The sequence below is a fragment of the Peromyscus eremicus genome, chromosome 22 (assembly GCF_949786415.1).
Source record: "Peromyscus eremicus chromosome 22, PerEre_H2_v1, whole genome shotgun sequence".
NCBI classification, from domain to species: Eukaryota; Metazoa; Chordata; class Mammalia; order Rodentia; family Cricetidae; genus Peromyscus; species Peromyscus eremicus.
The window spans coordinates 23392484-23463070 of NC_081437.1; the positions used below are offsets into that span (position 1 = coordinate 23392484).

Below are 70587 nucleotides of genomic sequence, written 5' to 3' on the forward strand. Positions count from 1 at the left end.
TGGAAGAATTGTGATTCAAACGGACTGAACGAAATCCCCAAGGCAGAGTTGAGAGGCTGTGATGAGAGCTTGCTGGGCACATTGGGTGGTTTGACGATGGGCTGGTGGGCACATTGGGTGGTTTGACGATGGGCTGGTGGGCACATTGGGTGGTTTGACGATGGGCTGGTGGGCACATTGGGTGGTTTGATGATGGGCTGGTGGGCACATTGGGTGGTTTGATAATGGGCTGGTAGGCACATTGGGTGGTTTGACGACGGGCTGGTGGGCACATTGGATGGTTTGATGACGGGCTGGTGGGCACATTGGATGGTTTGATGACGGGCTGGTGGGCACATTGGGTGGTTTGATGATGGGCTGGTGGGCACATTGGGTGGTTTGATGACAGGCTGGTGGGCACATTGGGTGGTTTGATGATGGGCTGGTGGGCACATTGGGTGGTTTGATGATGGGCTGGTGGGCACATTGGGTGGTTTGATGATGGGCTGGTGGGCACATTGGGTGGTTTGATGACAGGCTGGTGGGCACATTGGGTGGTTTGATGATGGGCTGGTGGGCACATTGGGTGGTTTGATGATGGGCTGGTGGGCACATTGGGTGGTTTGATAATGGGCTGGTGGGCACATTGGGTGGTTTGATGATGGGCTGGTGGGCACATTGGATGGTTTGATGATGGGCTGGTGGGCACATTGGGTGGTTTGATGACAGGCTGGTGGGCACCCCTATAGCTCCTTTTATGTGGTCAGGAAAGACTGTTGCTTTGTTCCTTGGTTTGGTGAGTTTAATGAATGCACTAGCTCGGGTTTTTCTTTTGGTGATATGGTTTTGAGTAAGTATTTTATTTGTGTAAATAAGTCATGTATTGGTGTGCACCTCGTGGCCTGTGCTGGGTGGATCATGGCTGTTCATGTGCACAGACAAGATGTGGGGTTATTCTGCTTTGCATGTGCACTCAGAAATGGAGGGAACTGGCGTTTGGTAAAAGCCACTGTTTCGGACAACGTGCAGTCGTTTCGAGCAGGTCACAGCCTGGGCTCCACCGTGGTGAGCAGGAAGGAGCTTTAATCAACGGAGCTGTATCAGGAAGACAAGGGAACCGGTGCCCTTAGCTCTGCCTTTCGGGTAACTGATGTGAGCTCTCAGATGGGGCAGCGAAGGAACAGAGCAGGGGGAGCGAGGAGGAGCACACCTAGTTAATGAGTCTCAGCTCAACTGTGATCCGGCTGATCATTATGTCGGGATGGTGAGATAAGGCTGCAGCTGCCAGGGTGGGGGTGGGCTAGGCTGATCCTTGTCACAAGATGTGTGCTTGTCTAGCAGACCCGCCGCTTCTGGAGCGAAGGAGACAGGTGCACAGTGGAGGCAGAGATGCCAGGGTTTTGTCTTTGATTTTTATTAGTGTATGTGAACCATACACAAACGGGTTTTACTGTGACATTTTCATATGTATATAATGTCTGTTATCCCATCCCCACCGAGTTCCTTTCTCTTCTCAGGCGGCCCGTCTGCGACTTTCATGTTTCTCTCTCTCTCTCTCTCCCTCCCCCTCTCTCCTCTCTCTCTCTCTCTCTCTCTCTCTCTCTCTCTCTCTCTCTCTCTCTCTCTCTCTGTGAGTGAGTTTCATTAGCGCTGTCTGCATGTACACAGGCACTTTACTGGGGTTACACTACTGAAGAAATTATCTTTCCCTCCACCAGCCACCACTAACTGTGGATAAACTCTCAGACAGGGTGCGGCCTCCTGAGTCCCCCCCCCCTCGATGACAGACTGCCAGCAGGCCCAGTCTCGTGCAGGTAACCATGGCTGCCCTGGGTTCAGGAGCACAATGGCTGCACCGTACTTGGAAGTCAATATTCCACACCACAGCTCCCCTTTTTAAAGGAGATTAGCTCGTGAGTGCAATCGGACTACCAGGGCAAAAGGAAGTTTCTTCCTGGACCGTGAGAAGCACATCATAAGAGGAAGAAGGCTAAAGGCATAAGGAACGCCATTTTCACCTTTCTAACTGAACAATGTCATTGATTTTAGTAAGATCTCCTTTTTAATATCCATTTATCGTGTATGTGCAAATGTGTGTGTGCACTCTCTTGGGGAGGTCAGAGGACAACTTGAAGGAGTTGGTCCTCTCCTTCCGCCATGGGGCTCTGGGGATTGAACTCAGGTCCCAAGGCTGGGCAGCAAGCACCTTACTCACTCAGGCCTCCATTCCACAGGCCTGAATGGAGCAATTTTAAGTAATACATGACAAGAAGATGCTGAGAAGCGACACACTGAAATCAAGTCGGTGTTTAACATCTGAAGAGGCCAGTTTGGTTATGTCTATGAAAATCACACGTGTACACAGCATGAAGCTGTCACGTGTCCCCGGGGGACATATGCTGCTAGACATGTTGTTGTTTGCGTGGGATAAATGAAGAATATGTTTACACTTTTATCATGCTTGAGTTTTCTGGTTTATGAGACAAAAATGAATCCTAATGGGCAACCTCAACAGATCTACTGTTCAAGGATTTATTCTAACACATTTTTCCTCCCAAAAATGTTTGTTATTGGGATGGATATTGGGATGTCCACGTAACGCATCGGGAATCACTTAATGCCTGTTAGGAAAGGGTTAAATAAATGATGTAAGCTCCATGTACTGACTGCCACATGAGACGGGACAGTGTCACTTTATGAGTCAGGACATTCCTTGTGTGCTAGTGCACAGTGGTGTTGTCGATGAGGTGATGAGAGCACTGTGCATGTTTGGTGCCCCATGCAGAAATGCAAGAATCTGTATATACTTGTAACTCTATGAGAAGTCAGGCTGGACATGTGGGAACTGATAATTGGGTGGTGGTGTCCTGGGATGAAAGGAAATGCATCTTTGCACCTTTTTTTTTTTTTTTTTGGTATTTTATACCATGTGCAAACTTACCTATTCAGGAAGGTAACAGAATTTAAAAAAAAAAAATTACAGGTACAGAAAGTGAGGGCATCCTGCAAACGGGACACTCCCTTTAATTCACGTCTACTAGAATCGAAGGCTGCTCCCTGCTCCCAGACACACAGCTTGCAGCAAATTAGGGAAGTGTAGCTTGCTGCTCAGGAACCGGGTGATGGTTCAGGAGACTGGATTCCAATTTGCTGTGCAACTTAAGGCTGGCCACTTCCTCTCTCTGAACCTTTCAATTGGCCCCCCAGATCTGCAGGGCCTTTTTCCAGATCACAAGCTGTTCAGTCTGGCCACTAGATGGCGTGCTGACTCTGCCGCTGGAGGATAGATGCTGCTGGGGCTAGCCAGCCTTTAAAGCCTGTTGTGGGTCACCTGAGGCAATTTTGGCACCAGAAGCAACCCCCCAGGAGAGGTGATATCTTGGACATTATGGCGGTGATTAGCTAATTCAGAGAAGTTCAGAAAAACAAGAAGTTTTGAAGGTTTCAGTCTCGCCAAGGGTCAGGGAGAACACAGCCAAGCCTCCTCAATCAGGATGGCAAAGTGACGTAGCCAAAGGGGGTGAGAGACCTGGGGTATGACAGGCTTCTTTCTACGCTTTTCGTGGCTGAGGAAGAGCCCTGAAGAGCCTCAGATGTGTAATCAGGGCTGAGCCAGTCTGTTGGCCTCTCTGAGACTTAGATTCCCATCTGTACAATGGGTGTGATAATCATAGCTCCCACATGGGGGTTACTGTCAAGTAGGAGGCTGTGTGCAGTTCCTCAGGTAGCTTGTGTCCTGGACACAGTAAAGAATTCGTATATGTAGCTATCACCCCTTTAAATCAAAGGATGGATCCTCTTCAGGTTGATGTCCACAGACCTCTGGGAGGAAGGAGCATGGCCGGGCAGCGACTTCCCACACTGCCTTTGGGTTGCTGGGTTCTCAAGAAAGTTTCTGGCTGGCAGACGCAGACGTTCTCCAGATTTTTCTTTTTATGGGGACGTGTGAGGAAAGTAGTGAATGTCTTTGCTTAAAAGTAGCTCTGTTTAAGGGCCATCGAATGTAAACACTGTGGCCCAAGGAAAGAGGATGGCCTTTTAAAGGAGTCTTTGGTCAAAGCCTCATTTAAAAATCACCGGAAACCACTAGGGGCTGGTAATGTTTGATGGTTAGTGACTTGGGGCGAAATGACCTCCACAGCAGATGCTGGAGGGGAGATTTGACGGGCAGGCAAGACGCCACAGAAGGATGCTCTTGGCTGAGCGAGGTGCTAGTGACCGTGGAGGCGGGGCCTCTGCTCAGTTCTTCCTCTTTTCTCAGCTGAGCACAGCTTCCTTCTGGGCTGTGTGCCTCGAGGAAAGGGTGCTTCTTTTTTCTAGACAGAGAGGCTGTTTGCTCCCTATGGATGCCGTACCTCCCAGAAGGGAGCCTTTTCCCCAAGGCGCTACATCCGCTTGCTTTGGTCATGGTAGTGTGGAGGGGAAATCAGTTTTCCTTTCTTGAAAATAGACCTGAAGTATTCATTTCCCCAAATCAGCGCTTTTGTTAAAAGTGGAGCTTCCCAGTGCCCATCACCCAGGATTTCTCCCAGGAAAGGGTTGCCTAGCTCACCCTGGCCAGTGGAGGGGACAGTTTGAGCTGGCATAGCACCATCAGATGAGGACCAGCCTTGTGTGAGGGGCAGAGCAGTGGCTGAAGAGTCAGCTGAGGACCCATGAGGGTGCTGGCTGTGTTGGTGAGGTTGGCAGACATCCAGAAGCCAACAGCAGCAGATAGCCCAGGCTGGCGGGAATAGTAAGAGAACACTGCACTCCAGGCTCTTCTCTGTATCACTTGGGTGACCTAGGGGAGCCACTCAGCTTCCCTGAGCTCTCTCACCTGTAAGATGGGCACAACGGTTCTTGATGGCAAGATGTCTGGCCTGCAACAGCAACAGTTGAAGCAGTTGTCTTGTCTGTGTTGTGGCCCTTGCTCTTGAGCTCTGTAAGTCCCTGGGGCACAGGCTCCAGGAAGTCTTCAGTGCTTTAAGAGCAGGAAAATGGGACGCTAAGCCTGAATCTCTCTGACGGTACCCGCAGGATTCCTGGGGCCGGCCTGACCAGGCCTCTCTCCTGATGTTCAGAGCATAGAATATGGACTTGGGACCTCATTCTTGATCCTCTTTAGGCCCTGCTTCCTGATGGAGGGATGGGACAGGTGGGTGGAGAGGTCTCCTTCTAACTCTGGCCAAACCTTGTGAAGTTTTGTCAATGTTACCAAAGGTGTGAACAGTGTGAGCTACCCTGTCTTCACACCCTGCTGTGGAGTTCCCTGGGGTGTGCCTGACTTCGGGACAGCTGTGTGCATCCCTACCTTCGGGTGGATGTACTGATCAGATTCTGACCATAAATTGACAGGAAGAAGGGGAGAAGAAATTCCCTCCATAATTGACATCAGCCTGGTTTTCTGACTCCAGCGTGGCTGCTTCTCTCTCTCTCTCTCTCTCTCTCTCTCTCTCTCTCTCTCTCTCTCTCTCTCTCTCCTCTCGACTTTGGGACACATCGCTTCAGCTTTCTATGCTGAGGACCGACCCTCATTCCCAATAGACAGTTGGGACAAGTTGATCCCTGTTCTGCCTTTCAGTAATGGCAGACCCAGGGAGGCGTTGAAAAAAAAAAATGGCCCTTCTTCAAGTCCTCTGTAAATTCCTCTGAGGATTTCCTCGTGCTTCTTAGACCCTTTGATGCTGACCAGGAAGCCAAGCTCCTTCATCGTACACATTTCAGCTGTGGAGCCTTAGACAGCCACACACCCCTATCTATCTGACCCGTGCAGAGGCTCCGCTCTGCAGTGGGCACAGGTTTACTTCTCTGCTGGCTTTATGGGTTCAGGGGGGGAATAAAAACATCAACTGTAGAGTCCTGAGCCAGGGCTTGGGTGTGGTAAATTACAAGGCCTGTCTTTCCTCAGATCAGATAGATTGGGAGAATGGAGAGAGAGAAGAGGGGTAGCGTCAGGTAACATTGTGTGTGTGTGTGTGTGTGTGTGTGTGTGTGTGTGTGTGTGTGTGTGTGCAAGCCAGGGGCTGACCTTGGGTGTCATCCCTCAGAAGCTGTCCACTCTGAGGTGGGATCTCTCCTTGACCTCAATCTTGCCGAGTAGACTATGCTGGCTCCTGTCTCTGTCCACACAACATTGTGGTTACAAGCTTGTAGCACACGCGTGGCTTTTCTAGTGTGGGTTCTGGAGATGCAACCAGGTTCTCACGCTTGCACGACAAGTGCTTTACTAACCGAATTATCTCCCTAAGTACTCAGTCAAGTTTTATTTTTATATAACTGTCTGCCTGCCTGCCTCTCTGTCTATCATCTATTTAATCATCTATCTACCTATCTATCTATCTATCTATCTATCTATCTATCTATCTATCTATCTATCTATCTATCTACCTATCCATCTGTCATCTATCTATCCATCCATTTTCTGTCTATCTACCATCTATCTAACTATCCATCCATTATCTATCTATATCTATCATCTATCTATCTTCCATCTACCTATTTATCATCTATCATCCATCTATCATCTATCTATCTATCTATCTATCTATCCATCTGTCATCTATCTATCCATCCATTTTCTGTCTATCTACCATCTATCTAACTATCCATCCATTATCTATCTATATCTATCATCTATCTATCTTCCATCTACCTATTTATCATCTATCATCCATCTATCATCTATCTATCTATCTATCTATCTATCTATCTATCTATCTATCTACCTATTTATCTGTCATCTATCTATCCATCCATTTTCTGTCTATCTACCATCTATCTAACTATCCATCCATTATCTATCTATATCTATCATCTATCTATCTTCCATCTACCTATTTATCATCTATCATCCATCTATCATCTATCTATCTATCTATCTATCTATCTATCTATCTATCTATCTATCTATCATCTATCTATCTGTCTATCTACTATCTATCTATCTATCTATCTATCTATCTATCTATCTATCTATCTATCCAACTATCATCTATCTACCTATTATCTATCTATCTATCTATCTATCTATCTATCTATCTATCTATCATCTATCTAGTGCTGGGGATCAAATCCAGGGCCTTACACTTGCCAAGTAAGCATTAAGTGACACTCCAGCCCCTAGATGCTGCTGGATTTTGATACATGAGGTGCAAAGAGCCTGGCAACAGGGTAGCCCAGGCAGAAATCCAGTCCCAGTGTCCTGGGAACATCTTCACATGTCTACTCCACCCAGGGGCCCACTCCAAGGGAGATGGCATCCTGTGGAGAGAGACTTGGGTCTTCTGAGCTTCAAGGTGGTGCTGGAGGGAACCCAGAATACAGCTAATCCTCACCCCTCCCCAGCCTCAGCACGCTTCTTCAGGAGTCTGCTCTTTTCCCCTGCTCTGGAGGCTACATACAGCTGCTGATCTGCTTTCTGTCTCTTGAGGTTTTGTTTGTTTGCTAAAACATTATGTAAATGGAAGCATAGAGTATATGCTCTTTTGAAAACTGTATTCTGTATGTGTGTATGTAGGTTGGTGGTGCATGCACCATGGCTGTATATAGAGACCTTCTACTGTATGTGTCCTGGGACTCAAGGTCATCAGGCTTGGCATCAGGTACATTGACCTAATAAGTCACCTCTCTGGCCGCAGCCTGCACGCTCTCAAACCCTCTGCTGTTATCATTTGGTGCTGACGACTGAATGCAGGGCTCATGTACTTCACCACGGAACCGCATCCCCAGGCTCTGTGCTCTTTTCTGCCTGATGTCCCTCACTCAGGATGGCAGCTTGGACACTGGTGCATTTTCTCAGGTGTCTTGGCAGCACCATCCTGGGCAGGGCTCCGTGGCGTTCCTTGACCCTCATGGTCTGCTCGGCCTTTGCCTGCTGATGGAACTGGGGGTTGTTTCAGATGAGGCTCTGTAGCAGTAGCCAGGGCGCCCCAGGGCCCTGGCTCTGTCACCCTTGACTCTGTCTCCCTTCCTACGTGTCTACCCCTCCATTCTCTGAACCTCCTTTTCCTTCTAAAACATGAAGCCATGGACTCCCATCCTTTTCCTAAGGGTCCCTCTGGCTACCATTGGAATTCCCTCTTGTTAACCACACCCCATGCACCCCCACCCCCAACCCAGTGCACCAGATCAAGACTTGGGGGTTCTAGGCTTCTGTGCTTGCATACTCCTAGGAACAGATGTAGCTGCCTCGTGTAGCAGACGTACGCTGTTGATGGTGGGGTTTGTGAAGCTGGGTATGCCCATCCCTGCTCCCTCCCATGAGCCCTTACTCCACAGCTGGTCCACCTCCCTCTTTCCTCTCAGTAACTTCAGCGTGCCCTGGTTATATCCCAGAGAGGGGCTGTCCATCTGTTCGCTGTGGCAGAGGTTGGGGGCCAGACAACAGTAGGTCCTCACGCTGTCTCTGATGCTAGGTCCAAGATCAATCCCGAGTCACACACAGGTCTTAGGAACACTGGAGTGGTTTTCTCATGGTGTCACCCTATCAGCCTGTCACACCGTCCTGGGGACAGGCAGGGCTGGCTTCAGGCTCACCTCTTTCTGAGGTGGCTGCCCTGCCTAGGGTCACTAGTGTCTGGGGGTGTTGGGGCGTGGGGGGGGGCGGGGACAAGCCTGAAAAGCAAGAAAACCAGAGAGCAGCTCATGTGGAAGGTACGCCAGTGCCATTGGGGCTTAGGTCAGAGATATGGCCCTGTACTGTGGCCCATGGAAGTCCCAGGAGTTCTTTTTTTTTTTTTTTTTTTTTGGTTTTTCGAGACAGGGTTTCTCTGTGTAGCTTTGCGCCTTTCCTGGAACTCACTTGGTAGCCCAGGCTGGCCTTGAACTCACAGAGATCCGCCTGGCTCTGCCTCCCAAGTGCTGGGATTAAAGGCGTGCGCCACCACCACCCGGCCATCCCAGGAGTTCTTAAATCACAGTTTACTTATTTACTGTCTGTGCGCATGTGTGATGCACAGCCTGTGTGTAGAGGTCAGGGGACACTCTGTATATTTGGTTCTCTCCTTCTTCCGTGTGGGTACTGGAAATGGAACCCGGGTCACCAGGCTTAGCTGCAGAAACTCCAGCATGATAAGCCATCCCTCTAGGCCCCTGCTGAGTTATTTTCAGAGATTTCTACTCAGGTGGAACAACCAGGATTCCTTTTCTCTCTCTCTCTTCTTTCCTTTTCTTTTCTTTTCTTTTCTTTTCTTTTCTTTTCTTTTCTTTTCTTTTCTTTTCTTTCTTTCCTTCCTTCCTTTTTTTTTTAGATTTTCAAGACAGGGTTTCTCTGTGTAGCCCTGGCTGCCCTGGAACTCACTCTGTAGACCTGTAGACCAAGTAAGTTGGCCTCAACTGTAGACAGAGATCCACCTGCCTCTGCCTCCTGAGAGCTGGGATTAAAGGTGTCCCTCTCCTACCCCCTGCCAAACCAGGATTCTTGACTTTGCCTCAGAAACGAATTTCAGGATGACTCAGTGAGCAACAGAGTTAGAGTTTATTAGGAAACAATTTTTAACACAAATTTAAGCACAGAGGTTTCTAGGAGAGCCACTCAGAAGAAGAATTGACACTTCCAAGCATGGATGTGGGCTTCTCAATAGAGTCATACCTAAGGGTCTTAACAGTAGCCATACGTATGATTTGGTACCTTTCAAGTTACCTCTGAAAGGGTTGTTAAATTCCCCCCTCCCCTTTCTGGTGAATGAGATCATGCTGTGTTCCTCAGGTGCCTAGGATAGGATAGGATTGCAGTCTGATAAGCGATGAGTCTCAAGGGTTGCACAAGGAGTGAGATTTCCAGGAAATTGTAGGTTTGCTGCTGGGAAGGGAGACAGGCCATACTCAAAGGTTCTCTGTGCTTAAGTCTTAAGCGGGGCTCATTGTTATATTTTAAAACAGTCTCATTTGAAACAGCTCCCTGTGAAAAGAATATTGTTTCAGTGTAGGCAACCTTCACAGGAAGTGTTGCTTGTGATGGAATCCTTTTTAAAATGTTGATTCATTTACTTTGTACGTGTATGTAAGTGCAGGGGCGTGCGCGCTACAGCACACAGGCGGAGGTCAGAGAATAACTCATGGGAGTCAGTTCTCTCTCTCTGTCACCTTGTGGGATGCCAGAATCAAGCTCAGGTCATCAGGCCTGGGTGCAAGGGCCTTTACCTGCTAAGCCTCACCAGCCCCATGCTGGAACTCTTGACTCTTCAATGGAGAGGGCCTATCAACCAGACTCAGAGGTAAGAGTTTTCTTTCCCTTTTCAAGTCCCCTTCGCTTTCCCTGTTCCGCCTCAGAGCTAATAATAATAATAATAATGGGTTTGAGACCTGGTTCTGATCCTTACCAGTTGGGTGACCTTACTGAGTTCCACTGTGCCCCTGGGATGCAGCTAATCACACCCCCTCCTGCAGGGGAGGTGGGAGACTTCCACCTCCTCCTAGCCCAGCTCCCACACGCATTTCCTGAATACAGCTTTGCACACTTCCCAGACCCCTTGGCATCAAGTTTCCTGGGGGCAGTTCCTACCCTAAATGCTCCAAGAAGGGTCCTTTGTGCCTTCCACTCAAGGATAGATAAGTTGCCTATGCAAGGAGCTGAGTCTGAGCTAATTAAGGCTGAGTCGGAGTCAGGAGTCGGGATGGGGTGGGGACTCAGCCCAGCTTATTGACATGAGGCAGTCCAGATAAGGTGGTGGCTGGTGCAGAGGCTGGGGGATGCTGAGCAGGGGGAGGGAGTTGTTTCTTCTTTCTTTTCTTCCTTTATTTTCTTTGGTTCTCTGTGGGAGCCCGTTCTCGGGTTCCTCATGGCTTTACCCAGCAGGTCCGCATAGAGGATGATTAGGACCACGGGCCTGAGTGCAGGTGTCTGAAATGGTCTGCACTTGGCTGTGCTGGGGGAGGAGGTCTTTTGCTCCACCCCTTGGCGTCTCTATAAAAATCCTGGGGCAGAGACAGTGGGGGCCTGTTGGAAAATGTTCCAGGCCCTCTCGAGGCTATCCTTTATTTTCTATCTGTTTATCTCCGCAATATAAAATTTTCTATCTAATATTTCCTGCTGCTCGCACTCAAGAAAACTCTGGGGTTGGTGGGTAAACGCCCCACAGTTCTCTTCTTTTGAGGCACATTTGATAGGTAGCTGAGGGTGACTTTGTGACTTTAAACTCCTGACCACCTTGTCTCCACCCTTCGAGTGCCAGGATCACAGGCATGTGCCCTTCGCGCCTGGGTTTTTGTGTGGTGCCGAGGATCAAACTCGGGGATTTGTGCATGCTAGGTGAACACTCTACTAACCGAGCTACATCCACAGCCTGCTATTTTCAGAAAGTTCAAGTCCCCCAGCCCAGATTGTGACATCCCAGAGACTAGGGTGTGGTGAGCGTGACTGGAACCCAGCCACCTGCCAGCTTTGATTAAGCGAACTGTTTTAGAGTATACATAAAAGAGAGAGGTGAGGAGCTGGGCCGGCAACAGTTCACAAAGAACATGCTGGAATAAATGTCATCTGGAATTAAGGGTCTGCTATCTGGTTCTGTCCTCGTTGATATTTTTATCAAAGGCTTGAATAATGGCCCTGAAGGCTGGATTATCAAATCAGGGGGAGATGTGGAGCTGGGGAGAAGGAGGAATCGATGTGATATGGGACAGGGCTTTGACCCTGGAACATCATGGAAAACCTGGGATGCCGGTATGGTCTAAGTGTACAGTCTTTTATCAGCACAGAATGGAGCCATGAGTCAGGCCCAGCACAGGAGAAGCTGGCCCCAAGGTATGTAACCCCAATATTTTCTCTCACCCAAGAATCTGCCAACAGAACACACAGCCAAGGATAAAGAGATGTTCTCTATTCACCCCAGTCCAGACAACTAGGAGGAGGCAGGAAGATGGGAGAGAGAGAGGATGGCTGTGGTTGCGGGTTGAAAACCTGGGCATGCCTGGCAGTGGTGGCGCACGCCTTTAATCCCAGCACTTGAGGACAGAGGCAGGTGGATCTCTGTGAGTTCAAGCCCAGCCTGGTCTACAGAGTGAGTTCCAGAACAGGTTCCAAAGCTACAGAGACAAAACCTGTCTCAAAAAAAAAGAAAAAAAGAAAGCCTGGGCATGTAACCCAGTCATGACGGCAGCAGGACTTGCTCAGGGCATCTCTTCTCTGGGGACTGTCCTTGACTCCTCCTCTGTTCCTGTGACAGGGTAGAACAGGGGTAGGAGTGGCAGGGTCTCATGGGCACTTTCAGGCATGGTCAGCATGCATGAGTATCCCATGTGCTGACTGAACAATGAACGGTAGCAGAAGGCTGGTTTGGGGACCAGAGGAGGCTGTGGGGCTCTCCGGGGGCAGCACTTTGGAAAAATCAGTTTGCCTTTCCATGGCTCCTGAGAGGACTCTGGACCCCAGCGAGGGCTGGCACCTGCATCCTGGCCTCGGAGAGGCTTCCACCGACTCTTTTTGTCATCCTTCCCAGCTGGCTGTGGAACAGCCAGAAATAGAAGGAGGGAGTGGAGGAGGCTGCATCTCTCCCATGTCTAAGTTCCTTGCCCGAGCCCGTGCTTGGTCTGTCCTGGGAGCAGGGAAAATACCAGTGTTCAGTGCATTTGATGGAAGTTTCCAATTGATCTAGATTGGACTGGGGGCCTCTTTATAGCCTAGGATGGCCGCACGTCTTTGTGACTGGCCCTCAATATCTTTTAAGAGTCAGGAATAAGAGGGGCAACCCAGGCTAGTGCTAGACTCTGAAGGGAAGGTGAACAAACCATCCAGCCAACCCCGTTTCTTCTTCCTTGCAGCCTTCCAGGTTTGAGACTGTGCATGTCCCATTCCAGGAGTCTGAAGGCCATGGGGTCTTCAGTAGCCAGTAGCAGAAAATCCACTTGGGTCCCTCACCTTCCATTTCCCATGACAAGAGCTCCTCCAGTTGGGGGCTCCTGGGTTTTCTCAGCAAGGCCAGCAAAGCCCCTTTGCCTTTCTCCCTCTACCATCTTCATTGGGTCGACAATGTTTCCCTCAAGGTCACAAGATGGCTGCCATAGTTCTGACGGGTACATAGATAGGCCTATCTAGTCAAAGTATAGGGGCATTTCCTCTCCTCTGATGCCTTTACAGGAAGAAAGCCTTTCCCGGTAGTCCCACCGAAGCCATACCTGGAGAGCTCCAAACCGAGACAGAGCCTAATGTTGACATCCCTAGGATCAGCTGAGTCCCAGGGCTTGGGTTTGGGGAAGGATGAGCCTCTGAGAAATGTCAGCACGCTGTCATCGAGCAGAAGATTGCTAGAACAGCTCTTGCTTTGATAGCTCACCGAATCTGCCACCATGGCTCTCCAGCGAGGTCTTGGTGGCTTGTGAACTCAGAGGAGGCAGCCGCCTGAAAGTCGATGAATGCTTGGCTTGTGTTCCTAGGGGAATGGCATTCAGATTGGAAGAGGGGGCGAGCGCCACCTCCGTGTTGGCTGGGTCTACGTGGCATGTCTACGTGGCACATCAAGCCCCCGGGGCCAGAGAAAGGCTGAAGCTGTCCTTGAGAAGGGGCCAGGCTGGTGGGGCATCCAGATGTACATTTACAGGAAAGGGGGCAGAATAGCTGGGAATTTAACCTGAGAAGGCCTAGGAGTTCCTGTCCATCTGGAGGGCCATCTTGACTTGTTTGGGTGACATCATCTGCCCTCCGGTGAGAACCTCAAAGCAGTTCTTGTCTCAATGGGAGGAAGATCTCAGGCCTCCTAGAACTCCAGTCTGCTCCTGAAGTAAGACTATAACATTCCGTGGCTGTGGATGACCCGGCCACAGGTGCCCTCTTCCTGGGAACAAGGACTGTGAAGATGTGTAGAGGTGGCCCGGGTCAAAGGCAGGATCTTTGTCCCCTCCTGTCGAGGGCAGGGATTGTTGGCTGGACATTCTACTGGCCTTGGTCCAAAGTCCAGGGCACAGGGTGAAGTGGGTGAAGAGTCCCTTACTCTCTGTCCCTATTTACCAATGACTTCTGGAACTGTGTCCACCTGGATTCTCTCTAAGCCTGGGACCTGTCCAGCCCTCTGAGAAGTTGTAAACAACAGGGCACTGGCTGTCTCAGATCTCTCGGGACCTGACTGCTGTCCTGGCCCAGCACAGCAGTCACTGAGGAGACTCTTTAGGCTATGCCCAGTGCCTCTGATACCAAGTTCTGTGACCTTAGTCACATGGCAAGACCTTGGTCTTCCTGATAAGGGTGTTAATTCATGTTTAACTTACAATGTTGTCCTGATGGTCAAATGCTTTCGATGTGGACTCTCCAGGTGTTTTGTGTGTGTCACTGGCTAGAAGGGAGCAAAGAGACCCATGTCATCACAGTCCCACCCACGAGTCCTCCATGCAGCTGGGAGACAAGGGGGCGTGAGTCTCCCAGTTTGTTCAGATGTGAGGTAAATTTCCAGCACCAGAGTGACTCAACCCCAGGATTAGCACTTTCTTCCAGTCAGAAGCCGAGGATCCAGGGTCTGTGTGTGTGTGTGTGTGTGTGTGTGTGTGTGTGTGTGTGTATGTGTATAAGCCAGGATCTATGGCTACTAGCCCTGGCTGTACCATTTTCTTGCTTCATGACCTTGAACCTATCATTTCTTTACTGTGAACCCAGTCCTTTCCTCTGACAGATAGGAGTTGGCCCTCTGATCTGGGGACCCGTTCACAGATACACATGTACATTTCTCCATATTGGTTGGAAGGAGGGTAGGGCAGCTAGAGGTTTTTGTTACAGCATCAGAGGAAACACTGAATCCACCTGAGACTGGCCTTGTGGGGTGAGGTGGAGAGGGAGCCTTGGTCTCATACTCCTCAATGGCCAAACCTTTTCTGAAGACAGTGACCACTGCCAGGCAGTGTCCAATAGGATGAGGACACAGGCTTCATCCACGTAGCCATGAGCCTGGGTCCCAGGCTCAGCTGTGTTACCAACACACTGTCTGGTTTTGGACCAGTGTGCCGCTCTGCGCCTGTTTTGACTTGGTACATAGTGAGCTTTGCTTGTGTATTTCATATTGCTACAGCTGTCAGTTACAGATGGGTTACAACATATTGAGGCTTAAATCTACTGGTTTGTTTGTTTATTCATTCATCCACCCATTCACTGAGGATCTTGTGTACCCCAGGTTGGCCTTAAACTCACTAGGTAGCCAAGGATGACCTTGAACTCCTGATCATCCTGCCTTCACCTCTGGAGTGCTGGGATTATAGGCATAAGCTGCCACCTTTATGCGGTGCAGGGGGAGCAGACACAGGGCTTTGTGTATACTAGGCAAGCACTCTGCCAACTGAGCTACATACACAGCCCCTATATCCTTTAGACTACAATGGTGGACAAGAGGGATGGATGAGACCTATTTCTCTCTCAGCGAGATGGTGACAGCGGAGCAGGTCCCAAAGCGCGCTGGGGGATCCAGGGTGTGAACAAGCGTCAGGCAAACAGAGGAGCTGGTGTGCGATGAGTTTGAGTGGCCCCAGTTTAAGTAAAAACAAGCAGTGTTTTGGCCGTGGGACCTCTCAGAACCTTTACCGCACTAAGAAGTTTGTGGGATTCCAACAGTGGGTGACTTGTGCGGCTTTCTATCAAATTCCTTTGAACCAGGACAACCCTTCTCTTCCCTTTTGGTGTTTTGAGACAGGCTAGAGGCAGGCTGACCCCAAACTCCCGTCAATCTTCCTGCCTTAGTCTCCCACATTGGGGATTATAGGTGTGAGTCACCAAGCTCAGCTAAGCACCTTGCCTATGAGTCACCTGCTGCATACTTAGAGAGGCGCTGTCATGGCATCCCTCTTTTTCTCTTGGCTCCTAGGAAGCTTGTTCCCATTGATGCTCACCCAAATCACCATATATTTGTTTCCCACGCCCTCTCCAGTGCAGGTTAGCAGCTTCCGTTATTCCTGTGTCTTTCAGTTCAGGTAGCCTCAGGGGTAAAGAGGACGGGGTTGGCTGTGTCTGGACATGAAGATCCTGTATTAATTAGTGCTGAGCTCTGGGGAGCTGTGGGTGGGGCTGGGGGTGCGGGTCCCCTCTGGGAATCCCTGCAACATCTGTTTGCGGTAGCTTTGCCCAGGTGATGTTGAAAGGAGGGCAAGAATCATCATGTTTGTGTCCTGAAAACACTGCTTGAGAAAGTACCGGTGACCTTGTGCTGGCCACCCCTGACCTCCAGAAGGACCCACCTTGGCTGACGCTGCATTTCTGAGAGCTAAGAGAAGCAGGAGCCTTTGAGCCCTGATTGTGATGGAGTAGTTTTAGGAGTAGGTGAGCCAGGGTTCTGCTGTGCCCACCCTGAGGGCAGCAGATTACCAATGAACATGCCCTAAAACCTTGGGATGGCCATAGGTGCATCACAGGGAGGCTGGCTGTATCTTAGAGAGGTCGCAGGCTTTACCTCTTTTTTTCTTTGAACCCAGAACCTCCCTCCCCACAAATATGTCCCCTTCTCTCTTCAGTTGGTCTACGTAGGTAGAAGGGAAGGTTAGGGAGGTGTGCCCCCAGCCCCAGCCCCTTGTTTCCTCTAGTGTGTGTGTTGATCTGAAGATAGCAAGCTATGGATGGGTAGAGAAAATCATCGGAGTGGGCCACAGCTGGCATTTATACAAGGAACGGATATGCGCATACTGAGTGTGGCAGGGTGGTTGTGAGTCATGATGTGTAGCGAGATTGTGGTGCCGAAGGTATCACTAAGGTCCATGCTCAGGGAAGCCTGGAAGCCCATTGGCTAGTTGATTCAGGTGCTGGCACCAAATGGGCTGGGTCTATCTGCTTTCTATATATCTGTCTTGTGCTCCGAGGCCCATTCTCAAGCCTGAGGATGCTGAAAAACATACCCTAAGGAAAAGTACTTGTGATGTGCCCCTTTTGAAAGTGATTGTGTGTGTGTGTGTGTGTGTGTGTGTGTGTGTGTGTGTGTGTGTGTTGGTGTCCATCAGGCCACTGGGGGTAGGAGCCTCTGCTGAAGGAGGTCATGTTACTCCCAGAAGTCCTGTTTGACTCTGCAGGCCAGGTGAGGAGGGAAAGTGGGGGAATCTCCAGCTTTGCTTCTAATCCTAGGTTGCCATTCACAGGCTGTGTGACTCAGGGCAAGTGACTTGTCCTTGTTGGCCTCAGGTTACTTATGTACAGAAGGGGGACAGGACCCAGTCATTTCTAAGGTCCTGTTCTCATAGTCTGTTCCAGGATGAGATCGAAGAGATCGGATCTTCTGAGAAACTACCAAGGGAAGCCAGGGTTGACTCCCGGGTTTTTGCACAAGGCTCCAGAAGCACTTTTGATCAGCCTGAGGGGAATCCACCAGCCCCCTGTGGGGCAGGGTGAGTGAATGGCTAGGCTTGAGCAACTGAGGTGACCAATGACAGAGGAGCCGGAACCAGAACCTGGTCTCCATGGACAGCATTTATTAGGCGCCATTCTCAATGTGAAGACAGATGGGCAGGAGCTGCTGAGGGGGGCCAGGGCAGCCACAGCCTGGGGACTTAGGGGCTGCCCGGGTGGGTGTGGGGCATGTCACCCACACATATTGCATATTCTGTGGCAGTGTGCCCAGGCATAAGGCATTGGGGAAGCAGAAAGGCTGCCTGCAGTGGGAGGGGGTGAGACAGGGAGTGACGGTGGCTTTCTAGTTCCCTAGGCAAGACCCTACAGGAGACAAGCAGTCCCCCATGCTCAGAACCCTAGGGCCACTCTGCCGCCCTCCCCCACCATCTCTGCGACTTTGGTTGCGGCTCCCTCGGATCTGACGGGACTTGACCCCTCGAGGGCGGGGTCACACACAGGACAGAGGCAGCGAGCACTACCCCTGCCCCAACATAAACACAGACAGCACCTCTCCAGCTCCTGGGTCCCACTCCCCTTGGCACACGGGCCAGCTCTTCCACAAGGACAGGGGAATACACAGAGGTCAGATTCCTTCCACCTAGGGATCGCCAGGGCCTGGAGGACATGGTGGGGCTCGATCTCTAGCTTGTTAAATCGTCAGGCTGGCCTTACTCAGCAATATGGAGCTAGGCCTGGGAACAGTGAGTGGAAGGCAGCTGGCGGGGGGTGGGGGTGGGAGGGGGTGTTCCCTTCCCCCTTTTCCTGGTGCCGGGGATGAAACTCAGGGTCTCAAGCACACTAGGAAAGTGCCTTACCTCTGAGCCATACCCACAGCCCCACACATACCCTTCTGTTGCCCTGGGCACTACCCACCTCTAGCTTGTTCCCAGTAGCAAGCCAACAGTCTGCCACCCCCTACCTGGGTTGCAGGTGGAGGAGGTAGAGGGCATACCAAAGTCCAATACATTCTCTCCCCTAGAGGGGCATTCCTGGCTATGGTGGAAGCCTTAGTCTAGCAACTTAGGATGCAGGTGCCCATCCTGGCTTCTAGTCCAGGGATAACGTCCCAGGATACGCCTGCCAGCTGTCTGGGCCCAATCCCTGAACTCTCAGAGTTGCAACTCCTGGCTTTTAGTCCGTGAGACTCAGTCCTGCTTACCTCGGTCCCAAGGACTTCCCTGCTTGTGAACAGAGACAAGGGTCCAGTTAGAGCCGCAGTCTCTGGGCTAAGAGTAGCAGAGGCAGAGCCATGGCAGAGGGGCTCTGACAGGGGGCTCTGATTCTAGTTTAAGCCCCAGCTGCCTACACCAGGCCAGGGTGCTGCCCGTTGCTTCTGAGAGTAGGCTGGGCCAGAAAGAAGAGCACTTGGGCTGGGAACAAGCTTGCAGGTTCTTGTTCCCCTTCAAGACTTGCATCACCTGGGGCAAGTAATTTTACCTGTTTTCCTCTTTTGAAAAAAAAAAAAATGGCCATAAGAACTGCCCAGGTGACCTAACCCGAGTGTTAGTACACTCAAATGAATGTAGGCAGGACAGGGTTTCCGGTGCTAAAAAAAATCACTATAAATGGAAGAATAGGTGAGCAGCCCGTGTAACAGCAGCCAGGGACAGACAGCAAGCGGGAGTCTGTGTTTCAGATTCCAAGGGCAATCCTAAGGCTGGAGTCTCCCCGGAGCCCTGAGCATGACATCAGACTCCAGGTCGCTCACCTAAGGATGTCGCCACCTTGCAGAGTTGGAAGCCAGTCTCTGTGCTCACTTTGCTCTAACTCCTGTGGCCTGCCACTTTTTTTTTTTTTCCCTGTCCTGCCCTCTGGGGACTAGCTTTAGGGACCACTGGGATTTCCTTTTTTTTTTTTTCTTCCATAACTGCATAGCCATGCAAAAAAAAAAAAAAAAAAAAAAAAAGACACAGAAGGTAGTGGAAGGCTGGGAGACGTGACTGGAGATGAGAGAGCAAGGTGGGATTGAGTGGGGGGTGACCTGGACAAAGACACCATGGGCTTTGGAGAACCCAGGGGAGGTATAAGTAGAGATGAAAAAAAAAGAAAAGAACAGAACAAAACCAGAAAACAAAAAACAAACAAACAAACAAAAAACCCGAGAACAGAAGTCCCCTCGGGAGGTAAGGGTTCTGGGTCCCAGCAGGGCCTCTGAGGACTGCGGAGCTTCTCAGATTTCTGAAAGGCTCTTAGTGGCTGCGGTCCCCACCTCCCCACCTCCCAAGTTTCACATTTCTCGGAATTGATCGGGCTCTGATGGGAGCTCCGGGGGTCCTCAGAGCCCGGTCTCCGGCTGGCTGGTGCAAGCCCGCACAGTTGGAGATTAGGGGCTAGGAGAAGAATAGAGGTGGTGGTGGTGGTGGGCTGGGGACGTCCCACGGGGCCCGAAGGCGTCTTTGGGTGGGGCCTCCTGGTCACCTCCTGCGGCTTCTGCAGGCAGGACCCCCACCCCGCTGGCTCACAGGTGCTGCAGGCCTGGCCGTGTGGTTCACACTGAACTCCTGCGCTTCATGAGGCTGCGGAAGGTAACCAGGCTGTGCAGGCCCGTGGACACCGAGCTGATGGCCGAGCGCTGCGTCCCGCTGCACAGGCAGGGGTGCGAGGGCGTGTCGCTGTAGCGGCCACCGCATCCCGGCGACGAGAAGCTGTGCTCCACGCACGTGTCTGACGTGGAGAGGTCCCGCGGGATGATCATAGGGATGGAGTACTGCAGCTTCTCGCGGCTCTTGTACCACAGGCACGAGCACATGGATTGTAAGTGCAGCACCTCGGCGTAGACATTGCGGAAGCCGCTGCCACCCACGCCCACACCCGCGGCCGCCGGGCACATGATCGGGTCGCGGGGATGCATGCTGTCGCTCAGGCTACCGCTCAGGCAGCTCAGGCCCCCCAGGCCACCCGCCTGGCCGTTGTGCGTGAGCAGTGCGCGGTGCTCCTTGTCACGCTTCTCGTCCTCGGCGTTCATGGTCATGAACCGCAGCACCACGAGGTTGAGGAAGGCGCCGATGACCGTGAGGCCCGTGAGGATGTACACGAAGCTGAAGGCCACGTACTGTGGCTGCGTCTGCAGCGCCTGGTCCTTCTGCAGCGCCACGTAGTCGCCGAAGCCGATGGTGGTGAGCGTGATGAAGCAGTAATAATAGGCCTGGAAGAAGGTCCAGCGTTCATAGTAGGAGAAGGCGGCGGCGCCAATGCACAGCGTGCTGATGCACGACACGAAGCCGATGAGCACCATGTTGGCCATGGACACTTCGGGGTGCCGCATGCCCAGCCCCTTCTTGGCACGATGCAGCAGGTACTTCACCATGGTATTGATGCGCTCACCTAGGCTCTGGAACATGACGAGTGTGAGCGGGATACCCAGCAGCGCGTAGAACATGCAGAACACCTTGCCACCGTCCGTGCTGGGCGCTGCGTGACCATAGCCTGTGAGAGAGAAGAGAGAAAGCATACACTGTGGGACTGGCCTGGCGGGGGTCCCTCCTCCTCTGCCTGGCCCCTTCCTTCCCCACCTTGCAGGTTCTTGACCTGCCCTCCCCCAACCCCCACCCCCACTTCTGTCTTTGCTAGCTGTGGAGCCGTGGTTAGCTTGCATCTCTGAATATGTAGACCAGGCTGGTTTTGAACTCACAATGATCTTCCTGCCTCCGCCTTCCAAGTGCTAGGGTTACAGACATGTACCACCATGTCTGCCACCGCAGCTGGCTACTGAGCCTGCCTTTCAACACACGGGCACATCCGTGTCCTGTCGCGCTTTGGGCGCCAAACCCTTTGTAACACCGGAAGCACTTGGATGATAATCCCAGAAGGCGGAGAGGAGTTAGCGACTTTCCAGGTCACACTGTCCAGAAGTTTTAGCAGTCCGAGTTTGAACTTGAATCTGTTTTCTTGAAAACACGGGATGTCTCATGCCTCTGGGAGAGGGGAGCTGGTTGCTGGTACTTGCTGGGAAGTTTGTCCACCCGCGGCTGATGTGTGGGAATGGCAGGCAGGCAGTTGAGAGCTGGCTTCCTGTCTAATACCTGTGGGCTCTGCCATGCTCCCTGTCCTCTGTGGGCTTTGGTGCCCATGGTTATAAGGGGAGATGGTGGGATGGAATGGCTTCTGATATGGTGATGCAGTGTGGAGGGAGAGAAACAGAGGCATGCATGGCTTCTTGCTTCTTGACCATTTCCCTGCCTATAGTCAAAGCTCATTGGGGCAGGGTGGGGCAGGGTGGGGTGGGTGATGGCCACTGGGACCTTGCAATTTCCCTGGGCTGCTGGCCTAGCAGTGCCCTCCCCCACCGCGGTAGCATGAACCCATACTCCAGGTTTTCCACCCTGCCTGGGACTGAGATCTGCCCATGGGACTTGGTCCAAAAGTAGGCTCTGTCCCTGTGAGGGTGGGACATTGCCCTTGGCAAGGCAGGAGTCCTGAGTGTCCTTCAGGTGTGTTCCTGTCACCAGCTAGACCATCTCTACGGTCCTCTCCTCTCCCGTGTCTACCCTCCATGCTTTGCATGGACTCTCCCCATCTGTGAGCCAGGCAGAGTCAAATCCACCCCCTCTGAGCTGATCATCAAATGACTACCAGAAATTCTGCCCTGAGCTGGGTGTAGTGGTACATGCCTGTAGCCTCAGCGTGTGCGAGGCTGAGGCAGGAGAGTGAGAGGTGGAGAGGCAGTCTGGGCCGCAGAGTAGACCCTTCTCAAAACAATAACAACAAAATATTCCTGGCTGCCTGGGAGAGGTGCAGAAAGGACCCTGAATGGGAACCAGAAGCCTTGAGCACAAGTTCTGGCCTCGTTACTTGTGGCTTTGTGACCTTGAACTAATGACTTTCTGTCTTTGATCATGTCTCTTTATTTGAAAATGAAATCTTCTGTTCTGGGCACTCATTTCTCCAATCAGACCAGAGAGCATAAACACTTCAGCTTTTATTGAGATAATTATGAGATTGAAAGAATGTGGGCAGGGTTTCCAAGTTTTCCTCTTTTCTGACTCGTAGGGAATCTCAACTAAACACTGCTTCTTTCAGGCAGTCTTCCTGAATTCCTCCTAGTGCTTTATTTGGGTGGTTCTGAGAAGGCTCATCTGTGACCTCTAGGGCCCCCAACTATATAAAACTAAACATCAACTTGGGAGGGAGCCCTGGTGAAACTATAATGGTCCCCTCTAACTTCTGCCTTCCAAGGGAGTCCCAAATACACTTCACAACTACATTTCAAGCCGGGATGTTATGAGCTTTGCAAGTTTTCCCATCTGTAAAATGGGGCTAAATATGTCACATGCAGCCAGAACTTTGGGGGAATAAGTGAGATGATGTATGTGATGCACTTAGCCTAGAGCCTGGCCCATCTCAAATGCCCAACAATAGTTCCCTGATTAATAATGAAGGAGGTGGCAGAGAACTCTCATGTTTCCAGGAGATCTCCAGGCTTGGGAGCAGCTGCTTTCCAGTAGAACCATCTCTGCCAGCCTAGGGCCATCAGAATCCTAAAGCTCAGAGAGGTCTAGGAACAGATGTTTGGGGTGTGAAGGCTTCAGGACTCCTTAGAATGGCTCCCCTGCCCCACCCTGCCCCCCGGTGCGGCATCTAGCCAGTGACTGTGTCCCTTCATCTGCCAGAGGCTGCACAGTTGAGCGGTTGAGCCACGGGGCCTGTGCCTGGCCTGTCTGCACCCTGGCAGTGTGAGAACAGATTGTGCCCGCCAGCTTGGCCCCACAGCCAGACCACAACTCACCTCGACAGCCGGGCAGCTAGACAACCAACCATCAGCTAGAGTGGCTTCTTGTCCTGTTCTTCCCCCTCCCCCAGACCAGCAGCACACACTATATGGACCCCCACAGGACACTGGGGGCAGATTTCCACGGGCAGGGCAGAACGTGCATACGGCCCCAGCTGTGTGACACTGGGCGAATCTCTTTCTGTCTCTGGGCTCATTTGCCTTGTCTGCACTTGGGGGCTGGGTGGGGACCTAAAACTGCTATTCCATGTCCTGGGGACCTATCAGATCTGCCCCAGGGAGTAAAGGAGACAAATGCTTAGGAGGGGGGATGTCTTCTGGAACCTGTAGAGTGCAGAACTGACAGGGGCCCTTGGGAAAGCACCTGAGAACACAGGCCAAGAAGCAGGGCCCTGTGGGAGGAGCCATCCATAGCCACCACCAGATGAAGGAACCCTTTCATATGGCCCTCGACCGCTTACCAACTTGCCCTGGGTTCCGTTAAAGACCACAGCTTTTCAGGAAAACCTAGTGCCCACCTGCTTGGCATTCTCTGCTTCACCCTGCTGGCCATGGCCCTCAGGCACTGCCCTGGAGCCTCACCTGGCACCCAGAGGTGCAGCTACCCGCCCCTCCCCCACGGTGCTTCCTCCCCATTCATCCTTCTGCTTCTGCCCAGCTCCCTACCCCCAAGAGGGGTGGTGCTCAGAGCTTACTTTGAACCATAAGTACACCCCCAACTTGGTGACTCTTAAATCGAGTGACTCATCCAGGCCTGACCAGAGGTTCCTACCAGGGGCGGAGCCAGTGCCTGACCTTTGGGGCTGATGGCCAGGCTGGCCCTCACTCCCTACAACAAGTCAGGGTCACCTAATCAAAAACTCTCACCCTTAGGATAAAAATTTACCTTTGCCCTCACTAACGTCCCCCAAGGTCACTCCCGTGACTGACTTCTGTTTTACAGCTGGGATTGAGAAGTTGGGAGGGGCCTTTTGAGGTGGCTGTGGCCACTAGGCATTTCTGACTCTGTATTCACGCCACTGCATGTCAGGAAGGGAAACTGAGGCCCAGAGGGAAGCCCAGTCCATGTGAAGCCTCAGCCTGAGGCCCTGTCTCAAGCCAGATGAAGCACAGTAGAAATGGGAGGGTACTGCCCGGGAGATGCCCTGGAGACAGACGCTCTTCGTCTTGGGGACGAGGGTGAGCATGCCCATCCCTTTGTCTGCCTTATTGTCACTGGGTGAAAGGGCAAAGGAGCCACGAGGACCTGCTGACGTGGGTGCCTTGCTTGGAGGACTGCCAGCTAGGGTGGAGTCAGTCCCAGGGGACCCTGGACTTCTGGGAAGTCACTGGGAGTTTGGCCAACCCTGTCCCCCTGCAGCGGGGCAGCATTGTGCCTAGTTTGGTTAAGGGAGAAGGTAAAAAGAATTACCCATTGCTGCCTCCTCAAGCCTCTGGTTAGGAGGGGCTCTGCCATTTCCTCTGGGTACCAACACACACAGGGGCTACTCTCTGGGGCTAATGCTTTGGGTACCTTCTCCCAGTACCTGGTGGGCCAAACAGCCAGAACTCATATCCTGAACACAGACTCTGGTGGTGGTCTCTCTGAGCACCCTCCAGGACTCTCCTCCTCTCCCGTCTCCCACCCTGAATCCACCACAGATGTAAATAAAGGCGCTTAGTGGTCATTTGGTCCGGTCCTGGTGTTGTATGGATAAGCCACAGAGGAGCAGAAAGAGAAAGCAACATGCTCCAGACCTGCAGCTGCTAAGTGCCGTGAGCAGGCTGTAAGTGCCCAGGACACTCGCTTCTAAAACTGCGTTCTGGCCGCTGCTGAACATGTTCAGGTGTGGCCGGAGCTCTACCCACTCAGTCACAGCCAGGGCTGGCGAGTCGTCAGGGGAAGCAACTTCACTAAGAGGTGAGTCTGGGACTGACTAGGGGCACAGAAGCCACTGGGATCCGCAAGATGGCTCAGTGGGGAAAGGCATTTGCTGCCGACCCCAGTGACCTGAGCTTGATTCCTAGGACCCACGTGGCGCACGCCTTTAATCCCAGCACTCGGGAGGCAGAGACAGGCGGATCTCTGTGAGTTCAAGGCCAGCGTGGGCTACCAAGTGAGTTCCAGGAAAAGGTGCAAAGCTACACAGAGAAACCCTGTCTCAAAAAACCAAAAAAAAAAAAAAAAAAAAAGAAAGAAGAACCAACCCCCCACAAGTTCCTCAGAGTGTTACACATACAAGTTCTACACATACACCATAGAACACACACACACACACACACACACACACACACACACACACAGAGTATATGTAATTAAAAAAATAAAACTCTTTTAAAAAAGAATTTGACTAAGGAAGCCATGGCTGGACATAAATGTTAATTATTAGTATAAATATTTTAGGGCAGCAGGAAGCTAAAAGATGGCATTGGAAGCCTCAGGCCTCTGTTTTCTTCCTGGTGTTAAGGACTCAGACATTGGTTGTAGCTCTGGCTTCTAGAGACCTGTGGGGCCTGGAGGGGTTGTCCCTCCCCTAGTCCCCCCTTACTGGTCTCTTCTCCCAGTGGCCTGGCTCCCTGTACTCAAAGCAGAGCTGTAAACGCTTGGTAATAGCCTGGTCTTGGCCACCTGCTCCCCACTGGCCTTGGGAGTGTGTGAGCTTGCTGCCCGCCTCCTACCCTTGGCCTAGCTGGCCCCGAGGTGGGCCCCTGGCCACAGCTTCAGTAGAGCAAAGTGTGGGGAATTGGAAGGCAGGAGGCTAGGGTCTGCCCTGAGCTTGGCGAGGACTAGCTTTGTGTCCTGGCCTGTCCCTTCCCCCACCCCTGGTTCCTACCCTACCTATTTTTTTTTTTCTGTTCTGAATGTCATTTAGTGTTTGCTCTGTTCACCCACCCACTCACAGGATCAAAGATTCCATTTGTGAAGTGTTGATCAAATGCGCTGTTTTACTACGCAGAACAGGCGCCACTGTAGATGATTGTTAAGACTCTAATTAGTTTATTTCCCCCATGGAAATCAATTAAGAACCCACCTGTCAATCAGAACTTCAGATGAGCATGGGATAATTGATTCTGTGAGACAGGATGAAGTTATCCTTGTACGTTGGAAATGCTGCAGATAGGCAGGGAGTCTGCAGTTCAGGGACACACAAAGACCACAGGCTCTGCAGCCCAACAGCTCTTCACCTTGGCCAGGTTCCGGGAGCCACAGAGCCTCAACTTCCTCGTCTATGAAATGGGTACAGTGAAGTATGGACCTCATATAGTTGTTGTGGAGATTTGGTGAACTAGTAGACTTGAGATGTGACTGTGAATATATTTGGGCCCCCAAGATTGCACACCCATTGACGTTCCTCTCAACACCTACGCTGTATGATCAGTATTTTTTTTTTTTTTTTTTTTTTTTTGGTTTTTTTTTCGAGACAGGGTTTCTCTGTGTAGCTTTGCGCCTCTCCTGGAACTCACTTGGTAGCCCAGGCTGGCCTCGAACTCACAGAGATCCACCTGGCTCTGCCTCCCGAGTGCTGGGATTAAAGGCGTGCGCCACCACCGCCCGGCTGATCAGTATTTCTTAAAGGTTCATTTCCTCAAATACCAGTGCCATGGTATGTTAAGGGTCGGATAAGAAAAGGGGTTTTTGGCTCAATTAAATTGGGGAAAATAGGGACTAAGCAGGATTTTTCATCATGTGACTTCATTGTCACAGGGTCATACTAGTCCGTGTTCCTGTGCAGAGGTGGAGAATGTGTTATATGTTTCTCACATATTTGGCCGTGGAACGTTTTTCTTACAGTGCGTATTGATAAACAAGGGTTCTTCTGAGCATAGTTTGGGAAGCACTCCTCTGTTACATCAAGAACTTCTGAGGTCCTTCTTCTAGGCCATTCTCTGACTCTGAGCCTCTGATCCCCATCCCTGGGCCGATTAGAACCTTGGCGGTTCCTGGCTGTACTCTGTCTCTTAGCAGACTCGCTTATCTTGAGTAAATACGGCCCTGGCTAGGGCTAATGTCTGTCCCAAGGGGAAGATGAATGAGGTGACCTGGGGTGTAAGACACCCGAAGGCTTTGCACACTGGGTTGAAGCCGGAAACGAGGGGTCGGGGAAGAGGGGATGGCCTGGAAGGGGGTGCGGCCTGGGCTTGTTGAGCAGAAGGAGGGCAGTGTGGGGCTCTGGGGAGGGCCTACTCCAGCAGGTTGGAGAAGGGATCCCTGAAGGGCCGCTTGCCTGTGGGTGGAAAGGGGCAGTCAGGCTTGAGCCACGGGCACCGGGAAAAGGTGACTTTTGGGGCTGTGACTCCTGAAGGGCTGCAGGTCTGGGGACAGCAGCAATGTGGAGCTGAATGGGTGTGTGAAAGGAGATGAGATGGAAGGTGTGTGGCGCTGGTACCCAGGCCCTGCTCTGAGGGCACCGGGAGGGGCAGCTGGCCTAGTGGACATTGTAGAGAGTGTGTGTGTGTGCTCTCCTCTCCTCTGGAAGATCCCCTCAGACACCATCTTGTCTAAGAAGCTTCTAGGACTTCCTCAAAGTACCAGGAGGGCCTTGCTCATGCCCTCCTTTTTTGCGTCCTCTCTCCATGGTGGAGTCCACAGAGTGGCAAGTCCCTTTGGTGTCGTGCACAGGGCCTGGCGAGGGGTAAGGAGGGGGTTGGGCAGCTGATTAGCAATTGCTGTTCTATCCAGAAAGTCAAAGTTCCAGAAGGTAAAGGCTCTGGAGTCTGTGCGGTCTGTGATGGTGACCCCCAAATGCCTCCCTGCAAATTCTTAATTTCCAGGAGGGTCAGCCATCTTAGGATCTTTTGTTGACTCACAGCCCTGGCCCTTGCTCTGACCCCTTCCCCTCAAAACGAAGCCGACTCTAGGCTCCAAAGGCATCCCACTGCTGTAGGCCCGGCTCAGCCAAAAGCTAGGTCTGAGAAGCCACCAGGGTTCTAAGGACTTGGGCGGGGATGGGGATGAGCATGCAGAACTGGGTCTGGGGTTTGTCACCCTCCAGGCCAGAACTCCTGGGAAGGACAGTTCTGCAACAAGGCGTCCATCTCGTCGTCTCTCCGCCCTGCCCCTTCCCAGGGCCTCTTCGTCCCATCCCAGCATCTCCATTTTCAACGCCTGCCCCTCACTCTGCAGCAGCAGCTCTGTCTCACGGACCCTTCTTGACTCCCTGGCTTCCCCCTCACTCTCGAGCTGTCTCCCACCCACAGGTGTCTGTCCCTGTGACTGACTGGCGACCTCTTAGGCAGAAGAGCTCCAGTGCCCCGCCCCCAACCTCCCAGGCCCACGTGGAACGGGGGAGTTGAGAGGGAGGGTGCTGGTGTCATGGAAAATCCCTGCGGCAGCCAAGGCCAGTGTCTGCAGACACAGTCTGGCCTGCAGCCAGGCCTGCCTCAGGGCCCAGCTCCTTTGGGCCATCCACCCCCCAAGGCTAGCTTTGTCCAGGGGCCTCATAGGTCTAGAGCAGAGGCTTCAAGCAGGGTCCTCAAGAGGGGTTTGTGCTGCAGTGTGAGGGTTTGGGTGGTTCAACTTACCCATTTTTCAGAGGAGTAAACTAAGGCCTAGAGAGAAGCAGAGGACCAGATCCATGCCACAAGTCACTGGCAGAGTGAGGAATTGAATATCCTGGTCTATCCTCTCTGCCTTCCCCAATGCTGCAGAGGGGTGCAGCCTTGTCCATTCCCCCAGGCCAAGGAACAGTAAAGGCAAGGTTAAAAATGCCCTTCAACTCAAGGCTGGCTTGTGGTTGGGCTACACTCTAGCTTGGGAAATACAGCCAGGAGAGGTAGACCAGATGACCAAACCCAGGTCCTTGATCTCAAGACACTGTCCACATGCAAGTAAATCAGATGAAAACCTACGGTGGAACACTTGAAAGGTTCCTTGTTTTCCCCAAAGCAAAGGTAATTACAACACTAACTACTGAGAGATATGACAGAGTTGGCTAATTTGAGGAGTGATTAAGATACCGAGCAGAAGGAGGGACGGAGGTGAAGAACCCCAGCTGGGGTGTCAGGGAGAACTACAAAGAGGTGGCATTTGTCCTGATCTCTGAAGAGTTGAAGTTTCCCATAGGGGGAGCTGTTGAAGTTAAGATGTACAAGAAGAAACATTAGGGGCAGAGAAAATGGCCCTGGTGGCACTGTCACCAATGTGTAGGGACCAGCAGAGTCTCCCAGGGAAGTAGTTTCATATACACAGCAAGATCCTTAGAAATGCATCTACCCAGGACCCGGTGGTACCACTTCTAGGAATCTCTGCTGGGAAAATAACCAGAGATCGGAGCAAAGATTTATGAACATGGATGTTTATAGCAGCATTTTCATTGTGAAAAATTGTAAACACTCCAAATGTTCACCAATAAGGTTTAGTTAAACATATTAAGGTATATTTATGGGGTGGAATACTGCGCAGCCATTAAAGTGCTATTCCTGAGGAGTCTCTTAATTACATAGAAAACCACTGTATTATGTCAAAAAACAGTAGGCACAATGCTTTCTGTATAGTGGGATCCTATCCTAAATCTATAAAGACGAAAGGTGCATATGCATACACACAGGGAAAGAGCTAGAGATGTAACAGAGAGCTCACAGAGTTTATCCATAAATAATGAGCTTATTATTGATTTTAATTTCCTTTTCACACTGTTTTACATGTTCTACAAAACATCCATTATGATTATTTTTTTATAGTACTGAGGGTTGATCCAAGGGCCTTGCACATGCTGAGCAAATGTTCTACCATTGAGCTATATACCCAGCCCTCTACTACTTTTAGAGGTAGAAATACATTAATAATAGTAACAATAACAATTTATATTATTAGGCAGGGTCTTACCACATTGCTGGCTTGGGACACCTAAGGCTCAAGTGATTCTTCTGCCTCAGCCTCCTGAGTGCTGGGACTACCAGCATGCACCATTGTGTGGGCCTAGTCAAAATGGCAAAAAAAAAAAAAAAATCTAACAACAACAAAATCTTCCTGATGTTCCTGCAGCAGGAAGTTTGATTGAAAAGTGAGAGTTGTTTGGGTGGGCAAGGGTTAACATGTGCAGAGCAAGACTCTTACCTGGAAGACAATGCAGGAGCCCTTGGCAGCTCTGAGTTGGGGAAGGGACAAATGCCCAAAGAGATACCATTGTAAATTTCCTCACATCCCTGGGTAGAGGGGGAGTGGGCGTGGCTGTGGGAGATTGGGAGCAGGGGGCTTTACTGGGGGTCCTCAGCATAGGAGGACCTATGTTGACAAGTGCTCAGGCCTGACCTAGAGGGGAGCAGAGAACTCAGGGGTTGAGGAAGGAATGGGGAAGGGAAAGGAGGAAGCGGAGGAAGGAGATGGAATGGATACAGTGTGTGTGATGCCTTTGTGTTCAGGACTAAACTGTGAGCTACTCCAGGGCGGGCACATGTGTGTCTTTTGTGCCTTATGCCCTCCTCACGCCTGGGAAGCAGCTTGGCACAGAGCTGCCTCTGCATAAATCTCTGAGGTTGGAACAGGTTGAAGATAGGGAGGCTGGATGTAGTGTGAGGCTCTGGGAGACTGCTACATGGAAGGACAGCTGGGGATCCTGGGAAGGCTGACTGACCTCAGGCCTGTGGCATTTGTCTTAGGCCACCTACTGTACCAGGTGTCATGATATAGACCTGTGGCCTGTGTCTTTATGGCCAGATGGACAGCTAGCTATACTACATGGCCACAGGCAAGACCTGATCTTCCCTGGGCTCTGAGTGCCTTTCATGGGATATGAAGAGGCTAGGGGAGATGTTCTTAGGCCCCTCCGAACCTGGGGTGCTAGACTCTCATAGGAGCCACAACCTCTAGCCCCAAACCAAAGACACAGCAGTGGTCTCAGTGGCAGTTACCCAAGGGCCAAGGGGATTCTTTGGTGCCCAAAGCAATGACTGGGTCTCTGGCTGCATGATCAGATCACAGTCTTGGTCTGCACTGTTCAAATGCATGGGAGAGGAAGAGTATGGATGAGCCTTCCTGGCTCGCTTTGAGTAGTAACAGTGCCTCAGCTGAAGCAGGTGGTGGGGGGCAGCCAGAGGTTCAAATCCCAGCTCCCCTAGACAGCCTCCCTTCACAGCAGCTTCCCAGGATTGCGGGGAGGCAGCTGCCAAGGAGAAGTCTTGTTGGTCCCAGGTCTCTGACTGCTTGCCAAGCCCCACGGTACCCAGATCTCCATCCCCACTCCTAGTCTTAGAAACCTGTCTTCAGGGCCCTTGAGTCTTCTGTCCTTTTGCTCCTTTGCCTCCAGATACTACCTAGTTGTGGGGCTCGGTGGTGGAGGTGGTGGTGGAGGTGGTGGTGGAGGTGGAGGTGGAGGTGGAGGTGGAGGTGGAGGTGGTGGAGGAGGTGGAGGTGGAGGTAGTGGTGGTGGAGGTGGTGGAAGAGGTGGAGGAGGTGGTGGAGGAGGTGGAGGTGGAGGAGGTGGTGGAGGAGGTGGAGGTGGAGGAGGTGGTGGGGGAGGTGGAGGAGGTGGTGGAGGAGGTGGTGGAGGAGGTGGAGGAGGTGGTGGAGGAGGTGGTGGAGGAGGTGGTGGAGGAGGTGGAGGTGGAGGTGAAGGTAGTGGAGGTGGAGGAGGTGGTGGAGGAGGTGGAGGTGGAGGTGATGGTGGAGGAGGTGGAGGAGATGGAGGAGGTGGAGGTGGTAGTGGAGATAGTGGTGGTGGAGGAGGTGATGGTGGTGGAGGTGGAGGTGGAGGAGGTGGAGGTGGAGGAGGTGAAGGTGGAGATGGTGGTGGAGGTGGTGAAGGTGGAGGTGGAGGCAGAGAAGATTTTCATAACACCTCCCCCGCTCCCTCGTTCCCCCACATGCACCGCTAGTGAATGGCAGTCAAGGGTTGCATTCAGGCCTGGCACCGTGGCCTGCCTAGCTGATGCTAGCATCATGGATGGTGAGTTCTGGAAGGCAGTTGGCCAGGATTTCCAGGGAAGGAAACTAAGCTGAAGGGTTGGATAATTTGTCAAGGCCATCCAGGTCAGTGACAGAGCCCCGTTCTTCCCAGGCCACACACTATTCTTTTTGTTTCTCATATCGATGATCCCCTGGGCTTCTGGGGTCAAGGATCAGGGTCCATGGGACATCTGAGGGGGAACTTCATGAACTCTCCTCTTAGGGTTTCTGGGGAAGCAGCATCAAGGGATGGACAAGCCGCGGGCACTACCTCTAACAACAGCTCTTCCTCCCTCTCCAGCTTCCCCACCTGCACTGGGTCGCTAACAAGGACTCCACCACCAGCCTGAGCCAGAGAGCGGGAGGCTGATATTGTTTGGGAGCTCAGTCCTGGAAGAAGACACTGACCTCTGGCAGAGGAAACCTGGGCACCTGGGGAGGCTGGGCAGGAAGCAGGCACCCCAGAAGGCTGTGACACTTTGTCAGTCTCAAGAAGATCAGGTGGAAAACGGGTGTGACAGGCATGCCTTCATCCTCTTCGCTTGCTATAATCGATTAGCTGAATCAACGTTCCTCTAGCACCTCTGACTTCGTACCAGGCACTCGGCTAAGTGCTGAGGTAGGATGCAGAGATGGGACAGCCAAGTCGTGCTTTTTGAGAACAGACTAGCCAGGGTGCAGGTGGGAAGAGACCAAAAAGCGGAGAGATGCCCTAGGAAGTTCCGAGTCTGTGCCAGGGATGGGGACCCATCCCCTGAAGGTGGGGTGGGACCAGGAAGCCATGGACAGGGAGTCAGAGGCACAACACCTTTGCCAACCTCTATTGGCTGAGAATTCAGTATCTCCTGCTCTTGTGCCCTCTGGAGGTGGCCCTGGACACCTGTAAGCAGTTCCCAGGTCAGGGTGAAATCTAGCCCATGTGCATAGTAGCTTGGTCTTGGATGTCATTATATGTTGGCTCAAGGTCAATGTCTGAGGCCATTCTCAGCCTCTGCTTCCTTTCTTGTTATTTTGGTTCGTTTATTTTGCCACTGACCATTTAAAAAAAAAAACACCAATAAATTTAACTGTAGAACAGTTTTGGGTGAACCAAATGTCCATGAAGACCACTTTCATGCTTTGCCCTGGTTCAGCAGTCCTCCTGTGTTGATGTGAGGCTGGTTGTGTGAATCCCACCTCTCCTATACTGCCTTCTTCTAAGAAGCCTTCCTCCTGCTCTCAGCCCCTGAGAGTCCTCCTCACACCCCCCTATACACTTGGCCTTTCTTGGTGACGGCGGCTGACATGGTCACTCCTCACCATGAGTAAAGCTGCTTTTACTTCACTCTGTCTTGTGGGAGGCAAGTGGGCCACTAGTGTATTGTGGCGCTGAACACTTCTGGGCTCAGAGAGGTGGTTAGGGCCCAGGCATGGCCTGAATTCTGCTGCTTCTCCTTCCCCTCTGTGTGGAGTCTGGGGCTGCAGCTGGGAATGTGGAAGGTGGAGTGTAAGAAGGAAGGAAGGGAGGAAGGAAGGAAGGAAGGAAGGGAGGGAGGAAGGAAGGAAGGAAGGAGGCCCACTGGCCAGAGCACAGTCTAGGAGTGATGGTTCCTTTTCATTGTCAACACAACCCAATCTAGAATCTCCTGGGAAGAGAGTCTAACTGAGGGACTGACTAGATCAAGTTGGCTTGTGGGTATGTCTTTGGAAGATTGTCTTGATTCCTACGATGGAGGTAGGAAGACTCACCCACTGTGGGTGGCACCATTCCCTGGGCTGATCCCAGACTGTGTACATACAGAGAATGGGCTGAGAACAAGCAAGCATACATGCGTTCATTTCTCTCTGCTCTTGATTGTGGGTGTGGTGAGGCCAGCTGCTCCAAGACCCTGCAGTGACGGACTGTCACCTAACTGAGCTGAAATAAACCCTTTGTCCCTTAAATTGTGTTGTTGTTACTGTTGTTGTTGTTTCCAGGGCAACAGACATGAAGCTACAACTCCAGGCTTTTCTGCTCTCAGGGCCCTTGACAGTGATGGCAGCAGCATCGTGGAAGCTAGCCTTTGTTAGCACCTCTGCTCCTCACCATGACTCTCTGACTGGCCAGTACCAGCTCTGTTCCAATGAGGAAACTACAGAAGGGGTGAAATACCACTGGTCCAAGGTCATCGTATAAAAAGTGGCCAAGATTAGGATTCAGCCTAGTCCTTGGGCTCTTCAAAGTTCAGGCACTGCCGGGGGCGGTGGTGGCGCACGCCTTTAATCCCAGCACTCGGGAGGCAGAGCCAGGCGATCTCTGTGAGTTCGAGGCCAGCCTGGGCTACCAAGTGAGTTCCAGGAGAGGCACAAAGCTACACAGAGAAACCCTGTCTCGAAAAACCAAAAAAAAAAAAAAAAAAAAAAAAAGTTCAGGCACTTTCAGGGGTCTGACCACCCAGAGTACCCCCTCCCCCATGGGCTATTTATCTCATCAACAGAATGTGGATATCCTGTCTAGCAGATCTTTGACCATAAGGCCCTCACAGCAGAGCTCAATACTTAAAATATTTGGTCCGAGTGTCTTAGGACCCTGTGTCCAGTAGGTGCTCAAGTCACGATGGGGGAAGAAATTGATCTCCTAAGCCTGGTCCCTGCTCTCTGCTTCTGAAGAGCTCACAACTTGGAGGCCACCAGGCCCTTCCTCCCAGAGAGCAGTTCCTGGAAGTTCTCTATGGAAACCCTGAGAGGTTTCAGTATGGCCCTAAGGCAGACAGAGCTGGAGGTTAGGGTGGGGAGGTCGAGGGTAGGTATGAGGGATAGAAGAAGCCATCCATGGAGGACTTGGTGGGGCGTCTGTGCTCTCCTACCTCTTGGGAGTGGTCCTTCCTGCAACAGCCTCAGTTCAGACAGTCTCTCTTTTTTAGCATCATCCTGGTCCAGGCCACAGTGAATTGATGCAGGATGGAACACCAAATCCAAGAGGATATGCATAACCTATATGAACTATTGCTAAGGCTTAGGCTCGCCCAAGAACTGGACAGAGGGGCTGGATAAGCTCTGGGGAGCCGAGCTACGGGGTGGTAACGCTTTGAGTCCCGGCCGAGACTGTGGTGAGGGAAAAGCGTAAGCAAGTCAGAAGGATGCTGAGAGAAGCCAGAGCTTGGCTGAACAAATTAGAGATGGGGTAGCTCAGCCTGGAGACTGGAGGGAGGGGCCTGGCTCTGGCTGCTGCCCTTTGACCCTGGCTAAAAGGTTAGTACTTCTTTGCAGAAGTCTACTTACTCGCCCGGCTCCAAAGAGGCACTGGCTAAGTCCCAGGTCCTGTGTACGGGAGGCCCAGTCCTACACGTTACATCTAGGATGCTCTGCATGGTTAACAACACAACAGAAGGTCCTGGCCAGATTTCTGGAGATCCATATAGGGTGTATGTAGCATACTACAGTGGGAACATTCTAGTCCCACTGCACTGTAGCCCTGTGAAACTCCTGGGCTGGGACAGTATCAATTTTACAGCTAGGGACGGGGGTTTTGGAAAGGTCAGCCTCTCCCCCATGGGAGGCAGCTGCTTCTCCTGCTACATGTACCACATCTTTGGTCCAATCTGATGAGGCAACTGAGTGACCTTGGGGCTGGAAAGGCTAAATGGAAAGTATCTAGTTCAAGGCCTGTGGGTTGGAGAATCTTAAGACGGGATATTTATTAGTATGTCCGTTTTTTTGTTTTCAACACAGCTCTGAGTTACCACTCCCCACTCAGAAATCTTCCTTATCCTTTGAATTTACACAATACAGCGAAAGGGTCCAGGTCCAGCTCACAGGCTGTAAACCTAGGATCCAGCACACCCCTATCCAGACCTGCTACTTCCTGAATTTCATAAAACTCCAGGCCAGTCTGTACCAAGGGTTCCCTGCCAACTTCGCCTCTGAGCACTGCTCTTCCCCCTGGGCACTTCCTCCCGGTGTGGCTACAGCCCGGAGTTCCCTCCCGGAACGCCTCTGTCCTCCCGGATTAGATATGGGGCTGCTTCTTCTGGCACACCTTTCCCTGTCCCTTAGCTGATAGAAGGGCACCTTCTGCCTTCCCCACTCTCTGCCAGGCATTGCAATGTGCGTGGAAGCAGGTCCTTCTCCTGCTGGCCCACTGCACCCAGAGTCTATGGCTGAAGCCCAGCAGATGTATGGAGGCCAGTCTTGATGGATGGCCTGGGTATGGGGAGAGGCCTTGGGGCATCCTTTCTTTATCACCTGATCCCTACTTTCCTTCCTGGTCATGGCTAGTGGCCCAGACAGTATTGGGCTGGCAGGGAATTTGGGAGCAGATGCCAGGAGCTGTGAAGGGAGGCTTTTCTTAGGCTCAGCACCCTCCCCAGGGCTCAGGAGCTCAGATGGTGGAGGCTGGCATAGCGCCTGTGAGAAGAGGGACTCTAGGCAACAGGGACTTCGGCCTGCAGCAGCTGCTAGAACCTTCTTTCCCCGGAGCCAGTCTGCAGATGTGGGGGCCTCACCCTCAACATTCACCCATGCATGCCGTGCACGCACATGAACACACACACACACACACACACACACACACACACACACACACACTCGTACACCCATGTGCACGTATGAGCACAAGCACACACACCCTGCAGCCCATTGCCTGCTGCCTCCACGTGACCTCGTAGCATGACTCTATCCACATCCAGGGCAGAGTGCAAGAACCAGATGAGCTACAGGGTGAGACACTATGTCGCAATAAGGGGAGGGGTCGGGGTCGTGTTTTTAGAACCGCTGCTGCTCCAGCCCCCCCACCCCACCCCACACCCGTTATCTCTACTTGAAGGCCATGAGGAGTTGGGGCTTCTTCCTCCTCTAAGTCCTCCCTTCCTGTCCAAGGAGACACAGGCTCTACTTAGAAGTTCCACTCTCTGTGGAAACGCCCTTCACTCACCCCTCTGCCCCGATGGAAATGCTCCTATGAAGCATGGGATGATGACAGGGCTTTTCTTTCTCCATCCCTGCTTGGAGACATTGCCTTCCACAAAGAGCCCAGAGGCAGACATTCATTCCCCAGCCTGTCTCACCCAGGCTTACCATTCTCTCTGACCCCCTGCTTTCCTGGCCTTCCCAATGACCTCTGCCAGCCACCTGTCTTCCTGGCCATCCATCTACATCCTGTTCACAGCCCAGAACAGATGACATGGGCCTAGCCAGCATCTTAACAGGAGTGACTTTTTGGCTTCCATGGTCTATTCACACAGCCTAGTTACACCCATGTGTCCCAAGCTTGCTTTTTATGGTGCCAAGAACTCCAACCCAGGCGGTCTCCCCAGGACCAGACAGTCTCCCCAGGACCAGGCGGTCTCCCCAGGACCAGGCAGTCTCCCCAGGACCAGGCAGTCTCCCCAGGACCAGGCGGTCTCTCCAGGACCAGACAGTCTCTCCAGGACCAGGCAGTCTCCCCAGGACCAGGCAGTCTCCCCAGGACCAGGCAGTCTCTCCAGGACCAGGCAATCTCTCCAGGACCAGGCGGTCTCCCCAGGACCAGGCGGTCTCCCCAGGACCAGGCGGTCTCCCCAGGACCAGGCGGTCTCTCTAGGACCAGGCGGCCTCCCTAGGACCAGGCGGTCTCCCCAGGACCAGGCAGTCTCCCCAGGACCAGGCGGTCTCCCCAGGACCAGGCAGTCTCCCCAGGACCAGGCGGTCTCCCCAGGACCAGGCAGTCTCCCCAGGACCAGGCGGTCTCCCCAGGACCAGGCGGTCTCCCCAGGACCAGGCGGTCTCCCCAGGACCAGGCGGTCTCTCCAGGACCAGGCGGTCTCTCCAGGACCAGGCGGTCTCTCCAGGACCAGGCGGTCTCTCTAGGACCAGGCGGTCTCTCTAGGACCAGGCGGTCTCTCTAGGACCAGGCGGTCTCTCTAGGACCAGGCGGTCTCTCTAGGACCAGGCGGCTTCCCCAGGACCAGGCGGCCTCTCCAGGACCAGGCGGCTTCCCCAGGACCAGGCGGCCTCTCCAGGACCAAGCCTTCTCTAACTGCTGCTTAGAGTCTATCTGGCTCCTTCCTTCCCTCTCCTGAGTCCCAGGGTGGAATACAGGCAAGCTGACTTTCTCTGCACTTGACTTTATTCAAATGATTAAATACTTCTGTCACCATTCCTCCTCCCCAGTTCAAAACAATACTAGCTAACATTTATACAGCGCTCACTACGTGCCAGGCACTGCTCTGAGAAAGCTGATCTATGTGCCTCATTTAATCTTCGAGCAATCCTATTCAGTAGGGACTATTATTATCCCCATTTAAAGATGTAGCGACTGAGCCACAGAGTGGTCAAGTACTCACTCAAGGTCACACAGCCAGTGCATTGTGGAGCCGGACCCTATCTTTATACTGTCTCCCAGTGTCTGGCGGTGGGGAATGGGAAGGAAAGTCTCTGAGCAGGTGGATGAGGGGAGACCCGGAGCGTGCTCCTCCTGGGGGAAGGTACTGAGAGAGCTCTAGAGGAAGAGTGGTGGGCAGCCAGCTCACATGGGAGTTAACCACTGCCTCCCTCTTCATTTGTGGATCACTCTGGAGTGTTTTGACAGCAAGGGAGACGCGTGTCACTACTGCTCATCCCACTGAGAGCCACGGAGGCTGAGCTCTGATGGCGATGCAGCTTGGTCAAGGTCACACTATGCCTGGCATGGAAACTTCCCAGGGTCTGGTGCCTGCCTGCCTGCCTGCTGCTGCCCTAGGCTGGAGTCTAGGTTTTAATATAACAGAAACCATCCAATGAGGGGTCAGATAACCCTGGCTCTCACTGGGAGACTCTAGGGGAAGGGTCTCATCTTGCCCGACTCCGTTCTTGGCCCAAATTGGCACAGGCACCTGGGAAGGGCAGCCGGCCAGCCACGTGCCAATGTTACTTTAAAAATAAACCCGGGAAGAACGAGACTTAAAATAACCCTGGGGATGTGTGAGCAGTTAATTACTACTGCAGCCCCCTGTCAGGGATGCGGGGAGTGAGCTGGGCCTCCGTGATGTCTGGGTGCTGGGTCCCCTCTGCTCATATCTTTTGGTTTGTGAATCAAGCCAGGCCTTGCTAAAGCAGCCTGGGGTAGACGGGCACAGAATCCTGGAGGGTCAGGCATGGGTCACTTTTGGGATATTGCGGATGATGTCTCTTATTTCAGGGATCAGATCAGCACGGAGGATGTACCCAAACCTGGCACTCAGGGTCAGGGCGAAGGAGGGCCAGGATCTCTTCCTTGATCCCACGTTGTCTTTGGGCAACACCTTTCTTTCAACTGGAAAGAGCTCTGCTGTCCTGAGCCCCTCCCTTCTCTGAGGTGGGTGTGGCAATGGTAGACAGGCAGCCGGGCAGCCGGGCTTTACTAGTGACTCCCTATTCAGGACTTCTGATAACCATTTCTCATCTATTTCATTTTCCACCTCAGGGAAGAGTAGAGGGTCCTTCTGGCTGTCCATTCCTGATCACCCCCAGAGACATCCTTGGGTCCTCAGTGCTGGGCTGGGGCTAGACTAAGTCCCAGCCAGGCTCTCTCTGTTGCAGCAGGCAATCCAGGCAGGACCACACTCCTGTCCTGCATGGCGATATCTCCCTAAGGCTCTGCCATCCTCTTCCAGCCGCCCCCCTGCCCCCGCCCCATCCCCTGACAACCTGAGGCATAGGGGGTACAAGGACACCTTACAATAGCTCGGAGGGAAGGACATGGAGCCCAGCTGAAGATGCAGCTGACCAAAGATGACAGGCACGCAGGGATCAAAGAGAAAAACAAAGCAAAACAAAACAAAAAAACCAGCTTTCTCAGAGGCAGGAGCTAGAGGTCTAGACTGCTGGGAGCTGACAGGACGGGTCACAGGGCAGAAATGATGGAGGAGGTGGAAGGGTACAGAGCTAGCAGGATTATAAGGGAGGGAGGGAGCTATACAGGAAAAGCTGAGCTGCCAGCCTCGGCTGGGTGTCCCAGCCCATAAAGTTGTTGGGCGTTGTCATCATTTGCATAATAGACCATCATGGACCTAAGGATCACTACCCCTGCAAACAGGAGGGCTGCCATGCTGCTTCCTCTGTCCCAACCCTGCTTCTCTTCAGTTATAGCCCCTGTTCCAATTCAGGATCTACAAGTACAGAGGATCACCGTCCATCGTCCCCCGTCTGTCCCCCCCCCGCCCCCCCCCCGCCCCCCCCCCCCCCCCCCGCAAGCCCTTCCCTTCCTTTGTGCCTGGAAGGAGCTGTAAAACATGACACTCCATGGCCAATGTCCCTTTGACCACGATGGTGACAGATCCACTGACTCTTCCTTTCTAGTCTCCTGATTTGACCTTCCGGCAGCTGTGGACAAGATTGACGGCTCTCTCTGTCAGAACGCTCCTCCTGGCCTTTGGGAAACCACTGTACTGGAGTCCTTCCTTCCCTTCCCCCAGCTCACAGCCAGTCCCTTGTCCACCCTAGTCAAGCCCTTTATCCCCAAGCCACTTCGCTGGCCCGTGTCGTCCAGGCTGGACCCCAGCACTCAGCCCTTCTGCCTCCACCTCCCGTTGCTGGAAGATTCCAGGCATGTGCACCAGCACACCCTCTGCCCTCTGGCCTTTCCTGCTTGATCTTCCACCGTCATAGGAAGGCTGGGGCATTCTGCGGTCCCCAGCTAGTCTCACGCGCACTGGCACCTGGCTTTCAGTATTATTCCTATCTCCCGGGTTGCTGTCTTAGCTTTGATTTCTTCCTTTCGTGGCAGCCTTGCCTTCACAGGCTTGTCTCGAGATTAATCAGGATGTCTCCAACAGCAGCCTTGAATCTCTTTCACAAAACCTGTTACACTCCAGCTTCGTTTTGCATCTGGTAAGTGATCAGCCTCCATCATCACTCACATCAAAGACCCGGGGCCATGCCTGCTTGTTCCATTTCCCTCTAACTCCCACAGACTGCTCCCTTTCCCCGACACAGACATCCTTCCCGTCAGCAAGTCCCAGCCACTCTACTTTCCAAACTGCCTCAATCTGCCCATGACCACCACCTCACCTAATGTCACCTGGTCCAATCACAGTTCTTCCTTGTAAGTTATGGACTATAGTCATGTAACCCACTTCCCTTCTTGTACTGAGTGATTTTTTTTAAATTTAAATTTTATTTTTCACACACACACACACACACACACACACACACACGTATGTGTGCGCATGCGTTTGTGCAAGCACACTTGCATGTGCACATGAGTGTGTGCGTGCGTTTGTGTGCATGCAGCCACACGTACACAGATGTGTATGCCATGGTTCATGGGTGGAGGTCAAAGGACAACTTGTGGGAGTTGATTCTCTCCTTCTATCATACAGGTGAGTCATCAGGCTTTGTGGTGGTCACCTTCCCCTGCTGAGCCAGGCCCAAGATTACACTGCTTTATTTACATGATTTAGTTTCCAGGCGCTGCTTCCCCTAACAAGTAGACATCAGGAGTCCAGGGGCCACCTTTTTCTGTGCTGAGTCTCTGGGGTCCAGGACAGAGCCGGATGCACAGAAGATACTTGTAACAGCCGGGCAGATGGAGAAATGACTGTGTGGAGTGTGAGATGAGTGAGGGAGAGTCAGGGGGGCTGGCTTTGCACATCCATCCCCTCCTGGTCTCCAGCTCTACCTTCTCTCATCTGGAATAGGGAGAAGTTGGGTGGTAATACCGGTTCTCAAGGAATCTGAAGGACCCCAGAGGTTTCTAGAATTTGCTATGTGTCGTGTGTCGTCCCCCCCCCCCCCCCCCCCCCCCCGCTTTGGTTTTTCGAGACAGGGTTTCTCTGTGTAGCTTTTGTGCCTGTCCTGGAACTTACTCTATAGCCCAGTCTGGCCTTGAACTCATAGAGATCTGCCTGCCTCTGCCTCCCGAGTGCTGGGATTAAAGGCTTGCACCACCACCACCTGGCAAATTTGCTATGTCTAATGCTCATCTGAGCCTTTATTCTTCAATAAAGTCAGAGTCAACCACCCCCATCCCCATCTCAGCATGAGGTGGAGTGAGGTGTTAGGGCCGGCTCCATAGGTCCTCAGGATGCTTCACAAACATTCCGACATCATAAACCACCCGGAGGGCTCAAGAGACTGGGCTCTCTCGGTGGGATTGTGAAGAATGATCTGTCAGCAAAATGTCAGTTGCTAGGGCCTTGGAAGCCTTGGAGTCATCCCAGGGTCTGGACAGCAGGGGTGGCCATTTATGCACGCCCTGCGTTGGTTGTGGCTGAGAAGAAGCTGTCTGCAGCTTTCCTCCAGGCCACCTGGTCAGAAGGCACTAGCTGGGGTCAGCCTACTCCTGGCACCATACCGTCTCCTGAGCTCAGCATCCGGGCTACTATAGGAGCTGACAGCCTAGAGATCCTCCCCTTCCCTTTCCGGTGGGAGGTGCCTGCATTCCAGCAGTCTCAAGGGCTGGAGCAGTGGCCTCACTCTGCTGATAAGCTGGACCTTGGCCACAACCAGAATCACTCTCTTTCCAGAAAGGGGTGACTTGGAGGTCCTGTGTAGAACTCTATTCTTGGGACAGACTACAGAGAAAATCCTTCCAGGGCCTGGGCCCCATGGGGTGAAGTGAGGACAAGGGCTTAATCCTGGAGGATGCTGGGAAGCGAGGCCAGGTACATTCAGCAAGACTGAACTCTTAAGACTCTTGAAGTTCTCCCAGCCCTAGACGTCACAGACAAAGCCAGGGTCATATGAGACCTGCTCTAAGTATTACAGTCAGCAAGAAGCAGAGACACAGTGGAGGGGACCACTTTCACTCTCAAGGTCCCCCTCTGTCATTTGAGATGACCTCATCATCCCATGGGTCCCTACATGCCTTAGCTCTGCTGCCCTAAGCTAAATTCTTCCTCACGGTTCACAGAGGAGACATGCCTGCCTGTGTGCCCACTGAGTAACCCATGGGGACAGGGAGGACACAGCGGGAAAATGAGCGCTTGGGACTCTGAGGGCATTGAGCCGAGGGAAGGAGGCCGGCACCCGAGGTTTAGACACATTCTCTCTGGCCTGGCCCGAAGGACGACCAGAAGATGGGCTCCTGTTCCAGAGCCCTGGGTTTCTTCTGACCCGTGCTGTGGAAAGACCATGACTCAGGCTCAGCCATTTGTTCTCTGTTGAGGGAGCTGGTCCTGTGTCGCTGGGGTTGTTTTAGATCAGGCTAAGAGCAATAACCATGAAGGGGTAGACACAGGCTGTCCCCAGGGGTCCTCTGAGACCCTTCTCCTCTGGGGAGGACGAACGTGCTGTTTTCCATTCACCATCTCCTCCCAGTCTGCCATCCAGCTCACCCTAGAAACATTGCCTCGGAGCTCACTGAGCTAAGAGTTCCTCCTTAGCTACTCTTAGGTGTTTCCTAGATGCTGAGAGAACCAAGATAGCTAACTCCTGAGGCTGGTGGGGGTGCCCAGCCACCCAGGGACAGAAGGCTGGTCCTAACAAGCTCTCTATTCTCCCCAGCTGCAGCCTCCCATTACCTGAGAATCTTAAAACATGAGCCTCACCCAGTTGGGCCATGCAGGCCTGTTAATCCTAGGTACTTAGTGGAGTGAGGCAGGAACATCTTGAATTCAAAGCCTGGCTGGGCCACAGAGTGAATCCAAGGCTAGCCTGGGCAATTTATTGAGATCCTGTCTGAAAAATCAAAAGCAGAACACAGGTTTAGTGTAAAGCAAAAACAAGGTTGAGGATGGAGTTGAGTGACAGACTACTTGCCTAGCCCGTACGTAGTTCTCGGTTCAGTCCACAATATGGCAGAATCCTAACAAAGCCACAGGAACAAAATATGAATTGAACTCCCAGGACAGGAGCTAACATGATGGCTCTGGCTCTAAGAACTGGGGTAGCTCTCCTACCCAGCGCAACAGTCAATGTCCCTGTCTTCTCACAGAGGAGCAGGTGAGTTGCCCAAGCCATCCTCAACAGGGCCCTCTTCTTCAGTGGCTCCTTTTAAGAAGTGTCACTTAGGGGTCAGTGGACCAGCATTAATAAATGTGTGTCTGAGATAGCTCTCCACAACGCAGTCCCTTTGTCCTCCACAGGCCAACATGTGTCTATGTGAGGTCCACACATCTGTACTGTGAGAATGACTCACCTCCAGCTATGGCCTGGGGCAGAGGACACTTGTATTCTTGGGGAAGGGGTCAGATTAGGGTCGGATTAAGGGTCTGGTCTTGGTGTTGGCCCCGAGGTCACTCACTGTGGAGCACATGAAACAGCTTTCTCATGCCAAGTCCAGTCTCTCGGCTGGTGAAAAAGGAATAATGATGCCCAACCCTTGAGTTGATGCGAACCCATCAACCCAAGAAATACTGTGTAAGTCCTGCTCATATAAAACACAGCCCCGTCTGCCGCTTGCCAGCCAAGGAGATTTTGGGTGCATGCACCCTTCTACCCCAGACCTCAGGACCCTCAGCTGTAAAATAACGTTTAGATAGTGCCCCTTCCTGGGGCAGCTGTGAGGTCTGGATGAGGTGGTATATTCAAAGAACCCAATTCAGGGTGACAGCCCAAGGAGCAGCCTCGTATATGGCTGTGGAAACTGAGGCAGGCTCTGGGAGAGAGGTCGAGGCCTGACAGTTCTTAGATCTCTGTGGAATATACCAGAGCAGAATTATCTACTGCATTGATAGGAGGCTGGCTCCTGCCTGCGACGCTCTGTCCCTTGTCACCACCTACCACCCCAGAGAGCCTCTCTGAAGGGGCAAGAGGACTAGGCTTTGTCCTGAAGGAGGAGGTTGTCCCCATCTGGGGACCCTGATGTCTCCCTCTCCAGGCTTTCCCATGGGGCTTGGCAGTTCAGAGCCCCGAAGAAAGCGCCCCCGGTGAACCTGTGACCTGCAGGCTGGAATGTGACTTTGGAGGTGTGTCTGAGATGGACATTTCAGAATTGGAGTCACGGCCGGGAGAGACCCTGCATGTTCATGAAAAAAGGTCACTGAGGTCCAGGCCGAGCTTCAGAGCCCACAGCTGAAGTCAAGCAGGGAGTACTTGGGGTCCAGAGACGTGGGTGAGCGAAGGGACACATAGGAGAGGAAGGGGGGAAACTCATAGCAGCCACCCGGGACCTTGCAGAAAATATCCGCCCCCTGTTGAAGGACAGACATCAGGTGCTGTGGTTCAGTGCATTCCCAGGAGCTCCTGCCCACCTCAGTGAGCCTGAGTCTGATCTCACCTCCAGAGTGGACTTTTGGTTGAGAAAAGGGAGTGTACAGGAGGAAGGGGCAGAGACAGGCTGAGGGCTTCTGGGTGACCAGGCTGAAGAGTTTGAACTCTCACCCACAGGTTTAGCTGGGGTCAATAGGCACCCACTGGTCAAGACCCCAGCAAGAGACACAGGTTAGCCGTCCCTCACCTGCACTGCTTGTCACATCAAGCCTACCAGAGCAGTAGTTCTCAACCTGTGGGTCGTGACCCCTTCGGGGGCATCAACAACCCTTTCACAGGGGTCACCTAAGACCATTGGAAAACACACTATGATTCATAACAGTAGAAAGATTAGAGTTATGATGTAGCAGTGAAAATAATTGTATGGTTGGGGGTCAGCACAACATGAGGAACTGTATTAAAGGGTCGCAGCATTAGGAAGGGTGAGAACCACTGTTTTAGATCCTTGTGTGGCCTGTTCCTGGCCCTTCCACCTTGCTCTCTGAAGGTCACTGTCAGTCTTCACCCCCAAAGCCCTATTCAACATTTTTTTTTTGAGACAGGGTTTCTCTGTGTTGTTTTGGTGCCTGTCCTGGATCTCACTCTGTAGACCAGGCTGGCCTTGAACTCACAGAGATCTGCCTGACTCTGCCTCCCAAGTGCTGGGATTAAAGGCGTGCACCACCACCGCCGCCTGGCCCTACTCAACATTTAATGTCCTGCCACTCCAGAAAACCTCAGACCTGACTAAGGGCGGGCCTTCGTTTGGAGTCAGCATGCATACCCGTCAGCTTGGACTTCCCAGGACTCTATTAGACCCCAGCTCTTTGGGGAAGGTTCTGGGTTTTAGCTGTCTGATCTTGTGGTGCCTCATATGTAGCCTGGCATACAGACAACCTCAGAAGATTTCAATGGCTTTTGATAAACCAAGGAGGAAAAAATAGAGCCAGTTCTACCTGGAAGGGGTCTCTAACTTTGGGTACCCAAACTCCCCAGCCCGCCCCGAGAAGATGAAGGACTCACTCAAAACATTTCTGGATAGGGATGAAGCTTAAAAGCTGGCCATTGTATCCACAAGCGCACCACGTGTGCAGTGTGATGGTCCTATGGCCACACTCCCTAGTTGTTCTAATGCCAATCTAGGGGTTGCTAGGATGGCGTTTTGTAAATGGGACTACAGTTCATAGTCAGTTGACTTTGAGTGAAGGAGCGCAAGCTAGCCCTAGGTTATGACGTAGGACTATCTGTTCTCCCAGATAGACTGTCTGGGTCTGACACGATCACCTGAAAGTCCTTATGGATTAGCTGAAGAAGGAATTTGTCTCTGAAGATGAAATTCTGCCTACGGACAGGAACAACCACACAAATTGGGGACAGTTCCCGCCTGCCTTTTAATGATGGAATTTGGCTTTAGCAACCTGCCCTTCCACCCTGTGAGCTAATTCCCGGCAGTCTGCCTCTTTAAACTTCATGTGTATCTTCTGTTGGTTCTCCTTCCCTGGCTGAAGCCTGATGGATGTGTGGTGGTCGTGGTGGTGGCAGGGGCGGTGGGGGGGGGGCGAGGGGGAGGATGGGGTGGAGTGGGTAGGTAGGGTGGGGGATGGGGCGGGGGTAGGTGAATGGGTAGGTAGGTAGGTAGGGTGGGGTGAGTAGGTGGGTGAGTGGGTAGGTGGGTAGGTGAATGGGTAGGTAGGTAGGTAGGGTGGGGTGAGTAGGTGGGTGAGTGGGTGAGTGGGTAGGTAGGGTGGGGTGAGTAGGTGGGTGAGTGGGTAGGTAGGGTAAGGTGAGGATGGGGTGGGGGAAGAGGGTGAGTGGGTGGGTGGGTAGGTCAGGGGGCAGGGGTGGGGGGCTTCTACCAATATGCAGTGTCTGCTTATCTGCTCCCTGGGATGGGAGCTCACCACCTCTTGAGGCAACACAAGCTGTCTTCGGCCAGCTTCAACTTTAACAAGACCCGCCTTACATTGGACAGAATTATCTTCCTACGGCCTCTTCCTGTTGGTGTGGGTTCAACCCCACGGATCTACTCAGAACAAGTCTGGTCCTTTCCCCTCACCGTAGGGATCTGAAGGGGGATTTCTTTTCTCTATGACCCTCTGTCCTGGAGGGTTTTTTGGGTCAACTTGACACAAGCTACAGTTATCTTGGAAGAGGAACCTTAGTTGAGAAAATGCCTCCCTCAGATTGCCCATAATCATGTCTGTGGGGCATTTTCTTGATTGATGTGGGCAGGCCCAGCACAGAATGTGGTGGTACCACTCCTAGGCAGGTGGTTCTGGGGTGTAGAAGAAAGTGAACTGAGCAAGCCAGGAGGTACAAGCCAGCAAGCAGCATTCCTCCATGGTCTCTGCTTCAGCTCCTGCCTCCCAGTTCCTGCCTTGCCTGCCTGTCTTGAGCTTCCCTCAGAAACAGATTATAACCTGTAATAAACCCTTGTGATCATGGTGTGCATCACAGCAGGAGACGCACCCTCATTTAACACACTGCTTTTCCCCTGACTGATCCCCCAGGTTATCGACGACGTCCCTTTCAGTTTGCAAATACTGGGGTCCTCCTGGACCCAGGAGTAAAGCAGCTTTATCTGCCACCCGCTTTCCACACCATATTGACGCAACAGGCTGAGTGTTTTGGGGAGCTATGGGACGGGACTTCTCCAGGCTTTTCCTGCCTGGATCCATCCCATGGGAGGCACAGGTCCTTCTTGACTGAGGAAATGATTTTCCAGCTTATAAGGAGAGAGGGTGCTATTCTGTCCTTGGGGACATTGGGCAGTGCTACGGACTCCCAAATCCACATGTTCAAACCCGATCCCCAGTGTGCTGATGTTTGGAGGGGGGGCGTTGGGCAATGAGGATGGAATCCTTCTCAGTGGGATTAGTCACTTTGTAAAAAGAGACAGGCCTGTCTCCCTCTTTCTGAGGTGGAGAAGGTAGAGTCAGGCCTGTGACCCCAGTTACTCTGAGGAGGGAGGATTATAGACCTGAGGTCTGCCTGGGCTGCAGAGCAAATTCAAGACTATCGTGAGGTAATTTGGTTACCCTGCTTCAAAAAAGCAAAAATAGAGCCAGGTGGAGCGCCTCAGTAGAGCACTTGCCTCGCATGCGTGAGCTCCTCCTTACATTCAGTCCCTGGGCTGGGCAGGCAGTGGGGAGGGCAGGTAAAAAACCAGCAAGCAGGAAGCAGACCATTCCCTACCAGACACCCAATCTGTGAGCACCTGGATTTGGGTTCGCTCCGACACTAACCCCATGAGAAATAACTGAGTGTGTGTTTAAGCCACTCAGCCACACAAAGTTCTAAGAGCCCTGGCACAGACCAAGACCAAGATAAGCCAGGAGGGAGGAGCCAGTTTCTCATTGGTGTTTACTTCTCCATAGAACTCAGGAGTTTGTGTGTGTGTGTGTGTGTGCATGTAGGGTAGGTAGGGGAAGTGCAGCAACCAAGGGCCAGCAGACTTCTAGTTGCCACTGACCCCATGGGGTAGGCCCTTCACTACTTCTCTGTCCCCCAACCCCATGCTCCCCATTCCCCTCACCCCAATACGGCATGTGGTACCCAGGCTCCATAGTTGGTCCCAGTGGCGTGAGGCCCAGCTTCTCTGAGCCCCAAGGAGGGGGTACAGCCTTCAAGTCCCATCCTATGGGCTCTTCAGCTTCTTTTTATTAGCACAATCGTGCCCACTGCACGGGTGTTCCAGAAGCCAGGCTTCCTGTGCTGCCCTAGGTGTGAGCGCTGCCAAGCGCAGGGGCGCGAGCCTGCAACCCTCCAGCCTAACACTGCTGTCCCCCTGCTACCTTCCTATAGGACAAGTTTGGGGACAATTTTTGTTGTTGCCCTCTTTATTTTTGGGTGCCAGAGATCAAACCCAGGGCCTTGGGCACGCAAGGCAAGTGCTCTGCTCCTGAGCTATATCCCTACCCTTTTTCTTCATTAAAATGCCAGCTGGCATGCACATTTGGCTTTGGGAGAGGAGGGTTCTGTTCCTTCAGTGTGGAGGCTGCCCTTGGAGCAGACCCTCCTCTTTGGGCCCAGGATCTTCTTCACTTGTAAATCCCTTCCAACTTGACTCAGTCCCTCTTACGCCTCCTGCTCCAAGACAAAAATGCCATTGGAAGGAGGAGATCTGACCCTGGTGTGGGATTCTGATGACCTTCCTCATGATTTCAGAAATGTGTTGTATTCCAAAACCTTGAAGGGTGTCATTCATGTCGGTGTGTATTTTTGGAATCTTTGTATGACTTACGATTAATTGAATTTTAAGCAGTGTGCTCATAGATCTCTAGCATTGGTGTCCCTTGGGGCCTGTTTTAAATGCAGACTCTCAGGCTGCGTTTCACAGCTACTGATCCGGAATCCACATTTAAATCAGGGCACCCGGGGCCCGCCCTTCACGGGAGAAGCATCGAGTTAGGGAAGCCCTAGGTGAAGCCTGACTCAATGGAGATGGGAAGCTAGGCAATCACTAAACTCCTTGGGGAGACATCTGCTCCTCTGTGAGCAGAAGAGAAGGTGGTGGTGGTAGTGGGGGGGGGGGGCTAGAGACAGAGAGACACAAAGAGAGATAGAGACAGAGACACACACACAGAGACAGATCTCTTGTTCTGGCCACCAAGGCCATGTTCCTACTTTCCATTCCCTTTTTAAGGGGCTTTGCTGTGTCACTAGAAGAAACTGAATTGGGTACAGGAGTGGTGAGAAACCCCTTCTGTGCCAGGGGTAGTGGTGTACTCCTTTATATCTGTGAGTTTGAGGGCAGCAGCCTGGTCTACACAGTGAGTTCCAGGATAGCCAAAGCTACATAGTGAGACCCTGTGTCAAACAAACAAACAACAAACAAACAGCAGCAAGCAATCCTTTTGTAAAGAGTGAGAATAGAAGGCCAGCTTTGGCTTGGCTCCGCTACAAAGAGGCCACCAGACCCGGAGGCGTTGCCTGCTCTCAGCTACGGCTAAGGCACACTAGCCAACGAGGAAGTGAAGAATTGGCTTGTGGCAGTTGCCAGGGCCTGGGCAGCTCCAGGTGAGGGGCAGGTCCCCGGAGACCCCTGGCAGCTGTCCAAGCACAGGCAGTTTCTGAACAGCCAGAGAGCATGCGTGGTCTGGGAGGAGGCAGCGGCGGCGGCGGCAGCTGGGTGCTCAAACGGCTCTCTGTGCTACCACGACAGGCATTTGTCATGTGGCTCTCTGAGGACCAGAGGCTATCAGAGGGGTCAGAAAACAGGGCTCCAAGCCCAGCTCTGCGTGACCTTTAGCAAGCCCCTTCTCAAGTCCTGTGGACACAACACAAGAGAGGTTTGAGCTCATTCTTCTCTGGGCAAACTGCTCTGTGCAATAGTCCTGCATTCACCCTGGCACCCACTCTCTGTCATACACAGGGTCACACAGAAGAAACCGCAGAGACTCCATGGGAAGAATGGCTCTCGGAAAAGATGCCCATACACATACAGGCCTGGGAGGCGGGGAGGGGTGGGGGTGAGTCCTGGGGCTGACATTTATTTCTGTAGTGTCTTAGGCAGATTTCCAAACCTCTCTGAGCAGGGCAGTGTGGGAACAGTGGTGGTGTACAGCACGCAGGAAGTGCCTGGTCTGCTGCAGACACATGTCAATTTCCTGAGCCCACGGGCCTGGATACAGGGCGGAAGAGGCGCTGGGTCCACGCTGGTAGTCCCAGCAGAGGTTGGCCTAGACTGGCAAGACCATGGCCTCGCTTAGAGTTTGCTCTCTCCCCCTGGCTGCTGGTTGGCTACAGGGAAATCATTTTCGGTTTTTAAAAATTATTATAAAATCGACTCGCAGACCCACGGTTGGCACTGCCAGCTGAAAGCTGTTTATGGTGGGGACGCTCGTTACAGTCATCTGTGCTTGTTTGTGTTTGCCTTGGAAAATACTTATTGTGTTTGTCCTCTCCTCGCTGCGGCCAGTCGTGTGTCTGACTATTTCTGTCCTGTTCTCGCCTCGGCTCACTCCGACACCTCCAGCTCCCCACTGGAATGCGTGGGAACTGGATGGGCAAGCAGGAGGACCTCTGGCTAAATCTACCCACTTCTAGGTAAGGAAACTGAGGGCCAGAGAGGACCAGTAACTGAACCGGGTGGAACTAGATTTTTTTTTTTTTCTGCCTTGCTCCGAGACATAACAAGTTCTCCTAGCACAGGGGCCTTCACTCTAAATTTTCTGAGGGTCTGCCTGCTCAGAAGAGGTAGCACAGCCCTTGAACCTGCATGTTAGGTGGGCTCCAGGCATGAAGAAGGAAAAGGGGACCCTGGGGTACGATCTTGGGAGGGTAAGACAAAGGGATGTGGTAGCTTCCTGATCTTGTCCCAACGCCCCCCCCCACTCCTCCCTCACTCCCCCTCCCCTCACTGGCCCTATTTCTTAAGAAAGTAGCTCTGCCATCATAACCCTGAAGAGACAGAGTGAGCCCTTCCATGGGGGAAGGCACACTCCATGAACGGTAACATTATTGATAGTAAACATTACAGACACCATTAAATATCGAATCTACCAGGCGCGTCCCTTGCATGAAAGTATTATTTCCTGCTGATAATTTCATTCTCATTTTATAACTGACAGAATGAGATCTGAGAGATTTAATAGCTGGGGCAGGACACGGGAGGGGATAGAAGGTGGGTCGAAATGAAGTCGGGGGCTCTGGTTTCCAAGTTAGGTTTGGGGAGTCAAGGTAGAGGGGCCTGCCTGTAGGCAAAGAGCGGGGTAATGCTGGGGGATGCACAGTGTGAAGATCACGGCCGATCATGGGTTTCATCAAGCGCTCTCAACTTGCCGTGTAGCCTTGGGCAAGTTATTGACCTTTCTGAGTGGTTGGGTGTTCCCTAACATCACCTCTTATTCTCTTATTATAGGGCTCTGTGATTTGGGAAGTGGCAGGGCACTTCTGGGAAAGATATAAAAAGGCACCGTTTCCCTCTTGGGCCACCTGCTTGAAGTCAGTCCCCGGGCCACACCGTGCTGCATAGCGAGGCACAGGAGGCTGTGCTCAGCGGGAGGTCGGGCGGGCGAGGAGCCAGAGAGCAGCAGCAGCCCAGGCTTCCTGCCTGGGCTCCATCAACAGATCTATCACCTGGTCTCTCGTTGCCTTAGAGCCTGAAAGATTCCCAGGCTTGCTGTGAGAGAACCAGCACCTGTGAGTCCCACACAGCCTCGGGGACAACCAGGTGCCAGGCACAGATCTATCTGTTTTGGGCCATTAGGCGATGCGCGAACAGCGCCGGGCTAGGGATGAACCAGCTTGGCTATCTCGGTGCCTTGTAACCCAAGGGTCTGGGCTGGGTTTGAGGTGGAGAAAGGACCTGCCAGTGAGAGGCGGATAGGTCAGTTGAGGCTGCACAGGTGCTTTACTCTGCAGCTCCGAGGCCATGGGTGAGTGGCTGACTTAAAGCCTTCCAATGCTTAGCTGGAAAGTGGGGGTAATAAGGTCAGCGTTGGAGGACTGGCGGAGCTTAACAAGGGGATACAAATGAAGTGTCCGGATAGAGCCTGCCAGAGCGGAGATCATAAAGGGAGGCTGCCCTTACTATTGTGGCTACTGTGGCAATAAAAAATAGCATGATGGGCTCTCAGTTGGTAGAGCGCTTGCCTAGCACACTGGAGTTCCTGAGTTCTGTCCCCAGCATCACAAAACAAACAAGTAAATAGAACTAAACAAGTAATAACAGGTAAAGAGGCAAGCGGGGGGCTGCAAGTCAGATTTTGTTCCCCCTCTATGTGACTGCCCCCCCCCCCCGCCGCCCCGTGCCTTCTCTGTAGGAGGAGGTGATGGCACCAGCTGATCCCCAGGCCCCTTCCTCCTCTGACAGCTCTAGGCTATGAATAGAGGGGGCTGGGGCCTGGAGGAGTTTGATGACTCAACAGTTAGGGAGGGCGAGGTTTCCCAAGGAAAGAGTTTCCATTTGTGTCTGGTGAACTTGAGGAGCAGGGAAGGAAGGGTTCCCTAGCAGTGAGGCCAGGGATGAGGGGGTGGGAATGAACAAGGTGACTAACCAGGTGAATGACTAAGTCGGACCCTGCTGACCGCCAACCAATCAGGGCTACTCGTGAGCATCCTGCAAGTTGGCATCACTGGGCACCTGGTAGCTCTGCCAGGCTGGCCCTGGGCTTCATAGCATATGGAGGCAAAGGAAGCGGCCAAGAGGCCAGCAGGGACACAGCCCCCGGGTGGGTGTGGAGTCAGAAGCGCCAGCTTCCCCTTCTGAATCCGCTGCCCATCAGCCTGGTGGCTCTGGGCAGGAGATCCCTTCCCTTCCCTGACCTGTACCCACTGCTTGGAGTAACAGAGCTAATAATCCCACACTGAGTTGTGAGGGCTGAGATCCAACCAAGCGACAACACCGTTGCAGTCACTAGTTGCCGACTGAATGGGAGGCTCCGTCATTTAACCAAACTTAGCCAGTGGGATTGGCCACAAGATGTTCCCAAGTAGGCAGATGGGTCAGGAACAGGCTAACAACATTCTCACACACAGCCCTTCCAGGCATCCCATCGCTACCCCAAGGACAGCTTCCAGCTAGGTGGCAGAGGCAAAGTGAGAGGCAAAAAAGGAGCCAGGTATGGTTGGGTGGTGTAGGGAGTAGGCTCTGCCCGTCTAGGGTGGTGACTTTCTTTTTGACCAGCCCTGTATAAATATCAGCTGTGTTCGGCTGCTAGTCCCAGCTTCTAGCGTCTCTCTAGGTAAGAACCACGGGCAATTTGAAAAGCAACAGCATGGTTGGAGGGGAAGGGTACCACCTGTCATGTCTGCACACGTTAAACCCATCAATAGCGTTCTCCAGTGCCCATGGCTGTGGGGCACCTTGCTAGCTCTCAAAATCTACAGAGATGGGCTTTGCTTTCATGGACATTAACAAGACTGTGTGTGGTCAAAAGACAAACACACTCCTTAGGATGTAAATAAGCATTTAAAAGAGCCCATACTGGGTCACTTAGGTCGTCTTGCCAATAAATCCTGCTGTAGTCCTCAAGGACAGTGGCCCTGTAAGGCTTAGCATGGGTGCGTGGGGAGGGGTGCGGGGGGGGGCACAGTGGTGTTAAACTGGACCTAGAGAGCAAAGGGAAGGCAGAAGAAACATGCTGTTGGCTAGAAACATGTTAAGTATTCTCTGAGGGATGATTTGGAGGCTATGGAGAGAAATCATCCAACTAACAAGTAAGAAGTAAAGTTAGGCATGGAGGTGGAGGTGGGGTAAGGAGCACGGGGCAGTGGGGAGCCAGGTGGGCTTTGGTGAAGCAGGCTAGAACAGCTGTGCTTTGGGAGTTTTGTTTTAGTTTTTCTCTGCAAGCATTTGTCCCAGGGATGCTGTTTGCTGTGGCGATGAGGCTGGAAGCAAGGTCAGCTGGGAGGTTTCCGTGAAGCAGGAGGAAAGTTGTACTAATTGGGGAACTCGTGTGGGAAGAGGGAGAGAGGTGTGCACAGGCCACACTGATTCACAGACAGCTAACCTACCGTGAAACTCCGGGCAAGCGGCAGTGAGATGTGGAGGGAAGGGGGTCCTAGAGCCAACCTACTCTTTGGGTAGTGTCTGGGTGTTCCTTTTCCCACTGCTGGAGAGCAACAGAGCCCCAGAACGGAATTCTGCAGTGGGTAGACAGTGTCCAGCTCTGCCTTTAACCTGCTTCTACTCCTGTTGACTCCCAGGAAAACACTGCCATCTTCTTATGGGCTTTGCCAAATGGCAATGAGCCCCTGGGAGTTCAGCCAAGGCAGGGGGTGGGGGTCAGGATGAGAAGGAGTGGGGAAGATGGAGGAAACAGCTCCTGGAGGCATCCCAATGGCTTTGGGGGAAGGTGGGTTCCCAATCTCAGAGTCCAAGCACGTCAGGGCTGGGAAGAGCCCTTGACATCATTTTGGCCAACCTCTACATGTTGGGACATGAGCCCAAGATCCAGGCAGGAGAAGGGACTTGCCCAAGGTCGGTCATGATTAGTGATGGAGCTGGGTTGCAATCCCAGGGTCCTGGGAATGGTTAAGGTGTGTGATCCTGGCTGGACACTGACACTTCAACAGCTTGGTGAAGGGCCTGGCTGGAGATGCCTTTCCTGCCGGACATCTGTTTGTGTCCTCTCTCTCTCTCTCTCTCTCTCTCTCTCTCTCTCTCTCTCTCTCTCTCTCTGTATACCTGTGTGCCATGTTCTCAGAGGATCTGGGTGTGCATGTGGCCTCCTACAGAGTGATCTGCCCTGGCCTTGGAAAAGAAGTGGAGCCATTCCTGTGAGGTGACTGTTTTGCTGGGACACTGGGAAAGAAGGCTAACAGGACCGAATCTGGCTGCCAGCCCCTGCTCTGCTGCCCTCAGAGAATTACAGGCCCTGTCTGGTGCAGCCCAAACTCATGGAGATGGACACACACTCACACACCCACACCCACACCCACGCGGACACACGCACCCCACCCCCCCTCCCCAGCAGCACTCAGTCGCAGTTAGAGAGTGGCCCGTGTGTCGCGGAGTGCAGCGTTCCGGCATGTACGGGCCTCCCCACAGCCCAGCAGGTGTGGACACCCGGGTGCCCAAGCCCAGCGTCAGGGACACGGAGGAGTGGCACGCTCCCGGGCTGCTCACTCCGGGGCACCCAACCCCAGGGCCTAGCCCGGCCACACCCCTCCTCCCGAGCCTCGGCCGGGCTGCTCCTGTCCCTCTCACACACTTGAGTCCCCTGGGGTCCTCGCACAACCCGGCCAAGGCCAAGTTAGGGCTGGCCCGGGCTGGAGCCAGATCGGGAGTCAGGGGTCCCCCCCGCAGAGCAGACACGCGGGGCTGAGCCCCGGCCGCTGGGAGCGCGCGGGTTCCGCGGCCCGCCCAGCTCCGCAGGGACCCCCTCAGCGGCGGGCGGCTCCCCAGCATCCCAGGTCCCCGCCCCCGTCCCCTCCGGCGCGGCGAGTGTAGTTACCGATGGTGGTGATGACGGTGATGGCGAAGTAGAAGGAGCCGGCGAAGCGCCACTGCACGCCGGCCTTGTGCGGCTTGAGGCGCAGCACGACGCGCTCCAGCTCCTCGTAGCCGCCCTCGCTGAGGTTGTAGCGCGCCCGCAGCTCCAGCTGCCGCAGCTCCAGCCGCTGCCGCTCGATCATCTCCGGCTCCGACTCCAGCGCGTCGAACACGGCGGCGCCCACCAGCAGGTAGGTGAAGGTGCACACGATGAGCGCCAACGTGCGCACATTCTGCCGCTTCATCGTCCCTCCCCGGGTGTCGCCGGCCCTCCGGCGTCTCCGGCCCGCGCCCCGGCCCCGGCCGCCGCCGCTGCTGCTGCCCCGGAGGCGGCCTGGGGCATGGCTGCGCTCGCGGATCTCCACGCCGGGTACCAGCTCCGCACCCCGGGGCCGCTGCCGCCGCCGCCGCCGCCGCCGCCGCCGCCGCTGCCGGCCGCCGCGGAGCTGTCCCTTCAGCACCACCCACCGCCCTCCTCCGCCCGCCCCCGCGCCCGCCCCCCGGCCGCCGGCCGCCACCTCCCGCCTGCCCTCCCGCCCAGCCAAATAAGGACTGGGGAGCCGCGCCGAGGGCGGGGAGGGAAGGGGGAGCGAGCGGGAGAACCCGGGCAGGACAGAGGCGGGAGAGAGAGAGAGAGAGAGGGAGAGCGAGAGCGGAGGGGGGGGGGGGAACAAGATGGGAGAGGGAGGGAGAGAGAGAGAGAGGGAGACAGAGATCCAGCCCGCCAGCCCCAGAGAAAACTAGGCAGGGAAACAGATAACTACAGGGAAGGGAGAGAACTGGGGGGTGGGGGGGGTGGGCTGTGTGTGTGTGTGTGTGTGTGTGTGTGTGTGTGTGTGTGTGTGTGATGGAGGAGACAAGCTAGAGGTCCACACAGACTCAGGAAAAGGGGGACCTGGCAGAAAAATGTGGTGCAAAAGATGCAAAGAGAGGGACAGACTGAGCCAGGGAAACTTGGAGAGCTGGAGAAGACATAAATGTCCTGAAAAGGGGCAGCCACGGGAGTGAGAAGAGCAAGACAGAGAAATCCCCCTTCTCTATCTACCCTTGGCTCTAGTCACGGTGCTGAGGAATGGGGGGGGGTCCTTGGGCTCTGATGGCCCACTCCTTAGCACACGATGGGGAAACTGAGGCACAGGAGGTGAAGTGATATATGGGACACACTCGGAGAGTTGGTGACTGGGCTCAGTCAACCCCCTCCCCACCCAGGTCACACTTCCTTGCCTGTCCTCCAGCCCCTGGCTTATCTTAGAAACTGGCAGGGATTTGCTGTGCCCCCCCCCCCCCCCGGGGTACATTGTGAGCCAATACTCCAGGGAAAGCTTTCTCTCCTGACACAGAGTTCCTTCCCAGGTTAGCACCAGGCACTGGTGACTGGCTGAGAAAGCCAAGGCTGGTAGCTGAGGCCACCTGCCACATCTTTCTATCGATGGCCCTTGTCCCACACCAGCGTGACAAGCAGGACTTGGGCTGCATAGAAATCACAGGAGACCACCTTGAGGCACAGACCAGGAATGGGTGGGGATCTAGCTGAAATCTGGGGTGGGGGTAGGAGGAGTCCAGACCTAATGACTAACTGACAGACAGATGGGAGAAACTGAAACAGGAGTCTCCCTGCCTCAGTTTCTTCATTTGTCAACATGGGCCGGGGGCTGTGGCGATGAAGAGGGGAACCCGACGGGCAGTGGGAACTCAGGCAAAGTGTTAGAGCTCCTCTTGGAGCCATGTGTCCTTATCTCTTCCGTGAGTTGTCATGGCAGATGATCCCCGGGGCCTTACTCAGCTCCAAACAGCTCCGGATGTGGATGGGCTGAGAGAGCAGAATGTTTGGAATGCAAATCCCAGTGCCAAGGAGGGTCAAGCAGCCCTTCACGGGACCCTGGCGTAGGCCACATAGAGAGCCGTGGAAGAGGCCCAAACCCCGTGGTTCGGGAGGTAGCAAGCAAGGGAGGGCACCATCTGCCACATTCTGGGCTGGGATGTCACTGCCAGACACCACTCTGTATCCGAAAGAAGAGCTACCAGCCCATTCACTCCACCAGGACGCACCCTTGTATCCTTTGGGGTACCCCACACTCACAAGCTTAACCTTGACCTCGGTCCTCACAGGTAAGTCTGTTCATACTGAGGACTATTTTATAGGTGGAGAAACTGAGGCTGAAGGAGATGTAATCACCTAGGGTCCCTGAGCTGAGAGGAGACTTCTGCCTATTTGTGTCTCGAGACCGTGCTCTTCACCTTGAACCTCATTTCTTTTCCCTTCTCTAAAATGGGTTTGATCGTTATGCATTAGTCTCCTGAGCAGCTGGCTTCAAGGAGCCAAAGGGAGCCATATGTGTGTGAAGAAGGACACGAGACTCTCTGGTGACCTTTACTCTCTTAAGACTCGGGTGTCTGGACCACAGCCTGATGAGAGGACCTTGAATTCATGGCACCCGTGTCTCCCCTCCCCACAAAGGCAGGTCTTCAACTTTTTGAAGAAACAAACTGTTTTCCCTCGGCCTTGGACGCAGCCTGTGGGTATTTCTGTCCCTGGCATTCTTTGGCTGCAGGAAGAAGAGTCATGCCCTTCTGAGCTTCCTGTGGGTGGGGTACAAGTTGGGCTCAGTGTGCTTCTGATGTGCTGGTTCCTGGTCAAAATCAGCGCAGAAGCCAGTTGTGCCACGGTCTGTCTGAATGCACAAGTGGATTCCCTAGAGCCGGGCTTCGGGGGGAATGCTGTCAGGGTTTCCCCACTTCTGGCTGCCAACCCCAGACTGCTATACAAATGAAAGGCGATATTATTAAGTGAAAGAGCTTTAGGAACGGGAAAAAGCTGTCTTTGGGGCAGAACATTTATTATTAATTTTGATGGAACTTGTTCTCGAAGCTCTTAAGAACTAGAAGGACTCTTAGAGACCATCTTGCTCAGCCTTCCTGTGTTACAGATTAGGAAACTGAGGCCTGGAGAGTAAGGAGAAGAATAATGAAGATCTTATAGTGAGTATGATGGGCGCTTATGCAGCATCCATTATAGATGGGACCAGAGCACCATTGCATGTTCTGAGTTCCGGAGGACAGCTGTCCTGTCCATCCTGTCCATCCACCCTGTCCCCTGTGGTGGGAGGGTGGCAATGGAGGAGCATGCTGGCACAGTCAAGGTTTTTGATCAGCCTCTGGGACTGCGGGCATGATCTCATCCATCTTCTTCCTGGTGACCTGGGTTGGGCTGGATCAAAGACTTAACAGCATTCCTTGGTTCCTTCTGTACAGGACCCTTGGACCTGTCCGTGCCTGCCCACAGTCAGCCTGTCTCTTTGTCTGTGTTTGCTGTAGCTTTGGAGGCCAGCCACTCCCTTGCCTGCTCCTTGAGTCCCATATCCCTAAGTAGAGGGCTTGGACCAGAAAACATCAACACGCCTTTCACTTATAACATCCCATGACCTTCCTGGCCTGATTGCATCTGTTTACGCCAGTCCTCTTGAGAACTAGGCAAAAAGGGAATAGCCACTTCTTTGAAGACTAGGTTGTGGGGAAAGATGCAGCAACAAGGTTAGGGTAAATTGTTTGGAATTTATCACTAGCTGACATGCTTTACTGTACACTAAACACTAGACACAGCCATTTCCAGCGTAACACACCACTCTGTCCGTCCATCCATAAGTCCTGGGCACATCTGTGATCTCTCATGTTTCATGAGACTCCAAGGGCTCCAGGGCTCCCATCAGTTGGGATGCTGGTATCTCCTTGCCTCTCCCACCTTCTGCCAGCCAACTCAGGCTTCAAGACCCAACTCAAAGGCTACTGTCTCCAGGAAACACTTCCCAGTTTCCACCCCCCCCATGCCTCTATGGACATCTGAGCTTCAATTCTTCTTGCCAAGTAGATTATTTGCTCTTAGGACTACCCCTCTGGCTTGGTCTCTTTTCTTGGGTAGAGATCCTTTTACAATACTATTCTTCCCATAATGCTTTGCATATCAAAGTCACACTACACATTTCCTTAGGTCCTTGGGACACAAGCCAAGGCCAGGAATGGTCCTGGTTCTGCTGGACTTGCAACCTAGTTGAGTGATAAAGGGACTCAGACAGTTGAGTCTGGGGCAGAAAAACCTCGGCCTCCTGCTTTCCATGCCTACAGACAATAGACTTCTCAAACCAGAGCAAGTCTGCCAGGGAGGAGAAAGGAGGAATCAAGTGTCTCAAAGGGCTAAGGAAGCATGTTGTGCAGCATGAGGGTATCGAACTGACGGTCCAGAGGCTTGGGCTTTGGTGCCGATGTAGCTGGGTGAACTGGGGGGAAGTTTTGTGGCCTCTCTGCCTCGGTTTCTATTTCTGAGAAATAAAAGCATCAGCCATATCCCGATGATGCTCTTGTTCATTTTACAGTAACCAAGTGTGTGAGCTTGAGGAATGGAGGCACAGAGATGCTCCATTCTGTTGCTTCTGATCCCTGCTGCATGGACAGTTTGGTTAAAGACTAGGGCAGGCTAGGGCAGGGCCAGTGAGGGAGTAGAGAAGCTGACCTGGAGTCAGACAAACCTGGTTCAAGGCCTGACATATCAGTTATGAGTTAGCAGAGAGCCTTGGGGAAGTTGGGCAAGTTCTGGTCCATCTGTCTAGAATAGATTGTAAGTTCCCACAGGACAGAGACAAGCCTTTTTTTCTTTTTTCTTTTCTTTTCTTTCTTTCTTTCTTTCTTTTTTTAACCTCACTTTTAGCTTTAGCACAACAGTCAAGACAGAGAATGTCATTTCAAAACCTTCCTTGAGCCCTTCCTGCTGACTCCAGCCACCTGGGTGGGTTGGTGTGACGTGGGGCTTCAGAGAAGCCAGCAGAGGCAGGGGAAGGGATCCAGAGCTCTCTCAGTATCAGCCAGGGAAGGCCTGAGTAGTCTTGGACCAGGGCTCAGGATAAAGACGGAAAAACAGGGGTCGCGCCGCTACTACAGGCCGCTGCACCGAAGCCATAGCCCTGGACAGCAGGTTGCGGGTGTGACGGAGGGGTTTCTTGGTGTATCTCCGGAGGCAGTCAAGTTGGGGATTAGCTCGGCTTTCCAGAGCATAACTGGTCCCACAGCAACGGCTTGCGTTTGTCAAGAGCTGCTGTTTGTTTAACATCTCAAGCCCAAGTCAAACACAAAAGGCAACTGTTAGGAAAGCCGGGCTCTGTGGGCTGTTGGGGGAGAGCTGGGCTGGGAAGCTGGACACCTGGTCCTCTTAGTCCTGCTCTAGTTGGGCTGTGTGGCCCAGGAAGGAAGGCTGTTTCGATCTGGGACAAATGAGGGCTCGGACTCAAAGGGTGCAAAATCCTAGCTCCTCACAAGAGTAAGGACCAACTGGTCTCAGAAACACCGCCGGGGAGCTCTGGTTGGCTCCTGACTACCATTTACATAAACATAAAATCCTCACCCTAAACGGCCTGTCCCATGTATGATTGTACACCCCCCTCCCCCCACACTCTCCCCCCCCCCCCCCCCAGCCTTCCTTTCTCTGGCTGTAAATGCTACTCTGCAGTGAGCATCCTCATCCATGGGTGCTTGAGGATGTGCTGGGAGCTGTGGCTAGGACCCATACCCAGAAGTGGCCACAGTATAACTACAACACTCCCCCCATGTGTTCCTAAATCCTGCTGCTTGTCCTCAGCAGGCTATCTTGGTTTTTCTTCTCCCCGGCAGTGTGGGAGATTGCCCACTTCCTCCTCAGCGTTGCTATTACTCACTTTCTGATTTCGATGTCGTCTCCAGGCCTCCCTATTTTCTCCGTAGCCTCCTTCTTGTCTCTCTTTTCTCCTCTCTTCTTTAGAACCTCTGTACCCTCACACTGGAAGCAGGGACAGAGGGTGGACTCAACCATGACTGAGATCTCTTACAGACCAACAGGTAAGACCGAGAGAAAGCCAGTACCTTTTCTCCAGCCTGTCGTATGTGGGCATGAGCATGCTATGTTTGCATGTCTGTGTGTGCAGGAGCTTGTGAACCTTACTGTTTCAGCTTCCATCTTGGTCTCCTCCCCATCCTCTGTCTTCTAAGCCTTCACATTTTCCACTCTACCCCTCCTCTTTTCTGTCATTAAATTACATAATTAAAGCCAGAGGAATCCTTAGACCTCTAGTACCTATGAAGAAACAGTCTTGACAAGGGGCCTGACTACCTCCAGGCCTTAGAGCACCCAGGGCCAGAGCTGGAGCTCATGCCCAGCTCCCCTGGCTGCCCTATCTATAGCCACGAGATAAGTCCCTGTACTTGCCATTTTCATTGCAAGAATCAAGTTCCCAGATTGTCTTTTGGAGAGACTCTGGAGTGGCCATGGCCAATCTTTCCGGACAAACACACAGCCACTGAAGAAAAGAAAGGCCGGACGTGTCGTCAACAGCTCACAAATCTTGAAATCCTCCTTTGCAGGTTTATGGCTTCTGAGAAGCAGAGGCAGCCTGTTCTCAGCACCAAACACAATAATTATAATAGCACTCGCAATGATTAATCAGCCGGTGCGTATTGAGTGGTGCTGGGCAGGCACGGCAGGGCGTTTGTGTGTGTGTGTGTGTGTGTGTGTGTGTGTGTGTGTGTGTGTGTGTGTGTATGAGACAGGGGAACAGGCAAAAGTGGCGACTCCACTCCCACAAACTCCTTAATGGAAGACAGTAAAGTGGCACCATAGCCCTTCTTGCAAGTGTCATATTTAGGGGATCCGGGGCTGTCCAAAACTGCGGATGTTCTGGCTCAGGCAGGATCCGGAGTTTTACAGGGCTAGCCGCCGAGCTCCAGACTGCATCGAAAGCAAAGCATTGACAAACAAGAACAGGTTCCAGGCCTGTCAACCAGATTAATGAGGGGCCTCGCCAGGATGATGTTCATGGTACAAGTGAGAGAACTTGGGATGTTCAGCCTGGAGAAAGAGACAGGGGCCATGTGAGCTGTCACCGAAGGAGGGATTAGCTTTGTCCTGTGGGGCCAAGCAGGGACCAGTGATCTGTGGAATGATGATGCAACCAGCAAGCAGCGTAAGATGGAGTGTTCTCCATGTCTCCCAGGAAGGCACAAACTGCCGGGCATGGCAGTGACCTCATGGTGAAGAGGGCATGTAAGCATAGTCTAATTGATCCATTTTAGAAAGATTCTTGGAGTTAGTCTCATGCCTGGCACATAGTATGTCTATAAGAAATGAGTGTATTGGGTTCAGGGGCTAGACTAGATGCCCTCTATGATTCAAGTGGGTTCAGTCTAACATTTCTGGAGCAGTCTGTCTACGTCAGGCACTTTATCCCTCCAGGCCTCCAGAGGGGCTGCTCTGGGCATCTTGCTGCTGAATCTCCTCAGTGACGTTTTCTCTTGACTACCCCCAAACCAACTCTAAAGCCCACCCACATCGACCCCACATGCTGCCCCCTGCAGAGGTCCAACATGCAATATGCCCAGTAGCCCTGGGGCTTCAGCAAAGGAAATGGGCCTGTGGCAGGCTAATTACTGGGAGCTGATTCTATTAAGTAGATAGCTCGCTCCCAGCAAAGCAATTACACCTAATCAGCCCCTTGCAGCAGCCCAATGGGACAGCCGTGTGAGCCAGACACACGTGTGAGCCAGACACACGTGTGAGCAGGGACACCAAAGCAGCCTGGGAACAGGCCTGGCAGGATCTTCTGAGGCCAGGGATGCTCCCAAAGTAGTCTCAGGCTACCCTGAGGCCCCAGCACTGTGGAAACAGCACTGTGGTGGTAGTGGTGGGGCCACTCAAACCCCTGAGCGAAGACTGAGCTCTGCTATGGAGGAGCTGAACTTCACTGAAGAGAACACGTCTCAGACTGGAGAGGACCCATTCCAAGCCTGAATCGCTGGTCGGTTAGATTCTCCTCTAGATTAAAGTTAGTCAAAAGAAACCCGTTTGCTGAGCTAGAGAGACAGCTCAGGCTCTTGCTTTGCAGGTGCAAGGACCTGAGTTCAAGCCCACAATCTACATTAACAAAAACCAGGACAGGACAGTGCACATTTGTAATCCCAGTGCTGGGAAGGTGGAGACAAGTGGATCCTTGGGCTTCACTGGCCGGCTAATTTAGCCGACTTAATGAGGTTCAAGCCAGTGAGAGACCCTGTCGGTACTTGGTGAGGTCCAGCCAGTGAGAGACCCTGTCTGTACTTAGTGAGATTCAAGTCAGTGAGAGACCCTGTCTGTACTTAGTGAGGTTTAGTGAGGTCCAGCCAGTGAGAGACCCTGTCTGTACTTAGTGAGATTCAAGTCAGTGAGAGATCCTGTCTGTACTTAGTGAGGTTTAGTGAGGTCCAGCCAGTGAGAGACCCTGTCTCAACCAAAAACAATAAAATAAAATAAAATAAGATGGACAGTGTTGTGAAGATGAATGACAATAAAAGTTGTCCTCTGGTCTCTACATGCACACACACACACACACACACACACACACACACACACACACACACACACCTTACATACCCTTTTTAAAAAATATCCACACACTTTTTTTAAAATATCCAAACGCGGGAATGCATATTCAAGATCAAGTTATTTAGGCTGTGTTTTAAGATTTTATTTATTTTTATTCTATGTGTATGAGCGTTTGTCTACATGTATGTATGTACACCACATGTGTCTGTGCTTGATGCAGAAGAAAGTGTTAGGTCCCCTTGAACCGGTGTTTAAATGGTTGTGAGCTGCCGTGTGGGTGTTGGGAACCAAACCTGGGTATTCTACAGGAGCAGCACGTACTTTTAACCAATGAGCCATTTCTCCAACCCCATCAGATCATATTTTTACAAAGATATGGAATACTATATATTTAGAAGATATAGATATTCTATTTGTATTCATAGTTTTATCTAGAAATTTTAGACAATGAGTTTTCCTTCCAAACACCCATGACTTTTTTTTTTTTAAAGCCACAATTTGGTGACATCTGGGTCCCAGCTTTATCAAGGAAGTAGGGTCAAGTTCAAGTATGAAGGAAGAGAGAGGGTTCCAGAAATGAATGGTAAGCAGGATGGGGGCAGAGGAGATGCTGGGCAGCCAATGGCTATTGGCCCGCTGGCTCACACAATGCTTTCCTTTCCCTAAGGAAAAAATTCCCTTTGAGAGAATTTAGGTGTTATCAGGATGATGAGGAGGGCGTTTTTGAAACATCTGTCCCTTCTGGCATTGAAGCTCTGGGACTCTGGGCTGGTACCAAGTTATTGATGTGACCCAAACTCAACAGATGGGCTGACCGGCAGAGACTGGGGGGTGGGGCACAGGAGGCAAGAAATCTCTGTGGTGAAGACGCTGTTAGCATTGGGGCCTGGGGCTGCTCTCCTGCATTATTTTCTCCGCCCTGACGGTCATAATTATGGCTTTGGGAGCAGGATGGCCTTGCAGGAGCAGGCCACGGGGACACCTGGCTTCCTGTTTCTTCTGGCCTTGGTGATCTCAGATGACTGGTGCCCATGCAATTAGACAAGGGCCTTGGTCTGTCCTCTGAGAGGAACTCTCCGGCTTATCAGCAGCCAGTGTCCTTGTGAGGCCACAAGTGGCCCTTGAACATTTACAGCGGGCATAGTGGTGAAAGGGAACCGTGGCTGGGGAACGGGCCTGGGGAAAGCTGGTTCTCTTGGGTGGGATTGAGGGGAGTAGAGGGAGAAGGAGACAGGCTGAATCAGGTTTGGGCTTCCTGCTCCTCGGCAGCTGCTCAGCACTTTCCAAGAGAGTGGTTGTGAAGAGGATCCCACTTTGTTCCCATCTGCTTCCACTGGTGACAGACACGAAGGCCAGCCTGGGAGGCGGGTGGTACCTCCAGTGCAGCTAGAGCAATCCTGACTGCTACCTGGAGGCCGGAGGGACAGAGAGGGGAGCACGCCAGGAACCTGACAGGGGTGTCACACATTGAGATCATGGCCTTCTTTGGCTCTGCCTAGTCCCCAGAGTGATCTCACACCTTGCCCCATTCACCTTATCCCATCTCTCTGAAGGCTATTTGCTCGGCCGTGCATATTGTTGGCCATTCTGCTAAATGTATGGGTCTCTTTCTTGTCTTTATACCAGAAACACAGGATACTAGGTACATGTATATAGGTATATGCTTAGTGCTCCTGACAATATAGGAATGGGACACACACACCCACCCCCGCCCCGTGCTCTGTGAAGGAGGAAACTGGAGCTCCTCCTGGAGCAACTTCTTAGCTCTTACAGGGAACCAGGATTCAATCCTTGGTGAGTCTGGCTCCTGCTTTTTCCTTCTCGGCCATGCTCCCTCGCTAGAAAATGACTGAGGGCAGAGCCAGGCAACGACAGGGGAATCAGAACAGAAGGTGCTGTTAACGCTGGGCTGGCATACAGCTAGAGCTCAGAAAAAATGCTGTCACATGAATGAATGAGGAGCTCTGAATGGAAGGCGCCGGGCAGGTCCGGAGACTTAGCATCTGGATTTACCATGGATGGACAGATGCTCAACTCCAGGTGGGAAACAGGTCCGAGATGGGAGTAAGGCCTGGTGACTCTCTACCTCACCTAGGGGCTTGGAGAGAAGATGATCAGGGAGAGCTCTAGACCCATTGAAAGTAGAGACGAGAAAAGGAAGCAGAGCTCTCCTGGCTCAGCGTTCGGGCACTCAGCCCAGGCAGGGACTCAGAAGGTCTCTGTGTCTGTACACAAGCCAAAGGATATTGTTGGGGCTTTGAGCTGGTGCCTGGAGAAAGAGTGGTGTATCCAGGGCCCTCGGTGACCTGAAGGGGATGGGACCATGCCACCCATATGGACCAAGGTTGCCACGGGGAGGGAGGGAGGCACGTGGTGGGGGTGGAAGATCCAGGCCATGAGTTGCATAGATCTCTGCTTGTCCAGAGATGGTGTGGTCCAGTGAGCCATGGAAACCACAGAGTGTCACGGAGATGGAGGTCAGCTGGGAGGCAGCGCTCAGGCAGAAGGGCACAACACCATCAGGGAGATGGAAAAAGTGATGTCGTTAAGGAACAATGTGAGCCAAAGGAATGCGCTGTAACTGGCTGGATCTGAAGGGACAAGTGAGAAAGCGACTGCCAGACGCCCATGGGTGTCTGATGATGGCCTGCCACTACCTCAGGGAAGGGACTGAGCCTCAGCCCCGAGGCTTAGATGGAAGTTACCCAACAGGCCCCATGGTCCTTCTCTGCTCCTAATACCTTGCCCTGTGCCTCTTGGTCTGTTAATCAATGCATGGTAAGGCAAGTGCCAACAGACCTCCTGTCCAGAGTGCACGGCCCTGCTTTTCCAGAGAAGATCCAAGAAGGCAGCAGCTAACGGGTATGAGTTCTTGGTTCTGCAAGGTGGTCTGAGTCCTCCCTCTGCCTCAGCTTCCAAAAGGGGAATCCTTCCACAGGAAACGAGACAAGGAAGCCACTGACTCCAGCCTCTGCTCTCTATTTGGATAAGAGCTGCAAAAAGCCAATCCAACCCCATAGCCCAAAAGGGAAGCTAGCCCGAGGCTGAGGAGATCTGGTTGGGAGAGGGTCTCCTTGGGTCTGTCTGGGAGTGGTGGGCTGTGGAAGGCCTGAGCGGGAGCTTCATAGCGCTGGGAAGTTTAGACTCTATTATGAGTGATGAACGGAGGTGTGTGGTGAAGCAGAGCTGATCCAAAGGCTTCCCTAACAAATGATGAAGAAACAGAGGCCTAGAGAGGACCGAGGCCAGGGCTGGGTTAATATCTCGGCATGTGGATTTCATTGAGCTCAGGTCTCATGGTTTGTCTTCTAGTAAGAAAAGCCTTTGCATGGCAGAGAAAAGGATTCCCATGATGGCCAGAGTGCCCAGTTAGAGCCGAGACCTGTGTTGACTTTGGCAGTCTGGAGAAGCTAGAGCACACGTCTTTGTTGGAGTCACGATTTCTGGTCTTTTGATTACTACCATGGATTGGGGCTCCATCGATTCCCCCAGTGCCCTGCGAAGTTCTACATCTTCATAGGGGGGTTATCACCACGCATTTGGGGGATAAAGGAGCCTGTAGGTTTGAGGCAGTGGGACTGCAAAAGGCAGCTGACCTCCAGTGGTTGATTAGGGCAGACAAATGGCCACACCAAGGCACCTGAGCATTTGCCAATGGGATTGACGGAAATGTGCGGACTTACTTCTCCACAGAGGAAAAGTAGCTTACTCAGACAGTAGATGGGGGTGGCTGAGTACTTTGGCACAGTCCCCACAATACTCTGTGGTGTCTCTTCTCTCTGTACACCCCAGGGTCCCCAAAAAAGGTTGTGGGTGTCTCTCAGCTGCCGGGACAGGTCCCCCTAAAGATTTCCCTTATCAACCCTGTCTTGCTACCGGGGTCTAAGCCCTTTGTCTCCTGAGTCAGGACAGTTATCTTTCCAACAGCAAGGAGAAGACAGAAAGGGACACTTCCGGACAGAAGCTGAGACAGAGCAGGGAACTGAGGCATGGAGCTGGCCTGAGCCTAGACCAGGTTCCGGGCATCCCTGTGCTCAGGTCTGCAAGTGAGCTAGCTGTAAAGCTGCAGGGGTAGGCAGCAGGCCGAGAATCATTGCTCCGTTTCTTAAGCTCCCAGCTGGAACTAGGAACACCAAATCCTCTTTGAATAAAACAGAAAAGGGATTAATAAAAATCAAGACATTAACCTTGTGAAACCAGACCCCCTCACCCCCACACAGAGATTAACTTCTTCCCCCAAGCTTTCTTTTTTTTTTTTTTTCATTTCTATAAACATCTTAATTCATGCCGACATCACAGCCAGCTTGGATTACAGATGGAGGTAGAGGTGAATGAACTTGTCTCAGACACACACATACACACACACACACACACACACACACACACACACACACACACACCTGGAGCAGGGGAAAAGAACAGTGCACGAGATGCTGAAGAGCCAGGATTTGTTTCTGGAGTTCGCTTTCCTCCTCTGTAACGGGAGTAGTTAGCTGGTACTTCCATCTTGGCCTTTCTGAGAACTCTATGTCCTCTGATAGTCCCTTCTCCCAAGGCCCTCTATGCTATCAGGGAGCCAGCTCCCACCACACCCATGGTGACACACCACACCAACTAAGAGGTTCACTCCGTCCCCAGCACTGGATGCCACTCTCCTTTCTAGACCACAGGTGGGGACAAGCTGCCAGGGTCCCCTGCACCTGCTTAAGGACAGATGCTCTACAGGTATGTATGAGCAAACGGGTGGATAGTTCTGGAAATTGCTCTTTAAGTACACCTGGGATGGGGCTCAGCATCTTGCATGAAATCTGGACCCAGATCTTGAAATAGGGTCACTCTCCTCTTGGGTTGAGGAAACACCTGGCCTTTCTGGAAAGTCCTCTCTACTCCCTCCTGACTTCTGAGAGATTCTCAAGGCCTCATTTCTTTTGAAAACCTTCCTTCGACTTGCCGGCAGCGTCACCCCAATCAAGCAGCAGATTTTCCCCGCACGTTTTCGGCTCTCCTTCCCACCTTCATCTGACAAGTCCAATCATTCCCGTCCCTTGATTATGTTTTGGTTGGAGGCTGCAGGCAGCTGTGGTTATTCTCAACTCTGGGTGGCAGTGGAGCGGAGGGTCATTATGGGGGAGCCTCGCCTCAGTGGAGATGAGGAGACAGGCGCCGAGTTCCTCCATGGTCCTAGGGCTGGGGTAGAGGTGGGACTCCTTGCAAGGGGGCTGGTTCTGGTTGGGTCAAAGGTCAGGGGGAATCCCACTTGGCTTTCCTTTTGGTCAGCATTCCTCAAAGCATGCTCAGAGACCCAGAGTCTCTTGAGGTGTTCTGTGGAGGAAAGAAGCCCAGGCTTGGATTCATTTGGGGGAACTCAGCTGCTCTCAGCCTTTGATTGCAAGCTGCAGAAGTCAACTCTCCTAATTTGAGCTCAGAAATGATTTATTCCAAAGACCGTGGATAGTTCAAAGAACTTTCTGTAGGACCAGAAAGCCAAGGTCAGAAAGGAAGCAGCTAGCCGCAACCCTCAACGTCACGCGGTAGGACTGATTCCAGGAAGGCTCCACTGTAGTATAGACACTTTAGCTTTGGGCCCCCGGCTCTGCCAGTATCAGTACTGCCCCTATCCCCATCATTTCTGAAGATAGGTTGTCATTACCGCCACCATCCCCACTTCTGGGCAATGCATTCTGCAGACTCCCTTCTGGATTCTTTTGGGAGAAGGCAACTAATTGGTGGAGAGAAGTCATGGACTTGCTGGCTACACGCAAGAGAAGCTGGGGCGATGAATTGATATTTTCAGCTCCCGTACCTGAAGGCAACCTTTGCCTCCAAACACAGGAGACATCTTCAAGCATGAGTGTGGTGGTCTGCAAGAGAATGGCTCCCGTGGGCTCCTATGTTTGAATATTTGGTTCCCAGTCGGTGGAACTATTTGGGAGGGACCAGGAGGTGTGACCTGGTTGGAAGAGGTGTGTCACTGGGGCGGGTTTCAAAAGCCGTGTGCATGCTATATCAGTTGAGCTCTCTGTTTCCTACTTGCAGATTGAGATGATCTCTCAGCTATTACTCCAGCTGCCTCCTTACCGGCTGCCTCGGCTCTGCTGACTTGGACTCTAACCCCCTGGAACTGTCTACCCCAAATAAACTCTTCCTTCTATAATTTGCCTTGGCTGTGGTGTTTTACCATAGCAATAAAAAAAAAAAAAACCCAACTATGTGGGCAATGAGAGCGTCTGCTGGGTGGTCTAAGAGGATGAAGAACAGGACCAGGGAAATGGCTCAGTTGGCAAAGTACTTGCCTTACAAGAATGAGGACCTGAGGTCAACCCCAGTTCCACATAAGGCACAGTAGTACATGTTT

The 70587-nt window shown here is 52.6% G+C and overlaps 1 protein-coding gene across 1 annotated transcript; it reads right to left on the reverse strand.

Moving 5' to 3' along the window:
- Positions 1-19130: 19130 nt before the first annotated feature.
- Positions 19131-56129, reverse strand: Kcnk3 (potassium two pore domain channel subfamily K member 3). Its single transcript, XM_059248392.1, has 2 exons — positions 55821-56129; positions 19131-20668 (listed from the first exon to the last, which is right to left on the reverse strand). The coding sequence occupies exons 1-2, from the start codon at positions 56101-56103 to the stop codon at positions 19731-19733; spliced, it is 1221 nt and encodes a 406-aa protein (XP_059104375.1). The 5' UTR covers positions 56104-56129; the 3' UTR covers positions 19131-19730.
- Positions 56130-70587: the final 14458 nt, after the last annotated feature.

Bases quoted from the DNA above. Each gene is read 5' to 3' on its own strand.
- Kcnk3 (XM_059248392.1), bottom strand. From the start codon at position 56,103: ATGAAGCGGCAGAATGTGCGCACGTTGGCGCTCATCGTGTGCACCTTC. The intron at 20,669-55,820 runs GTAACTACACTC...TCTCTCTCACAG, and splicing joins CACCGTCATCACCACCATCG to GCTATGGTCACGCAGCGCCC.